We start from the raw sequence: 72,089 nt of genomic DNA on the forward strand, positions 1-72,089 counted from the left end.
TTCGGCGGCAGGAACTGGGAGATTAGCCAGGATCGAGGGAAAGATGAACGGAGCAAAGTACAGAGAGATCCTTGATAAAAACCTGCTCCAGAGTGCTCAGGACCTCAGACCAGGGTGAAGGTTCAACTTCCAACAGGACAAAGATCTTAAGCACACAGCCAAGACAACGCAGGAGTGGCTTCGGGGCAAGTCTCCGAATGCCCTTGAGTGGCCCATCCAGAGCCCAGACTTGAACCTGATTGGAGAGACCTGTAAATAGCTGTACAGCGCCCCTCCTGTAAAGCACTGGAATCTTTTTTCCCCACTCCAAAAAAACACTTTATGAGACCTCTTGCCAGGATATGAGAGGTGTTGTATTCTCTCTCTTCAGGTGTCTGGGGAGTCATTAAGGTACCCACGACAGGCATATCCATTGTCACTCAAAGCTGGGACCGAGAGACTGAAAAACAGCTTCTATCTCAAGGCCTTCAGACTGGTATTGTCACTCCTGCTCCCGCTCTCCCTCTCCCTCTCTGGATTCTCGAGGGCGCCAGGCTGCCCTTCATTATGCACACCTGTCATTACACATAGCAGCGATCATTGGACTCACCTGGACTCCTTGCCTTTGTTGATTGCGCCGTCTATAACTGTCTGCTCCCCCATCTGTTCCCTGTGTCTGCATTAATGTTATGTGTTCACGTCCAGATGCTGTCCTGTCCTGTTCCATGTCCATCGCCATTAAATGTTCACTCCCTGTACCTGCTTCTTGTCTCAATCAGAGTTGACTCTTAAAGAATGCAGATACCACAAAAATAAGCATCAGGGAGTGTTGGTTGGTGACGTCGGGTCCGGTCTTCCACACCTTAGTCTGCTTGAGAGGTCGTATTGCCTCTGTGGGCTCGGCAGGTGCCCACCCCACGTCACGCTTCTGCAGGATCGTCGGGGCTCCCACGCCTGTCTGCATTAATGTTATGTGTTCACGTCCAGACGCTGTCCTGTCCTATGTCCATCGCCATTAAATGTTCACTCCCTGAACCTGTTTCTTGTCTCTAACTGTAAGGGTTGACGCTGGTAAACAGCCATCACTAACACTGAGAAGCTGTTGCCTACACACAGACTTTTAAATTCATCACCAGTCACTTTAATAAGGTCACTTTAATATTTACATATTTTGCATCACTCATCTTATACTGTATGTGTACACTGTATTTTATACCATCTATTGCATCTTGCCTATGCCTCTATCATTGCTCATCCATATGCTGCTGCTGGTGAGTCTCTGATCCACCTCTACGCAGACGACACCATTCTGTATACTTCTGGCCCTTCTTTGGACACTGTGTTAACAACCCTCCAGGCAAGCTTCAATGCCATACAACTCTCCTTCCGTGGCCTCCAATTGCTCTTAAATACAAGTAAAACTAAATGCATGCTCTTCAACCGATCGCTACCTGCACCTGCCCGCCTGTCCAACATCACTACTCTGAACGGCTCTGACTTAGAATACGTGGACAACTACAAATACTTAGGTGTCTGGTTAGACTGTAAACTCTCCTTCCAGACCCATATCAAACATCTCCAATCCAAAGTTAAATCTAGAATTGGCTTCCTATTTCGCAACAAAGCATCCTTCACTCATGCTGCCAAACATACCCTTGTAAAACTGACCATCCTACCAATCCTCAACTTTGGCGATGTCATTTACAAAATAGCCTCCAATACCCTACTCAACAAATTGGATGCAGTCTATCACAGTGCAATCCGTTTTGTCACCAAAGCCCCATATACTACCCACCATTGCGACCTGTACGCTCTCGTTGGCTGGCCCTCGCTTCATACTCGTCGCCAAACCCACTGGCTCCATGTCATCTACAAGACCCTGCTAGGTAAAGTCCCCCCTTATCTCAGCTCGCTGGTCACCATAGCATCTCCCACCTGTAGCACACGCTCCAGCAGGTATATCTCTCTAGTCACCCCCAAAACCAATTATTTCTTTGGCCGCCTCTCCTTCCAGTTCTCTGCTGCCAATGACTGGAACGAACTACATAAATCTCTGAAACTGGAAACACTTATCTCCCTCACTAGCTTTAAGCACCAACTGTCAGAGCAGCTCACAGATTACTGCACCTGTACATAGCCCACCTATAATTTAGCCCAAACAACTACCTCTTTCCCTACTGTATTTAATTTATTTTGCTCCTTTGCACCCCATTATTTTTATTTCTACTTTGCACATTCTTCCATTGCAAATCTACCATTCCAGTGTTTTACTTGCTATATTGTATTTACATTGCCACCATGGCCTTTTTTTGCCTTTACCTCCCTTATCTCACCTCATTTGCTCACATCGTATATATAGACTTATTTATACTGTATTATTGACTGTATGTTTGTTTTACTCCATGTGTAACTCTGTGTCGTTGTATGTGTCGAACTGCTTTGCTTTATCTTGGCCAGGCTGCAATTGTATATGAGAACTTGTTCTCAACTTGCCTACCTGGTTAAATAAAGGTGAAATAAATAAATAAAATAAAATATATGTCTATGTTCCTTTTCTTAGATGTGAGTGTATTAGGTAGTTGTTGTGGAATTGTTAGATTACATGTTAGATATTGCTGCACTGTCGGAACTAGAAGCACAAGCATTTCGCTACACTCACAATAACATCTGCTAACCATGTGTATGTGACCAATAACATTTGATTTGAGTAGGTGGCCTTCATTTGCTCCCCTTTCCAGCGTTGCACACAGTTGACGATCGTCAAAGATTCTGCTGTCAAGGGTAGATCCTGGCCATCTAGCTACAATGTTGGTGAGCTGACCTTTGACATCACAGACAGCCTGCACGTTGACGGAGAAGTAACCTTTCCGATTACGGAATAGTTCTCCATTCTCGCCACCAGGGTTGGGTATAGGAATGTGTGTACGTTCTATTGCCCCTAGTACACCTGGGAATTTAGCTCTCCTGTCAAATCTAGCTGCTGTTTCCTCTGTAGGATTGAACCTTATGTACTGATTCTTCAGACCGGCAATAGCACTGGTCACTCTGACTACAATCCTGTAGACAGTTGACCTGTGGAGTCCAAAAAAGTCCCCATCTACCATCTGGAATCATCCAATGGAGTAGAACCGTAGGGTCACCAGGAGCTGAAGTAGTGGGGGTACAGCCAAGTTCCTATCACTCCCATGCTTACTGGTCGGTCCAACCTTTCTTTCCAGTTGCATTACAGAGTCCTTTGGAGAAGCAATATCTGCTTGAAAACTCATCATTATCATAAAACTCAACACGTTTCAATGTGTCTCAAAATATTATCTGAGGAACTCTGTCGTTTTGGACTCTCCACAGTAGATATGCTGCCATTGTATCAGTTAAACGACCTCAAGTTTAGAATGAATCTCCAATCTAAGTTCATCTTAAATTGAGCAACAGGTTTAAAATGAATCTAGGTTTAATGTGAACCTAATTTAGAGGAAGGATTTAATTACAATTCATTTAAAACTAGGTTTAACATTTGGTGCAACAAGATTAACAGATAAACCTTGATTTAACCCCGTTTGAGTTAATCCATGTTGGTGCAACCCACCCTATGACTTTGTGGCTATCCCAGTTAGTGACCACTGCAGTGCTGCCTCCAGAATAAGATTCATGATGAAAAACACTAACCTTTGTGGAGCGGCTGCCTTCCAGACCCTGGGTGATGGTACCAGAAATAATTTTAACACATATGTGTTAAAGATTCTGCAATCAGAGGAGCAGAAAGCTGCAGTAAGAAAGGATTTAGAAAATCAGCCTCAGTGGATTTTTTTGGTTTTTACAAGAAATCTTGTGCAAGGCGTAAAGCACATCACAAGTAGAACGTTGTTGAAATGAAAACAAAGACTCACTAGAAATTGAGCCAACTAGAGGTTGGGATAGGGTCGGCAGTTGACTGGCTGACCAAGGTCAATTAAACCAACATTTCTTTAAAATAAAAGCCTGCTGAGATACATTGCTGACTAAAATCATCACATCACATTTTTCTCCATAATGATGCCAGAGTCTCAAGTCAAATCAAATTTCATTGGCCACATGCACATGGTTAGTTATTGCGAGTGTAGCAAAAAGCTTATGCTTCTAGATCCAACAGTGCAGCAGCATCTAACAGGTAAAATCTTACAATTACACAACAAAACCTAATACACACAATCTAGTAAAGGAATGGGATAAATATATGGATGGGCAGTGACAGAGCGGCTAAGATGCAATAGATATGTACTGTATACTACACTATGAGAAAGGTAATGTAAGATATGTAAACATTCTTAAAAAGTGGCATTATCAAAGTGACTAGTGTTCCATTTATTAAAGTGGCCAATGATATCAAGTCTGTAGGTAGGCAGCCGCCTCTCTGTGCTAGTGATGGCAGTTTAACAATCTGATGGCCTTGAGATAGAAGCTGTTTTTCAATCTCTCAGCATTGATGTACCTGTACTGACCTCACCTTTTGGATGGAAGCGAGGTGAACAGGCAGTGGCTTGGGTGGTTATTGTCCTTGATGATCTTTTTTGCCTTCCTATGACACCGGGTGTTGTAGGTATCCTGGAGGGCAGGTAGTTTGCCCCTGGTGATGCGTTGTGCAGACTGCACCACCCTCTGGAGAGCCCTGCGGTGGTGGGCGGTGCAGTTGTCGTACCAGGCGGTGATACAGTCGACAGGTTGCTCTCGATTGTGCACCGAGTCTGACACAACTCAGGGGTTAAAGTTCTCCGTCACAGCGACCAATTTCCGTCATATGGATTCTGGAGAGGTCATTTTTTAGATCAGTGTAGATCTTTGATAAGAAAATATCTGGGGGGATGGGGGTGTGGTTTGGAGAGAAGGAGGGAAAGATGTATTCTGACAAGCAGTCAATGCACAACAATTGTTAATGCAATTGTGTGAAAACACTTCTGAAAGCAGTTTTGGCCTTTGTTAAAAACAAATTGCTTGGCATAGCTAATTGCTTGGCATAGTTAATTGCATGGCATAGTTTTACCAATGCAGTTTTTCAACTGGAGTTTCAGGCATAGTTTAGGTGCAGCTGCGCAACAGAGCCCTTCTAAAGGGGCAATGTCATCTTAAAAATGGCAATAACATACTTTGTAATAGAAACAAACAAAAATATTTATATATTTCATATTTACAATAAAATAATAAATCAGGATGTTGTGTTGTGTGGGGTAAATGCAGATGGACAAATCATTCTTCAGCTTCTGTATATTTTATAGCCACTATGCTTCATCAGTTGGGCTATAGGTGGTAATGCTTATTGCTTTATAGCACATCTGATAATATAGACCATGCATAGGATATATGCATGTTCCAATATGTTCCAAATATTTTAACATTAATTTTTACAATATATTTTTGGGCCCATTTCTGGAGGTGGAAATGATATATTTAGATGGTGTAAGTATCATTTTATTTTCATAAAGTTTTGTGTAGAATGTCCTTTTATAAAGTCACCAGAACTGAGCTTCTCAGTCCTTCCTGAGCAAGGGGACTGGAATTGGTCAAACTTGCAGTTTAATACACGTACAACACAATGCTCTTCCCCAAAAAGCATGATGGTCATGACTTTCTTACGTGAAAGGGGAGGTTAACTTGGCCCCAGACAATCGATCTGAGACGGACTTACATTTCAGTCATGGGATTTGTTTATGCTTTAACCCCTACACAACTTGCTTAGCCAGGGAAGGACAGGATGCATTAACTGTTTTCCCCAAAAATATTGATGGATCACCAGCAGAGTCTGAGATATAAATTAGAAAGTAGCTAGATTTAGCTTTCTTGATTGAGGAAGTGCATCTTATTCTCAATAGCCTGAAAATCTGCCAATCAGCTACAAAGTCTTTTTTTTTGGCCTTTGCCCAGGCCCGATTTCTCATCATAACAAGATCTGAAAGTTCTATCGAGAACCAAGGAATATATTTTACTCTAATGCATTTAAAGGGAGCATGTTTGTCTGCCAGAGAGATAGAAATAGATGAGAACAATTCTATAGCCAATTCAGGGTCAGGCATGTAGTTAATTGAGGAAAGTCATGTGTCTCTTCATTATTATACAAGGCTCAGTGTTCATCTGTTTGGTATCTTTAATACATGCAATAGGACAGTGATCACTGAGATCATTAGCAAAGACACCACTGGACAAGTACTTGAGGGGACTATTTGTCAGAATTAGGTCAATCGTGAGGAGTTTGATAGTTTTTTTTACATTCATCCGTGTGGGTTTTGCAATCAGTTGAGTCGGGTTAAAGTCCAGACAAATGTTTTTTAAATGGTCTGAGATCTAAATGGTCTTAAAAATCCCTTAAGACGACTAATTCAGATGACAGAAAAGGAATATTCCCCCCATACCCACACGGCTCAGGCAGGGATTTATAATATTTTATTTATTCAAGGGGAACCCAATTGAGACTAGTGTCTCATTTACAAATGGTGCCCTGAGGACAAAATGTTTTCCATCAATACAAGAACAAAAGATAAAAACTACAAGACAGCTATAAATACATTACATCAGGTTATTACAACAAGTTATAATAATCAATTGAAACAACTGCACAGTTCAGTAAATTCATTGAACTTGTAACGGTTTTCGTCGTCTGAAGAAGAGGAATCGGACCAAAGCGCAGCGTGATAAGTGTTCATGCTTTTTATTGAAACTGAACACTACAACAAAAATAACAAAGAGAATAACCGAAACAGTCCTGTAAGGTGCAAAACACTAAACAGAAATTAACTACCCACAAAAATCATGTGGGAAAAAGCTACCTAAGTATGGTTCCCAATCAGAGACAATGATAGACAGCTGTCCCTGATTGAGAACCATACCCAGCCAAAACAAAGATATGCAAAAACATAGAAAAAAGAACATAGAATGCCCACCCAAATCACACCCTGACCAAACTAGAAGTGTTTATTAATGATGGGTTGTATTCAACTAGAGAAGTGTTTATTAATGATGGGTTGTATTCAACTAGAGAAGTGTTTATTAATGATGGGTTGTATTCAACTAGAGAAGTGTTTATTAATGATGGGTTGTATTCAACTAGAGAAGTGTTTATTAATGATGGGTTGTATTCAACTAGAGAAGTGTTCCAAGCCTTCGGACCAGTGACATCAATTAGTGACCAGTGATATTAATAGGGTCTGGCAGGTTCCATAGCCCCCCTCACACCCCTTCCTTTCTTAGCAGGTCCCATTAATTGCAGGCTCATTAGAGGGGTCCAGTGAATGGGACACTCCACTGCACAGATCCTCACAGTGAACCAATCAGACCTTCAAACAGTATGGGACAAACCACTCATGCAAAATATGGGGGTGTCAAGACTCAAGAGAAGACCCAGATGCAGACATTATCCAAGTAACAAAAGTTTATTACAAAAAGAGGGGAGCAGGCAAATGACAGGTCAAGGGCAGACAGAGGTCAATAATCCAGGGTGGTGTGACAATGTAGAGAACGGCTGGCAGGCAGAATGGTCAAAACCAGGAAAACTAGAAAATAAGAACAGAGAAAGACAGGAGCATGGGAAAACACTGGTAGGCTTGACAAAACAAACCTGACAACAGACAAACAGAGAACAAAGGTATAAATACACTGGGGATAATGGGGAAGATGGGCGACCCCTGGAGTGGGGTGGAGACAAAGGACTATGAGACATAGGTTTAATCCTAGACACATGAATAGTGGGATACAGTTGAAGTCGGAAGTTTACATACACCTTAGCCAAATACATTTAAACTCAGTTTTTCACAATTCCTGACATTTAATTATAGTAAAAATTCAATTAAAAACTCCAAAACATTGACTTTGTTGTCCTTAAGCCATTTTGCCACAACTTTGGAAGTATGCTTGGGGTCATTGTCCATTTGGAAGACCCCTTTGTGACCAAGATAAAACTTCCTAACGCATGTCTTGAGATGTTGCTTCAATATATCCACATGATTTTCCTTCCACATGAAAGCCATCTATTTTGTGAAGTGCACCAGTCCCTCCTGCAGCAAAGCACCCCCACAACATGATGCTGCCACCCCCGTGCTTCAAGATTGTGATGGTGTTCCTCGGCTTGCAAGCCTCCCCCTTTCCCTCCAAACATAATGATGGCCATCATGGCCAAACAGTTCTATTTTTGTTTCATCAGACCAGAGGACATTTCTCCAAAAAGTACGATCTTTGTTCTCATGTGCAGTGGAAAACCGTAGTCTGTTTTTTAATGGCGGTTTTGGAGCAGTGGCTTCTTCCCTGCTGAGTGGCCTTTCAGGTTACGTCGATATTGGACTCGTTTTAAAGTGGATATACACTGCTCAAAAAAATAAAGGGAACACTAAAATAACACATCCTAGATCTGAAGGAATGAACTATTCTTATTAAATACTTTTTTCTTTACATAGTTGAATGTGCTGACAACAAAATCACACAAAAATGATCAATGGAAATCAAATGTATCAACCCATGGAGGTCTGGATTTGGAGTCACACTCAAAATTAAAGTGGAAAACCACACTACAGGCTGATCCAACTTTGATGTAATGTCCTTAAAACAAGTCAAAATGAGGCTCACTAGTGTGTGTGGCCTCCACGTTCCTGTATGGCCTCCCTACAATGCCTGGGCATGCTCCTGATGAGGTGGCGGATGGTCTCTTGAGGTGTCTCCTCCCAGACCTGGACTAAAGCATCCGCCAACTCCTGGACAGTCTGTGGTGCAACATGGCGTTGGTGGATGGAGCGAGACATGATGTCCCAGATGTGCTCAATTGGATTCAGGTCTGGGGAACGGGCGGGCCAGTCCATAGCATCAATGCCTTCCTCTTGCAGGAACTGCTGACACACTCCAGCCACATGAGGTCTAGCATTGTCTTGCATTAGGAGGAACCCAGGGCCAACCGCACCAGCATATGGTCTCACAAGGGGTCTGAGGATCTCATCTCGGTACCTAATGGCAGTCAGGCTACCTCTGGCGAGCACATGGAGGGCTGTGCGGCCCCCCAAAGACATGCCACCCCACACCATGACTGACCCACCGCCAAACCGGTCATGCTGGAGGATGTTGCAGGCAGCAGAACGTTCTCCACGGCGTCTCCAGACTCTGTCACGTGTGCTCAGTGTGAACCTGCTTTCATCTGTGAAGAGCACAGGGCACCAGTGGCGAATTTGCCAATCTTGGTGTTCTCTGGCAAATGCCAAACGTCCTGCACAGTGTTGGGCTGTAAGCACAACCCCCACCTGTGGACGTCGGGCCCTCATACCACCCTCATGGAGTCTGACCGTTTGAGCAGACACATGCACATTTGTGGCCTGCTGGAGGTCATTTTGCAGGGCTCTGGCAGTGCTCCTCCTGCTCCTCCTTGCACAAAGGCGGAGGTAGCGGTCCTGCTGCTGGGTTGTTGCCCTCCTCCACGTCTCCTGATGTACTGGCCTGTCTCCTGGTAGCGCATCCATGCTTTGGACACTACGCTGACAGACACAGCAAACCTTCTTGCCACAGCTCGCATTGATGTGCCATCCTGGATGAGCTGCACTACCTGAGCCACTTGTGTGGGTTGTAGACTCCGTCTCATGCTACCACTAGAGTGAAAGCACCGCCAGCATTCAAAAGTGACCAAAACATCAGCCAGGAAGCATAGGAACTGAGAAGTGGTCTGTGGTCACCACCTGCAGAACCACTCCTTTATTGGGGGTGTCTTGCTAATTGCCTATAATTTCCACCTGTTGTCTATTCCATTTGCACAACAGCATGTGAAATTGATTGTCAGTGTTGCTTCCTAAGTGGACAGTTTGATTTCACAGAAGTGTGATTGACTTGGAGTTACATTGTGTTGTTTAAGTGTTCCCTTTATTTTTTTGAGCAGTGTAGATACTTTGTTACCTGTTTCCTTCATCTTCACAAGGTCCTTTGCTGTTGTTCTGGGATTGATTTGCACTTTTCGCATCAAAGTACATTCATCTCTAAGAGACAGAACGCATCTCCTTCCTCAGCAGGATGACGGCTGCATGGTCCCATGGTGTTTATACTTGCCTACTATTGTTTATACAGATGAACGTGGTACCTTCAGGCATTTGGAAATTGCTCGCAAGGATGAACCAGACTTGTGGAGGTCTACAATTTTTTTCTGAGGTCTTGGCTGACTTCTTTTGATTTTCCCATGATGTCAAGCAAAGAGCAACTGAGTTTGAAGGTAGGCCTTGAAATACACCCACAGGTACTCCTCCAATTGATTCAAATGATGTCAATTAGCCTATCAGAAGCGTCTAAAGCCATTACATAATTTTCTGGAATTTTCCAAGCTGTTTAACGGCACAGTCAACTTTTGTGTATGTAAACTTCTGACTCACTGGAATTGTGACACAGTGAATTATAAGTGAAATAATCTGTCTGTAAACAATTGTTGGAAAATTACTTGTGTCATGCAGAAAGTAGATGTCCTAACCGACTTGCCAAAACTATAGTTTGTTAACAAGAAATTTGTGGAGTGGTTGAAAAATTTGTTTTAATGACTCCAACCGAAGTGTATGTAAACTTCCGACTTCAACTGTATATATAGAGGGTACGGGGCAACAAAAGACGAACAGCAGAGGGGCTAATGATCTTGGAGATGGGTAAAGGGCCGATAAAACGGGGGGAAAGTTTGAGGGACTCCACCCGGTGGGGAAGACCTCGGGTGGACAGCCATACCCTCTGCCCGAGACAATACCAGGGAGCCGTGGTCTGGTGGCGGTCCGCTTGTCGCCGATACCTGGAGGTGGTCTTGAGAAGAGCTGGCTCTCTTCCAGGTACGGCGAAAGCAGCGGACAAACATCTGAGTTGAGGGTATGCAGACCTCTTCTCAGTGAATTTGGTGATGTTTTTCCCCCCCTGTTCAGAGAAATTAGTCATTGAAGTTGCTTATGTCCCATCCTACATCCTGATATTACCAGGTTATCACCACTACGTGGTGCTGTTCGGGGTGATTTTTTTTTTTTAAAGAAACCCACCCCTTCCCCCTCATTGTTAAAGGGATAGTTCACCCAAATTACTAAATCATATATTGGTTTTGCAGTCTATTGACAAGGTATGACAGCAATCTGTGTGTTTATGTGATCCACTGTTTAAAATGCTAACTTTTTAGCATGTGTGGCACAAATCCAATACAAATCAAATGGTACATATTTTGGCATTTCCACATTTCATGTCCAAAGTATCTAAAGATTGTGTAACTGAATTTTACTTATAGATAATTTGGATATGAAGTGCGGAAATGCTAATATAGGTACCATTGATTTGCATTGGATTTGTGCCACAAATGCCCCAAAAAATTACCGTTTGAAACAGTGGCCAGGGAAACAAAACCAAAGCATGGGTTACTGTTATACTTTGTCCCTAAACTGGCAAACCAATGTCACTTTGTAATTTGAGTGAACTATCACTTTAACATTGATGTTCTTTGAAAAAATAATTTAAATACCATCACCCAAATGTAGGAACAACACCATCTAGTGGTCAGCACCTGGTAATATCAGGATGTGGGATGGAACACATACCTAACAACTTCAATTCTACATTTCTCTGAACAGGGGAAAAAAAAACATAAACAAATTCACTGAGAATACATTACATAGGATGAAGAAACAATACTCCGAGCCACAGCTCCATACTACTTGTCATACATAGAGAACTGATACTCTATACTCGTTTTTAGGGTGGGATTGGCGTGAGGTGTTGTTGGTCCGTGGGAGGCTTTTGATAATTTCTTACTCTTTGTTACTAAAAACTTTGGTCCAAATTGGATGTTAGGTACTATATTTATTGAATATTACATGAGTCCTATAAATTAAAATGTCCAATTTGGGTGCAATAAATTAGCTTATTTTCTCAGAGATCAAATTATATTTCAACAGAATAATGTTGAAGGAATGCTAATCTTATCAATTTTAACTACATAAATGATTTCAGAACAATCTGAGAAGGTGGGTATCATGGCTTGCTGAAATTACATGGAACGACCCTTATGAGAGCATGCATGTTTAGGGTTGCCATATCAGCAGTTCTCAGCGCGGGTTACAGGGAAGTAAACACATTTTTGCACACTATTTGAGAGAAATTACTTTTTTTCTACATATGGAACATTTCTGGGATATTTTATTTCTGCTCATGAAACATGGGACCAACACTTTACATGTTGCGCTTATATTTTTGTTCGGTGTTTTTTTCACTGTGACCTGCTGCTGCTGACTATCAGGCAGTGAGCAGGCTGTTATTGAGTAAGTGAATGAGTGGAGGACCGGAAGGGTGTGCATAAGAGCACTTTTTGAGAGAGCACTTTAGCAGGCAGCTGAGTCACGGAGACAGAGAAGAACAAGCACACACTTTTTTTTACCAGTTATAGGTAGGCTATTTAGATTGTCATTATGATGACACCTATTCAACAGTTTTTCCATAAAACGTATTAACGCGCTAGAACTGATAACCGCGACAAAGCACTGGAAAATGATTTTAGGCCACTAGAGCACAGATAAATAAGCTCAGAGGTGGTGTAAAAAAAACTGCATTCTGATGTCGACTTCATGGAAAACCATATCAATCGAAGGATTTTACGTATGCTCAGTTCTTGGATCTCGAACGGTGCGCGAGAGGAAATTTAAAATGGAAGTTATCGAACTCCCTCACGTGCTTGTTATGGGGGGGAAAAGTCCACAATGAAACGGACAATGTGGAGAATGATACATTTGCATATGTTGGCCGTCAAGTAGGCTATTTATTTATATTCCATTCGAAGCTACTCTTGCCAACATTTTGATACAATACATTTTTAAAATGACTATATAGCTGGAGTCATTGCAAATCAATTTGTGCCACTTGTGTAGCCTACCTGAAGCTGGCAAACAGATTTAATAAAAAGCATATACTATAACTTCAGTTTGTTGTTGTAGCTATTTGCTATTTGTTCAGTTTGTTGTGTTATTTTGCAATTATTGATGGCCTTGTTTAAATTAATTGGACGTTATCAACTGTGATCATGGTCACAGCTCTATCCCATTTAATGCCAGTGTGGACTTTTCCATGAAATTAGATTTTGGCCTATCAGGGTTTATTCCTGCATCTAGCACAGCAAAGCATGGCAAAGTTAAATTGCAATTGTAAACCCTGATTTTAGTCAGCCTATTGAAATAACAAATCAATCTTGCAATTAGGCCATTTATAACAGTTTGTAGTCTTAACATCTGGCACAATTGCCAAGAAAATAGCTTAACATTTGTTTTTTGAAGTTCGTTCAAGTGTTTCTTGCAGAGATTTCGAGATCCTCTGCCCAATTTTCAGCACTCTCCTGCACATGAGCAAATGGCACTCATTTACAATGATAAACTGGGTGGTTTGAGCCCTGAATGCTGATTGGTTTAAAGCCTTGGTATATCAGACTGTGTACCGACGGAGAAAAAAAAACGTTTTACTGTTCTAATTACATTTGCAACCAGTTTATAATAGAAATAAAGCACCTCAGGGGTTTGTAGTATATGGCCAATATACCATGGCTAAGGGAGGTGTTGTAGGACACAGCCTCGGGCCTTATTGCTTAATCATAGCAGTGAAACAAGTTAAATCGACATCCATTGATGGAAAATAATCTGGCGAGTTTAATAAAAAGGCAAATAATCTTTTGGGACATATTCTTAAAACTCGCAAGAATTATTTTGATGGAAAACTTACTTCTTAGACTACGTCATTACAAATTACATCGATATTCCTTAATTTGCTCGATAACGTTATGGAAAAGGGGTTTATTGGATAAACGTGGCAGCTCCTCTCTTTGTAAAAAATAAATAAAAAATACATTTCGGGCTCGTTTTCAGGCCTTGTGGGTGGGTTTTGAGATGTCATTGGGCTAGACATGGCCACACTGGGCATGTTTGTGTGGATTTGCAGACGATGTCCCCATTCAAAAGTATGTGGACACCCCTTCAAATTTGTGGATTTGGCTATTTCAGCCACACACGTTGCTGACAGGTGTATAAAATCGAGCACAGAGCATGGCTGCACGGCAGGTAGCCTAGTGGTTAGAGCTTTGGACCAGTAACCGGAATGTTGCTAGATCGCCCGAGCTTTCGTTCTGCCCTTAAACAAGGCAGTTGACCCACTGTAAATAAGAATTTGTTCTTAACTGACTTGCCTAGTTAAATAATAGGTCAAATAAGTAGACAAACATTGGCAATAGAATGGCCTTACTGAAGAGCTCAGGGACTTTCAACGTGGCACCTGTCCTACCTTTCCAACCAGTCAAATTTCTGTCCTGCTAGAGCTGCCCCGGTGAACTGGAAGTGCTGTTATTGGGATTTGGAAACGTCTAGGGGCAACAGCGGCTCAGCCGGGAAGAGGTAGGCCACACAAGATCACAGAACAGGACCGGAGAGTGCTGAAGAACGTAGTGTGTAAAACAAACAAAAATCGCCTGTCCTCATACTTTTGGTAGTGTACTCATGTAGTGTACCTAATTTGCAAATCCGGGTTGGTCTTTGTCCGAGTTGAAACATTGAAAGCAAACTGGCTACATCCTATGATTAGCTAGCAAGTTAATATCCAAGTGCCTGACCTAAATTGACCCTAAATGCTAATGTGCTACAGTTAGCTGTTGTAAGGTAGCTAGCTAACGTGAGCCATACACTGCTTCACCCGACAGTCTACAGCACATTACCTTGCTGTATTTAACTAACTACAGTATCCTTCCCCTTAAATCTGTGTTATCATAACTAGCCTGGCTCACTAGCATTACCATATAACGTTGTATAACCAAAAGTCAGAGGTGGGACCAAATCACTATTATTCGAAGGTCCAAATCGAGTCCCAAATTGATTGTCAAGTCCAAGTCGTGCATTCTGAAGTCGTAATAATTAGGTTGAACAAATTCCAAATGCAAGCTTCATAAGTAAAGATCAACTTGAAGCAATTTGGACATACCAAAAGACCAGTAGGCCTTTGCTACTAATTGTTGCCCCATTGCCAGTGATATTGCAAAGAAAAATGTTCATATTCTTGCCCACCAAACCATTTTTTAACTGCATATTCATTTATGGCTGTCCTCTCACGCTCTCTACAATTTCACGTTTGCGCTGCAACCCGTCCTATAGCTGTTACAGCAAATCAGCAATCTGTTCGCTAGCTCAGCGGTTTTCAAACTTTGACCCACCACCCCCAAAAAGATGAGGTTCAAAACTCGAGAACCCCGCACGCGCACATGGACACACAATCGCAGAGCAAATGTATCCTGTCATTACAGCCCTAAACAGTGATGCATTTTCAAACTGCAAGATACAGAAATAAACTGCATTTTAAAGCTTTCATGTTAGCAGTCAATATCAACTAGCAATATCACATTGTCACTTCACTGGAGTCCAGAGCAAGCAGGATCATACCTGTTTCCAGTGGAGGTTGCAGGATCTGATGGAAAGCATGATCTGTCTCACAAATATCATACATACATTGCCAGAATGTTGCATCTTCATCCCATAAGTAGTACCTACTGAAGGACATATAGCCAGTTCCACCACTGAACAAAAATATAAACACATGTTCTAGGGAGTTTTTTCCTAGCCCCTGTGCTTCTACACCTGCATTGCTTGCTGTTTGGGGTTTTAGGCTGGGTTTCTGTACAGCACTTTGAGATACCAGCTGATGTAAGAAGGGCTTTATAAATAGATTTGATGTTGGTCCCATATTTCATGAGCTGAAATAAAAAATACCAGAAATGTTCCATACACACAAAAACCTTATTTTCCTCTCATTTTGAGCTCACATTTGTTTATATCCCTGTTAGTGAGCATTTCTCATTTGTCAAGATAATCCATCCACTTGACAGGTGTGGCATATCAAGAAGCTAATTAAACAGCATGATCGTTACACAGGTGCACCTTGTACTGGGGACAATAAAAGGCCACTTTAAAATGTGCAGTTTTGTCAACACAATGCCACAGATGTCTCAAGTTGAGGGAGCTTGTCCGTCAAAGCTTTTGCCAGTGAATTGAATGTTAATTTCTCTACCATGTCTGTAATAAAGCCCTTTTGTGGGGAAAAAACTCATTCTGATTGGCTCGGCCTGGCTCCCCACCCAAATAAAACTAGGCCTATCTGTCGCTACATGTTTCCCTCCTGTGGTCACAATACCTTTGCTGTCTGATATTTTGTGCATACATCGAAAAATGACTTAAGAGGTCTTTCAGAGCACTTCGCCTATTGTTCTAATCACCATTTACATTGAGCTTGTTAGCCATCTCCCCTAGTGGTAGCATTTCCATTCAGAATGAATTAGTATTTAGCATGCCTGTTAGCAATTAGCTGTTCGTTAGCATTTCTGTGGTGGTAGGCAATTTGTGTTCAACGATCATGGTTAATGTTGTGTAGACATACAATACTGCACTGTTTACATTAGATGTTCTAAGTTTACCATGTCTACAAGTTCCATAGTCTGTGTAGGTTATTGCCATGTGCACACACTTCCTGCTACAGTGTATAGCCTGTGCTGTAATGTACAAGCTTGTTAGTCATGTAGAGCAGTGCTAAGTTTTACCTCATTCATTTCAGAACCACAATCATTTTCAGTCACAATCACTGTCAGAGTGGTGTTGGATGTGTGTGTCTGGATAATTTATTAAACCCCGAAGCTGAAACACTGCATCCTCATTTTGGCAGAATGTTTTGCCTTTGCAGTAACTTATGCTGTATTTGGAAAAGGACTTAGATTTTGAAAATGTAAATAATTTGTGGACCTGTCAGTAGCATGTTTGAATCTATTTCTCAACCTATGCTGGACTGACCACGAATACTGAAATGTCTACTCCAGAAATATGAAATTAAGGTACTCACACAGTAGTGGCCTTCATACATCAATGGAAAAGGTGAACTGTTCTGAAGTTCAACTGCAGCCTATTGTTTAAACCATGGTCCAGGTCAGATCACTAAATACTTAGCCATTTACAATTGTGAAGTACCTTATTTTTTTGGCTGTGTCAGGAGTATGAAAGCATCAGTCAAGTTATATATTCTGCTAATTATTTTAGATTGCAAACACTCTTCTCACTAACGAAAGCATCTTTTTACTATATTTTCCAGAAAAAAAGCCTAATCGTGGCATATCCCCCATTTTCACAAATTAGTCTGCTTGCAAGTCAACCACTACATCGGTCTAAAGTTTGCGGGGCATTAAGCACATTCTCACATCAGTTTTTAATGACAACTTTTGCGTGAACTGGCACATGTTTGAGTAGATTTTTTAAAGTTAACATTTAAGTCCCCAGAAGAGCACTACAACTGCACCTACGCATTTATTATAACCAAAACCCAAAGGCTAGAAAGAGAGAAATTACAATCAAAGGACATCATGGGGGACCACCAGAAACCAAAAGTGCCCAATTCAAAGTGTACATTTATGTTCAGATCCATCATGTTCCATTCTTCAGTTGAGGTAACATTTGATCACAGTCCCTTGTGTTTAAAAAAAAAAACGCTTCAGATCAATCCATTTATTATCCAGTTTCACATTCTGAATGATCAGCATTTTGTTTTACAGCAATCTCATGTTAGCAGTCCATGTACAGTAGCAGTTCTGACTGCCACGGTCAGAATATTTCAGTATTTAACACCAAGCCAAAGAAAATTGCACTTTTGTTCTACTTCAAAACAGGATATTATAGACAGGATTCAACATCCATCAAAAATAACACCAAAGAAACCCACAAGGGCAGACTAAACATCAACTTATACAGATTACTTCTTTAAATTGCACAAAAATGCATAAATACTCATTACACAAATGTACAAAAATACTTGTACTCACTTTTTTGTTCAAATATAATCTAAACACAGATATTTTGGCAAAACTGGGTCGTTAGAGGTTGCATTCAAAAGGTCCAAGGTTACAGATAGCGCCAGCATTCTTGGACAGGTTTACAGTTAGAGATCAGAGGAAGAAAAAGAAAACCCAGTGCATACATTATCCATTCTGAACAAAGAAAAAACAAAAATGACAAGTAACAAGATGTCTGCATCTACTTCGCAGGTAACATCGTAAGCAACTCAATCCAAGGTAATCTTCAAAGAAGCGAGACTAAGAATAATGAAAACATACTGTAGGGGTCCGCCGACACCTCTCGCTATTATGGCAACATAAGCAATATGAAATGACAAAATGTTTGGATTTCTAATTCATGCCGAATACCTCAACATGGATTGATTGTTGAGTCCCACCCACATCCAATAGAGAGCAGCTTGATAGTTTCAGCACAGAGTTAGGTCCACTTCGAGAAAAGACTGCGCACACTTTGGGGGGGGGGCGGGGGCTGTACCGTCAAAGGCCAAAAAGTCAGATTGTCTTCTGCTTCAGATTGTCGTCCGCAACATGTTTCCACGGTCTCAAAATCCTCCTCTCCATTTTTCTGCGAGGAAAGCAACATCGGTAATGCACCTTAATGTCCGTTAAATAAACCGGATTTAAATCCAATCGAGTTCAGAATACCTGTACTCTGCTCTGAGGGGAAAAACAAAAACCTTCAGGTACTGAATGGGATCTGGGGAGAGCGAGAAAATGGTTTAACATTGTTTTGCAAGTCCATACAAATTAGCCAACAAAGCCTCACGTGTGAAAGAAAGCTCAAGAAATAATGACATGGGCTGAGTCTGAAAGGACACCCACCCTATTCTCTTCATTGCACTACTTCCTATGTAGGCCCTTGTCAAAAGTTGTGTAGTAAGTAATAGGGTTCGGATGGAGACAGTTTAGCTAGGCTTCTTGGGATGGGTCATACTTACTAAACACTTAACAGAACTGACGGGATTTCCATCCTGGTTGTGAGGTTTCAGATGGGGACGGGTACCAACGCATCTGGGGAATACAAAGCAGACTTAAGAGGGCACCCCAGCAGAAAAGCCCATGCTTGGGTCATGTTCCGCATTTGATTTATTAGACAAGGTAGTCTCTCCCTGTTGGTCCGTTTCCTTCCATGTGCTGCCTAGTGAACACAAGCCAGGTGAAATACTGGCCTCTTCTGATCATCATAACAGAGACAAAATTACTTTCAGGGTTACCAAATACTTGGTTATGTGAATATTGCTTCAGACACTTTACAGACATTCAATTGTTAGAGTATCCATTGTTCGGTCAATAAATTTGATTTACACAGCAGCAGAGTGGTCCTTTTTCTTTATTCTCCCGGATAGTCACCAGTTGAATTATCCTGGAGTAAGGAATGTTGAGGTACTAAAAATTGGGGAGAACAGCATAAATAATCAAAACAGGATCTAGTCTGGGGGTGCTCCAAGTTCAAATAATTGACTTTCACTGACAAGACATTTAACCTACAGTACAACTCCACACGCCAGACAGCATTAGTGTCAGTCTACTCTACAAACCAGCCACTGAGCTGTACAGGAAAGCTACTGTTTTCAGACCCAATTTCTGTAGCTTTCACCACATCGCCATTAGTTGTTTTCCTGTCCCCCATTGGACAGTGCCACGCATCAGACCTTTGTGTTCCAGCCAAGGGCACCGGTAGGAGAACACCAGACAATGTGTTCAGCACTTCCATACCCTGTGGTCATGTTGCATTCTTTTTTTCCCCCCGGAACGCGCCCCTCAGAATGCCCCACATTCCTCGGGCCCCGCTGGGCTTGGAAAATAGACTTAACAATTAACTTCCTATGCAAATAGAGTGAGAGGGAGCCTGTTAATGTATGAGGGAGCCCATCAATGAGCAGCCACCATTGTTGGGTCAAAGTTCAAGTAGCAGAGCTATTAGCCACAGGGGGAAGTTTCCCCCAAGGAACAGATAACAGGAGGCTGCTGAGGGGAGGACAGCTCAAATGCTTGAATGGAGTAAATGGAACGGTATCAACACCATTGCATCTATTCCATTCCAGACATTACTAGGAGCCCGTCCTCCCCAATTAAGGTGCTACCAGCCACCTGCAATACAAATCTAGGGGATCAGCAGCTCCCCTAATCCTAACCATTAGTGGGGCAAATGCAAAACTGTCTCAAGATCAGCATCACTCTATACCTACCAACTGTGAGGGAGGTGGTTTTACTACAGTAAACAGAGCTACAGGGTGTGCAGGCTTTTGTTCCAGCCAGCACTAAACAAAGCAGATCTAGCATCAGTTGTCTTTTCAATCATAATGAAAAAGAGGGAGTGAGGCTGAGCTATATACCAGATACCCGTGTTCACAAAATGTCATTTTGGTGCTGGGCTGTTACTCGCCGTTTATCATCTATGCATAGTCACTTTACCCATAAGGTACATATTACGTCAATTACCTCTCCTAACCTGTACCCCCGCACATTGACTCTGTACTTGTTACTTAAAATATTTACTAATTGTAGTTTTTTTTTTACTCTTATGTTTCTGAAAACGGCATCGTTCGTTAAGGGCTTATAAGTAAGCATTTCAGTTTGTTGTAGTTGGCGCATGTGACAAATAAAATCTTATTTGATACAAATGCCATGTAGTTCTCCAGGACCAAGGTTGGTGACTACTACGAATACACAGCATCTCATAAGTGAACTTGTGGAATTTGGGGGCTTAGCTCTGCAGGCGCTACACATTACATAACAAAAGGCCCTCTGACCTAAGACTTTGATTACCTATGCACATTGAGGGGAATGAATGATGCATGGATGCCCTCATTCACCTCACTGAACTTTACAGTTACTGAGATTTGACTGCACTTTCACCTTTAATGGTCTCTTTTGCAGCCGGCCATCGACATGATATACTGTGGTTTCCAGGAAGGTTTCCAATTGGTGTGTATTCCACAACTATTAAGGGAACGGTTGGTACAATGCCACCCATGGAAAACTGCAATTGAATGTGTGAGTGGGAAAAGACAACTGCATTCCCTTAAACCAGAATATTGGTAAAAGCAAAGGGAACAGCTACAGGAACACAACATGCCCAAGACTTCAGGTACACTGTAGCCCTGAAGTACAGAGTCAGGTTGATATGTGCTGGCAGGTAGAAAACAGTCAACCCCTACACAGCTTTGACCTTTAACTCTGAGTTATTGCTACGGCAATTCACAGGAATGCCAGAGCCAACCAAACGATTGGTCTGCTCACCGAGAGCTGGTTCGCAGGACAACCAGTCACAACCGATTAAAGGTTTACAATGATCATCATTTAGAGTCATACCACTCTAGTCACCAGAGTGATGAGACACATTCTTATACTGTAAGAAAATAGAATGTATGATGTTTTACTTGTGACAAAGACATCAAGATGCATATCCAGGGGCGAAGAAACACGAGACACCCCGTATTTAATGACACCTCATAATTCCATGTATCATACTTGAGGGTCAGAGTTAATTGGGAATAAAACAATGCTCCATCTGAGCAGTGCTGTCAAGACTGTCCTCACTCCCTTGTTTTAAGAGGTCATAGAAACAGCCAAAACAGTGGAGAGGCTTAGCTAACGTTTTACAGGACTTTATGGTCAACAGATTCACTCAACGACCAATACATAATCCAACCTGAGAGCCAATTAAAAACAGATTTTCTCTGTTGTGATCTCTTAGCAACGAATCCCATGCACAGGAATGTTGTTGCGAGGAATTTTACAAAAGGAGTGAAGCAGACAGAGGTTGGACCCTTAGTTTACTCCACTGGTGTGGTGTCTTACCGTATGTAAGACAGGCAGTCAGCGGGCTTGGCAACAAGCCCTCCCAAATGCACAGAATGGATCCCATCATGTTGAACAATACAGTATCAGGTTGTGCATGTTTAAGGGTGGATAAGCTCACTACTGGTTCCTTATGATGTCAGATGATTGAAATGGAACTATCAAGAATGATTATCTAATTTTATTTGGGATTGAGCCCAATCCTGATGTGTATCCATGTATGTTCCGCGATCATACGCTACACATATAGCAAGGGATGGTAAATGAGAGAGAGAGATGTTGAAGGGGCAGTAGACCCACCGGTTGGTCCCTCACCTGGGCGTGGAGGGCTGCGGCAGCAGCGGCAGCTGCCGGGTAGGTGAAGGCAGCATGGGGGAGCCCAGGGGGAAGCTCCGTGGTGTACAGTGGGTAAGGGGCCCACGCCTCGGGAGAGGCCGGGATCAGTGCTGCCCCTGTTAGGTCATCTATGGAAAAAAATATGCTCAAATGCATAGTAGTTCTGATCTCAATTTGCGAATTTCTTGGGGGGGGGACACAAAAGATAACTTTAGGGAGATATCAGTTAGCGTCTTCTCATTTCAAAAGCATTTGCTCCCTTTTGGTGCCTACTAAAAAAAGTTGGAAAACTTAACTGGCCCTCCAGATGATTTTTGATTTAACGGAATGTGTGTGAAATCAAGTTCCCAACCAAATTGTTCACACCTGTGTAAATATGTTAGATCTGTGATCCATGAATAAGGGCAGGAGGATGTATTGGGTCAAGTAGTTAAACTGGATCCATGTCCTGCTAGTCTGAATAGAACAATTCTTTCACCGTGCCTTACTTCTGGGGGACCCATCAATGAGGATGAGAGCAGAGACTATTTAAAGTGTGGATTTAACAGTGTTTGGGGGAGCAAAGCGCAGGTGCATGGGATTAAAAACCCTGGTGCTGCAGATTAATCAATAACCACTGGAGGACCCCTCTTAGTCCTGGTTCCAACAATCGTGGTGAATTTAATTGAAGTGGAACATTGTGCACTACCTAGTTGTGCCTGACCAGCCAAGATAAAACTACAATCTACTTGAGGTGTAGAGGCGAGTTAGTTGATCCAGCATTGTCTGTAGTGCATATTCTGGGGGAAGCCTATGTCCGTGTGGTGAGTGTTTCTAGGGTAGAGCCGCACACTTACATGGGTCCCGTGCAATGAAGTGTGCTCCTAGAGCTGGGTGGATATTTGTGGGGTTCGGTGTGGCCATCAGCTTACTCTTTGCCATCTTCGTGTTGGCTTTAGCGAACTCTAAGCGCAGGGTCTGGGGACTCTCGGGGTCAAAACGGATCCCCTAGAGAGAGAGTGAACACTGTAAGGGGGTGGTGGGACTATACTCTGAGAAGAGGTGCAAAGTGCTCTTTAGTCTGCTCACATGCATGCAGGTCAAATTACTGTACCACGGTAACTCTTCAGAAGAGCCCATTGAGGAAAACACTTACATAGGGAGAGGGGGGTGGTAGAGCTTCTGGCCAATATGGAAAAGGAGGCCTTACAGTTGACTGGTTATACATGACTACATTAGTTGAACCATCAAGGTAATATATATCACAGTAAAAACAGCCATCTTGTCACATTTCAACTGCATTATGGTAAGTAGACAATTGAGTCTTCTTCCATAGTGGGCAGTCGTGACCCAACAATCTTGCATATTGGAATTGAAGTCAAGGTCAACATTCAGTTCCTATGTCAAGGTGTCAACCTGCAGTTCAGTATGAAAACAAATCCCCAAAGGTTGAAGAGGATTACTCAACAATTCAGGGATAGCCTCACGTCCACTTATTAATGGCTGAATGACTGCTTACGTTTAACGCGTTCTTCGCAGCTTCAGCACCTGTCCGGTTGTCAAAGGTAACAAACCCGACAGGCTGGAAGAGAGAGAACAGAGCATCAGAGACAATACAGGGAAAAGACTGATGACTCTTAGATTGGCTCAAAGGTACACTGTTACATTTCCACATGCAAACAATGGTGTCTGTTAGCGGCAATAATGAAAGAATGAACCAAAGGAAACATCTAATATTTAGGCTACTAGAGCATCACTTGAATAAAATTGTATAAAATTGCAAGTCTACAGTACAATCAACTACAAGCATCCTCGCTCCCTTTGTACCTCTTATACTTCAGATATGGACATGGTCTCACCTGCTTTGAAGTCAACTTAATAAGGGATCCTTCATAACCCTGTAAATGCAAGTAAAACCACAAACACCATGTAAGTCACAAGAACACCGAACTTGACAAGCTGGACACACTTATTAAGCATGTCAATAAGGTGAAATCAGGAAGAAAGTAATAGTTCAGACATTTGACAAAATATTCTGGCCTACCTTGAATGGTCTGAAGAGCAGGTAGAGTTCCCGTGGCTTGATATCAACTGGAAGGCCGCTGACAAAGAGAGTTCGTACCTGGAAACACAAAATGCTAACTTGAGACACACGCTACTAAAAAAAAGGTCAGATGAGGTTGCCATAGTAGGGTATAAAAATCACAAGAGATCATCCAAGAGTGAGGGTTGAGGCAATATATGCAAAATATGCATACCCCCAATTTAAAACCTGGCTATGCTAGTTAGCTTTGATTTTGAACACATTTTGTCCTGGCAACAGGACTAATGTTTTTGGGGTTCAGATACCAATGTTTGAGTTTATTTTATATCTTTTTTAACTAGGCAAGTCAGTTAAGAACAAATACTTATTTTCAATGACAGCCTAGGAACAGTGGGTTAACTGCCTTGTTCAGGGGCAGAACATTTGTACCTTGTCAGCTCGGGAATTTGATCTTGCTGCAACCTTTCAGTAACTAGTCCAACGCTCTAACCACTAGGCTACCCTGCCGCCCTGAGTGAGGCAGGCATGGGATAGAATGAAAAGAGCAAGACTTATCACCCTTAAAGAAACAACCCTACTTTGATTCAAATTTGAGCTAAGTTTATATGTTCAATAGTTATAATTTGTCGATGTCCTTTTTTATTAGCTCAATAGGTCAAATAGCCTATTTCTTATGTAGCTTCAAATTCCAGATAACACAACTTATGTCAGAATGCATGAAGAAGCCAACCAATGCACATGAGAAGCAGAGTTTACTAGCTGAAGCACAGACGCCTAAGAAGTGTACATTTAATATTGAAAGCGAAAATCTAGCAATTACAACTATCAGCATTGATACAATCATTTCAATCACAACAATGAATACAAGTTGAACTTCAGGCTTAATTTGGGTACAGCTTTGAGCCTTTAACACTCACTCGGCACCTTAAAAGGCCACAGAAGCGTGTATATTGCCTTGTGTGAAGTCACCCCATCTGTTTAATTTCAGGTTTTCCATTCTTACCTTCTGTAGCATTTTTCACTGAGGCTTACTTTCGAAAAAATGACATTTTCATAAATTTCACTGGTATACGTACGTGTCATTCCTAACTTTGGCTTTTGATGGGCTTTGGGAAAAATGTGCAAGTATCAGAACACTTAATACAGGTATTCAGAGACTTCTGCCAATGTACAGCTAATCTGTGAGAACGTTTTTTTGCACTAGATAGGATGAGAACAAGTGAACGCCAGGCTTTCAAAGGAATAAATGTGAACACCACCTAGGGCTCATATTAACAGGCCTTTTGGGGAAATTATGGCAACTTCAGCCAAAGGGAACTGATACTTGTTCAATTGAACCTGCCGATTAAAAACAAGGGTGAATGGCATCCAATTTTAGACCAAATGGGCATCACAGATTTCAGACAGATGTGAGGAATCAAGAAAAAAAAACATTTAGAAAGGCTATTTCAGAACCTAGCCAAGTATATGGTCGAGGTTCCTGGACATTAAAAGGGAGGCTAAGGATGCGTGCACGCATACACACAAAAAAAGGCAATACCAAGAGATGGGTTTTCCTTATTCAGGACAGAGGGTAATTTCCACCAATACACTGGAAATTACTCAACACTTCAGACACCATGAGTATATTATTCCTGGGAGAACACAAAGCAATTGATTTTCTAACAAGGGTAATTACGATAGCAGCACAGTAACTAACACCCATCTAGCAATTCAGAGAAAAAAGTAGATCTTAAAGCTGGAATCAGTAATGGTGAAACTGCCACGCCAATTTCCGATATTACAACAAAGAAAACGAAGACTTTGCCCTCAGAAATCATTGCATGAGCGATAGAACAGCAGATTATGTATTGCGTTTAATTTTTTTTAAACAATTCTAAAAATGGTCCTCCCCTCAGTTTCATAATTTTTTTAAAAAAGTGCTGGGGTGAACAGTGCGCTGTTTCCTGTAATGTGGATTCCAGCTTTAGTGCATGCAATGCTCAGGTGGTAAATTAAAATACAGATCTCATTGCAGTTTGTGAAGAAATTCACAAGTGACATTTTGCACACATTTTCTACTCAATTAAAATAGGAAATGGTTGACCTTTCCCCTAGGGCCGACACTTGGAGAAAGGATTTGATTGGTATGAGCAATACAGTGAAACTTCTCCCTAAACTACCAGGGGGAGCATTTACCATATTTCATCCTTTCAGATCTCCACAAGTGTTTAGGGTTTAGTTGTCTATTTGGGATTGGGCTGTAGGCTACAGGAACTGAAGCCTTAGAGACTACCTGTACACTGGAGGATATTTACAACAGTAAGCCCTATGAAACAAGTACAGTACCACTGGTCCAAAAGCTGACTTCAGATCACCGAGGACAGGTCTGAGGATATAATGACTACTACATTTCATTTATCCGGTAAGACAACACATAATTAACTGAAATCTAGATGTTAACTTTGAAGTAACATGAAACTCACTAAAATATTCATATTCATCCAATTATTCTACAGTCACTTCATTGGCTTTTGACAAAAGAACCAAAAAGCATACAGGGCCTGTAACATTTCCAGGAGCAAGGTCGCAATAGCCTCAGCACAATGGGTAGCTTGAACTCAAGTGGAAAACAAAAATTATACTGCCTCCTACTGGAGGATTTTACATTGGTTTTTGTAGGCATAATTGCTTGACAGGGCTGGCAGTGGATTCAAGAGCTTCCATTGGACCAAAGCTGTGCAGTTTCACTGTAGCAATACATTCAAGGGCTGGACAGTAAACATGCAGATTAAATGATATACAGTACCACTCAAGTTTGGAAACACTCATTCAAGGGTTTATTTTTTAAATATTTTCTACACGGTAGAATGAAGGCATCAAAACTATTAACACATGGAATCATGTAGTAACAAAAACAAAGTGTTTAACAAATCAAAACGCATTTTAGAGTCTCCAAAAGTAGCCAGTCTTTGCATTAATGACAGCTTTCCATACTCTTGGCATTCTCTCAACCAGCTTCACGAGGAATGCTTTTCTAACAGTCTTGGAGTTCACACATATGCTGAGCTCGTTGGCTTCTTTTCCAACTCATCCCAAACTGGGTTGAGGTTGGGCGATTGTGGAGGCCAGGTCATCTGATGCAGCACTACATCACTCCAATTCTTGTTCAAATTGCCCTTACAGTCTGGAGGTGTGTAAGGCGATTGTCCTGTTGAAAAACAAATGATAGCGGGACTAAGCGCAAGCCAGATGGGATGGCGTATTGCTGCAGAATGCGGTGGTAGCCATGCTGGTTAAGCGTGCTTTGAATTCAAAATAAATCACTAACAGGGTCACCAGCAGAGCACCCCCATAGCTCCATGCAGAGTTCCGTTCATCTACCCTGCGTCTCACAAGGACACCTCGGTTGGAACCAAAAAGGACAGATTTCCACCGGTCTAATGTCCATTGCTAGAGTTTGACACAAGTCTCTTCTTACTGGTGTCCTTTAGTAGTGGTTTCTTTGCAGCAATTCAACCATGAAGGCCTGATTCGCGCAGTCTCCCCTGAACAGTTGATATTGAGATGCGTCTGTTACTTGAACTCATTTATTTGGGCTGCAATTTGAGGCTGGTAACTCAAATGAACGTATCCTCCGCAGCAGAGGTAACTCTGGGTCTTTCCTGTGGCGGTCCTCGTGAGAGCCAGTTTCATCATAGCGCTTGATGGTTTGACTGCACTTGAAGAAACATTCAAAGTTCTTTACATTTTCCTGATTGAACGACCATGTCTTAAAGTAATGGGCTGTCGTTTCTCTTTGCTTATTTGTGCTGTTCTTGCCATAATATGGACTGGGTCTTTCATCAAATAGGGCCATCTTCTGTATACCACCTCTACCTTGTCACAACACAACTGAGTGGCTCAAATGCATGAAGTAAAGAAATTCCACAAATTAACAAGGCGAAGTTAATTGAAATGCATTGCTGGTGACTACCTCGAAGCTGGCTGACAGAATGCCAAGAGTGTGCAAAGCTTTAATCAAGGCAAAGGGTGCCTATTTGAACAACCGCAAATACATTTTGATTTGTTTATTTCAGTTTGTCCTCAATATTATTCTACAATATAGAAAATAGTACAAAGAAAAACCCTGGAATGAATAGCTGTCCAAACTATTGACTGGTACTGTACACAACTGTTCTAAAGTTGGGTCACTTAGAAATGTCCTTGTTTTTGAAAGAACATTCTGTCCATTAAATTAACATCACATTGATCAGAAATACAGTGTAGACATTGTTAATGTTGTAAATGACTATTGTAGCTGGAAACAGCTGATTGTTTATGCAATATCTACATAGGCGTACAATCAGCCGTTTCCAGCTACAATAGTCATTTACAACATTAAACATCTCTACAGTGTATTTCTGAGCAACTTGATGTTATTTTAAATGGACAAAATGTGCTTTCAAAAACAAAGATAATTTCTAAGTGACCCCAAACTTTTGAATGTTAGTGTACATCTAAAAGGAATCCCCACTAATAGATAGCTCTCATTAACATTTGTCATTTAGCAGGACTTACAGTAGTGACTGAATACATTTTTATACTGGTCCACCATGTGAATCAAACCCACAACCCTGGACATGCTCTACCAGCCACGCCACACAGGACATGTCATTCAGTGCATTCGGAATGTATTCAGACCCTTTGACTTTTTCCACATTGTTATTTTACAGCCTTAATCTAAAGTGTATTAAATTGTCAATCTACACACAATACCCCATAATGAAACAGTTAAAACCAATTTTTAGAAATAAAAAAATGGAAATAACACATTTACATAAGTATTCAAACCCTTTACTCAGTACTTTGTTGAAGCACCTTCAGCAACAATTACAGCCTCAAATCTTCTTGGGTATGACGCTACAAGCTTGGTACACCTGTATTTGGAGAGTTTCTCCCATTCTTCTCTGCAGATCCTCTCAAGCTCTGTCAGGTTGGATGTGGAGCATTGCTGCACAGCTATTTTCAAGTCTCTCTAGAGATGTTCGATCAAGTTCAAGATTCATCTTTCCCTCAATCCTGATTAGTCTCCCAGTCCCTGCCGCTGAATAACATCCCCATAGCATGTGTCCACCGCCACCATGCTTCACCGTAGGGATGGTGCCAGGTTTCTTCCAGACATGATGCTTGGCATTCAGGCAAAAGAGTTATATTGGTTTCATCAGACCAGAGAATCTTGTTTCTCAAGGTCGAAGAGTCTTTAAGTGTTGTCTGGCCACTACCATGAAGGCCTAACTGGTGGAGTGTTGAAGAGATGGGAGAACATTCCAGAAGGGCAACCATCTCCACATAGGATCTCTGGAGCTCTGTCAGTGACCAACACCTCCCTGACCAAGGCCATTCTCCCCCGATTGCCCAGTTTGGCTGGGCAGCCAGCTCTAGGGAGAGTATTGGTGGTCCTTAACTTCTTCCATTGAAGAATGATGGAGGACACTTCTTGTGGACTGTCAACACTGCAGAAATGTTTTGGCACAGTTCTGGGGAAGAGTACCTCGACACAATCCTGTCTGAGCTCTACGGACAATTCCTTCAACCTCATGGCTTGGTTTTTGCTCTGACATGCACTGTCAACTGTGGGACCTTATATAGGACAGGTGTGTGCCTTTCCAAATCATGTCCAATCAATTGAATTTACCACAGGTGGACTCCAATCAAGTTGTAGAAACATCAAGGATGATCAATGGAAACAGGATGCACCTGAGCACAATTGAATGTCATAGCAAAGGGTCTGCATACGGATGGATGTAAATAAGTTATGTTTAATATATTTGCACAATGTCTAAACCTGTTTCGCTTTGTCATTATGGGGTGTTGTGTGGATTTAAAAAAATATATAGAAAGTTATCAATTTTAGAATGAGGCAGTATTGTAACACAACTTGGAAAAAGTCAAGGGGTTTATAAACTTTCCGAAGGCACTGTATATCACATTGAAGCCACAATCAAATTAATTTGGCCAAACAGCAATATCACCACTTTTTTACTATAAAGCTAAGATTGGGCTGGAGGGCTGGAGAAACTACTCACTCAAATTCATAGATTGAACTATGGATGCAAAGAATGAAAATCCATGAGTTCAAGTTTAACACAATGAAGCTAACAGTATAAATTGTTTACATTGGAGTAAAACATTTCAATTTTCATGGGGTAATTGTTGTCCTATTAAAGCTAATTCGGCTTAGCCTACAATTATAATTTTTTAAACCTTTATTTAACTAGGCAAGTCAGTTAAGAACAAATACTTATTTTCAATGACGGCCTAGGAACAGTGGATTAACTGCCTGTTCAGGGGCAGAACGACAGCTTTGTACCTTGTCAGCTCGGGGATTTGAACTTGCAACCTTTACTAGTCCAACGCTCTAACCACTAGGCTACCCTGCCACCCCAAATAACATTCTTCAAGAAACTATGGGAATATTTAATTATAAAATGGGTAGTACAAGCCCTGAATGCTAATTGGCTGACAGCCGTGGTATACCACAGGTATGACAAAACATTTGTTACGTTGGTAACCAGTTTGTAATAGCAATAAGTCACCTTAAGGGCTGTATCCAGGCATTCAGCATTGTCGTGTGTAAAAACAGCCCATACCCCTTGTGCCTTATTGCTTAAATGACCATTGAATAGCAGTAATTGCAGAATGTTCCAGTAGGCCTACTTGTAGATTATGTGCAGTGTGTATTTTGATTATGCATTACCCTCCCCATAGTAGTGAAATAGCCTCCAAAACCCATCAAACACGCTGTATTTAATAAAAACGCAGTTGCAGCCAATTCATGCTTTAAAAAATATTGGGGAATCAAATGTTCACCAATTAAGGTCTCAATTAGGAATGGAAGACTAAGCTGAACATACATCCCACACAATCGAAATTCAACCTTTTTTTCCTGAAATGCTCTCAAGGTCAAGGTTGACTAATAAAACGATAAGATTTCCACAGGCCCCCCACTGTTTGTAAATAATATTTCGACTTCAGAAATCCTCCCTTTAGTTTGCAAGTAGTGAACTCTCGTAAACTCTGCCTTTACAAGACGAAAACATTGTAACTCACATTGAAGCAATATTTGTGGTTTGATCGCACGCTGGCTTTCCCACAAGGTAGTCCTACGTTACAGGTGTGTCGCATAGTGTCAATCCACCTAAAGAGTCAAATGCGATACTAAGAGGAAACATGTTTTTGGTCTACTTGCGCTATAATATCCTTATCCAATATATTGACTTGGTCAAAAATAAAACAAGGTACTATGTTGAAGTGTGAAAACAGTGAATTCGGAGTAATTTCTTTAAAAGTAACCTCATTCCTCCTTTCAAATCCAACATTTGGATTTATATGGCGTAATTTAAAAAGGCCTACAGACGTGTAAGATACAACGAAGCTAGGCTACAAAGGAAGATGCATGCGCTACAAGTTTACACACTATGCAAATCAGTCTTAAAAATGGAAGACTTATTGGAATCCTCAGACCTGAAAAAAAGCGATAAACACAACTGACACGCTCAATAAAAATGTGCGCAACAAAACACCAAGGACTAATCTTCCCCTTACCTCCTCTTCCAAGGATACAACATTGTTGTTCGGCTCAGAATCAGATTTGAGACTCATTGTGTGACTTTTGCGCTTCTTTGTATAAGACAAAAGTATGGTTTCCCTGTTGGTAGATTTTTCTCTGAAGTGCTTTAAAGTTGCGGAAGAAATCTTGGTGCCGTTTCGTGAGACTGCAGTAAAAGGGTGACCAGGTGAAGCCGTGCTGGAAAGCCAAAAGTATCCAAGGAACCACACAATAAGTTAAACTAAAGGTGAAATAGTGGATATGTGCACTGTGAAGGTGAGAGAAAGGTTAAAAAAAACAAGTGCTCTTGTTTCCCCCTTGCTCACATCAAGCTCGTTTGCGTCAAAATGAAATAAAGAAGAAAAAAATTCGACCTAGGAAAATCTTTAACGTGAGGTGTCCACGCCGTTGTTCCTCGTCCTCTGCTTTGCAATTTGCTCATCAATTACATTAAAAGCCAAAGCGAATGACTTGCACTCATCTCTGATGGCTCTCAGCTTGTCCAACAAAGTCCAACCCACTCCACCACGGTCAATCACTGAGCTACTTCATAAAGGAAAATGAAAGGTCCAATGCAGGCGTTTTTATCTCGACATCAAATAATTTCTGGGTAACAATTAAGGACCTTACTGCGATTATTTTCAATTGGTCAAAATTAAACAAAAAAATGATTTTTAGCAATAGCCATTTCTCAAGCAATAATTTTGCTAGGAGTGTCTAGTAGACGTTATTACAAAAAAATCCGATTTAGCATAATTTGATTTTAGTAGCTTATTTCGTTTAACATATTTTGAATTAAATACTAATTTTGTCACATTTATGTGGTAAAAGGGGGGCAGTACACCAACATTTGAAATGTACTGAATTTTATTGAGAGAAAAAAGCGATTCATCCATTGATCCTAAGAGACATTACCAAAAATGTGGCTCAGTTTCCATTAGTTACTTACTCCACAGCCAGCTTTAGCGTCACTAGTAGTGGAGCGGTAGGGTCTATGGCAGGATGCTTAAAACATTATATCCAAATCCTCAGTCCCTTCAAACCAAATGTTATAGCAACCCAAATACCACAACAAGTTGCACATATAGAATATTGGAGGATATTATCGATATTCTGGTATTTATATACTGAACAAAAATCTAAACGCAACATGCAATAATTTCAAGTGAGTTAGAATTCATATGAGGAAATCAGTCCATTTAAATAAATTCATTCGGCCCTAATCTATGGATTTCACATGGCTGGGCAGGGGCGCAGCCATGGCGGGCCTGGTAGGGCATAGGTCCACCCACTGGGAAGCCAGACTGTATATCTAGTCAAAATCACTGATACATGTCCCCCTCCACCTTCTGAGGTTATGTATAATTTTATATTATGTCTCCAGAGAAACCTGGATTATAATATATACTTAAAAAGATATTTACCCTAGAATAACTACTTTTCTGAGAATTACACACCAATACAGCTCTCTATGTATATTCAGTTGTATCAACTTTGTCTACCATTGGCTGATTTTTAAATGCACAAAAATAAGATCATTTTGGTTTTGCAGACAGTCATACGATCAGGTCAAAATCACTGATGCAGGTCTCCCTCCACCCTCTGGTGGTATTGGATAACTTGTCATTATGTCTCCAGATTAAAATAAAGGTCCTGTTTATCAAATTACTATAGGTGGAATAAGGTGTTTTTGTTTGGCGTCAAAATGACCCCAGTATGAGGGTTAATAAAATGCTTCTTTGCACATAATTGATTAATGGAAAAATAATGAGAAACTCTCATATATTATTGAATACTATTACACATATTATAACAAACAAAAATATTTACTGTAAATAGTGATTATTATAATGTCGATATTAATTGTTTAGACAATAAACTGTGAGAGCTCCCCCTTTCTGATGACAGAGTAGGCCTATGTAATATCTTTGTGTACTTCTTAAAAATAATAGTGCTTAGGTTTAGAGAATACTGTATAAATGTAAGTTTTATGTTTTTCAATTTGTTTTTAATGCTATTCACAAAAAGTCTTCAAAGATGGTTGCATTGCTTTATTGTCTAATTCTATAGGTTAAGCCGAATTTGCCCAAGATTATCAATGCAGAAAGAAAACAATGTAAAATAATATAATGCTCTACATGCATTCTGCTATTTTATTTCATTTACATGTTTTATTTGTGTAATATATTAAAGGGGATGAAAAGGAATAAAACAAATTGGTTGAATAACACATTCTATAAGAATAATTATATGATTTCTTCCCCCCATTCATTAAAAACACGTTCTAAAAAAAACAAAATAAGAATACTAAAGAAGGACCTCCCAAGTTTTCCATCTCGACAGTGCATAATATCAGTTAAGAGGTTACAATCGGTGCCTCATGTTTTCTTTGCCTGTGATTAACCCTGTCCTGGGCTGTACCCTGCATGCTGTGTGGTGCAGAATGAGCTGCTAATGAAGCGTTCAAGAGGAGGCTCCATCTCTGATGACGAATCCCAGACCTCCAGAGGTCTTGATACGGAGCAAAACAACAGCTAACACCCCAGCACCAGTTCAGCCAAAAGGGGGGAGAGGGCGGAAACTTGTGCCCTGCCCTCCCTCCCTGCACTAATCTCAATTTCTCCCCAATGATGGCCCCTGGTCCTGCCCACAGATATAGATAGATGACTCCAGTGCCATTAAGGACTTTCACCATTTTGAAGTAGTCAACTTCCTATGGGTTAAGGAAGGATCACATGATTCCATCCAGGTCACCAGGGGGATCAGACAATTAATTATACTTGTGAGGAAACATTCCATAACCGCATATGGCAGTAAGTCGCCAACATTGGCTTTATACCTGTTCAAACAACACACTATAGGTGGCAGAGTGAACCCTTTCAGTTTGTTTGACAACTCATAGAAGTAGTAGAAGAAGAAAATGGACTACTTCAAAATGGAGATGGCCTCAATGGAGACCATGCTCTCACAAACGCCATAATAGGACAGATACAATGATGTAAGTCTATGGTCCTGCATCAATTCCCTCAGGTGTCGGTGAAAATGTTTTGCACAGATCTCTGCCTGTTCCGCTCTATCTCTGCAATCTCTGACGCAAGTGTGGGCGCTCATTGCAAACTGCCCTAGTTCCTCAATTAAAGAAGAATGTCACAGAATGTTATAGAAACATGCAGTCGAATAAAATGCTCCGGAGAAGGAGTGGATATTTAATTAAAAGGGGAGATTAGCCTAGGTTTTCAGCATCAGAGAAGTGGGGGGCCTTGTTTTAGTGTGTGTGACCCCGTTGGAGGCTGTCCGTTGATATATTAAACAGCGTTCCTCTCCTCAGGAGTGTGGAGCTAGCTTGTGTCTCCACGAGCATACCGTTTCCTGACTTTGTGTGGGAACACAATTAGGGAAAGGCCGGGCTCTCGGGGGGCTCTGGAAATATTTGGTTCTTTTGTAATCATTGACCCAATGTTGTTTCTTACAGCCAGGCCTATAAATAGACACTAGGGCCTCTTTCGTTTTTCCCCTCCCTGGCTTTCTATCAAACTTGGCAGGGATGCAAAATATTAGCACTCCTTAGTAACTGCTGCAGTGATGTTATATCTCGGTGTGAAAACCTTGCTAGTTGAGGAAAGGAGTCGGTGTTATGGTGATATATGATATAATACTTGTGGAATGTTACAACTCCTCAGTTATTCTAGCTGTTAATTCATTACCTATTTTCTATATTTGGTTAGATGTGCTGTTTATGTTACGGTTTATGTTGCTGTTCATGTTAGGAATGGTCATATTCTCCCAGTGGTGTGAGATATTACTCAAGAAACATAAAACCACATTCTACTGCAGTTGATAAACTTTACACACACATGTTACACGAAAATTGGTACACATTCTGTATAACCTTTACACAAATGTTACGCAACTTTTCAAATTCATGACATCAGTTTCACTAGGATTATTGTTATGATCTGATTCCATTGGCTCAGGAAACCACCAAAATTAAGTCAATACATTATATTCAATGCAAAAAAAAGTTGGTGTTAAAGCTGCAATGTGTAAATTGGAGAAAGTCACAGACAGACATATACTGTACATTTATAGACAGACAGACATCTCTCTCTCTTTTCTAATCCCTTCCTCTCCCTATCTCTCTCTCTAACTCCTCTTTATCCCCTCCTCATTCTCTTCTCTCTCCCTCCCTCTTATTTCACCCCTCCACCCTCTTCCCACCTCTCCCAATCTCTCTCTCTCCCCTCTGTCCTCTCTCCCCCTCTCTCCTTCACCCTCTCCCCACCTCCCTCAATCTCCCCCTTCTCTCATTCTCCCGCAATGGGTAAATTGGTGAAAGACTCAGACAGTCCGGCAGGCTGACTCTAATCTCAACCCTAAACCTACCCTAACCCTAGCTTCATGTCCAAATTCTGGCTCAACCCTAACCCTAGCCATAGGTTAAGTGTTGAGTTTGGAGTTAGAGTTGAGCTGGGATGTGGACAAGAATTTAGGTTTAGTGTTATAGCTAGGGTTGAGCCAAGATGTGAAGATGAAGCGAGGGTGGAGGTTTAGGGTTGAACCAGGAGTGGATGTGAAGCTAGGGTTATGGTTATGGTTACATTTAAGAGGGTTTCTGTTTGTGCTGGTATCAAGCCTTGAGTTGCACAGGCCAATTGCAACTTCCTGCTCTGATTAGTGTTGAGTCTTAGGTGAGGGTGGAGCCGGAATGTGGATTTGAAGCTAGGGATAGGGTTAAGGCTAGGTTTAGGGTTGACCCGGGATGCGGGCATGAAGCTAGAGACATCGGCAGAGACTAGAAATTATTCACGTATTCAATCTTTCAGCAGACACTCTGGTTGAACGCAAACCTACACGTCACCATGTGAAATGAACTCTTCACAGTGAAAACTTGGTCCCACAGCGAACATTCTTCCATAGAAAAGCATTACCTACAACCCTTACATAAACTTACGCATGTGAACTCCATTGAGCTAGCTAACCGTCCTTCCACAAACCCATTGTGACCTTATAGGATGCCATGTGTTGAGGTTCAGCTTTCTGTGGCAAAAGGAAGTGGCTTAATTCTTCCTCAACATGGTCCTTCATTCTCTCCCTGCAGTTACACAAAACACTGGCTTCCATCCTCTGTAGAATAGTCAATTATTAATGTAAAGAGTATTGTTAAAAAGTGTTCCCAGGAGGCTGTACGTTGAATTAGGGGTCATGGGGGTTGGATGGGTTGAAAAGGTTGAATCTTCCCAAATTGTCTATAGAGTTGAAGTCAGAAGTTTACATACAATTAGGTTGGAGTCATTAAAACTCGTTTTTCAACCACTCCACAAATTTCTTGTTTAACAAACTACATTTTTGGCAAGTCGGTTAGGACATCTACTTTGTGCATGATACAAGTAATTTTTACAACAATTGTTTACAGACAGATTATTTCACTTATAATTCACTGTATCACAATTCCAGTGGGTCAGATGTTTACATACACTAAGTTGACTGTGCCTTTAAACAGCTTGGAAAATTCCAGAAAATTATGTCATGGCTTTAGAAGATTCTGATAGGCTAATTGACATCATTTGAGTCAATTGGAGGAGTACCTGTGGATGTATTTCAAGGCCTACCTTCAAAAACAGTGCCTCTTTGTTTGACATCATAGGAAAATCAAAAGAAATCAGCCAAGACTTCAGAAAAAAAATTGTAGACCTCCACAAGTCTGGTTCATCCTTCAACTTCCAAATGCCTGCAACATCGAGAGCATCCTGACCAGTTGCATCACTGCCTGGTACGGTAATTGCTCGGCCTCCGACCACAAGGCACTTCAGAGGGTAGTGTGTACGGCCCAGTACACCACTGGGGCAAAGCTGCCTGCCATCCAGGACCTCTACACCAGGCGGTGTCAGAGGAAGGCCCTAAAAATTGTCAAAGACCCCAGCCACCCCAGTCATAGAGTGTTCTCTCTACTACCGCATGGCAAGCGGTACCGGAGTGCCAAGTTTAGGACAAAAAGGCTTCTCAACAGTTTTTACCCCCAAGCCATAAGACTCCTGAACAGGTAACCAAATGGTTACCCGGACTATTTGCATTGTGTGCCCCCCCCAACCCCTCTTTTACGCTGCTGCTTCTCTCTGTTTATCTTATATGCATAGTCACTTTAACCATACATTCATGTACATACTACCTCAATTGGCCCGACCAACCAGTGCTCCTACACATTGGCTAACCAGCCTATCTGCATTGTGTCCCGCCACCCACCAACCCCTCTTTTTACTCTACTCTCTGTTCATCATATATGCATAGTCACTTTAACCATACCTACATGTACATACTACCTCAATAAGCCTGACTAACCGGTGTCTGTATATAGCCTTGATACTCTTTTTGTCTGTTGTTTTATTTCTTTACTTATATACACACACACACACACACACACACCTTTTTTCGCTCTATTGGTTAGAGCCTGTAAGTAAGCATTTCACTGTAACACCTGTTGTATTCGGCGCAGGTGACAAATAAACTTTGTAAAATTTGAAGGTACCACGTTCATCTGTACAAACAATAGTAGGCAAGTATAAACACCATGGGATCACGCAGCTGTCATACCGCTCAGGAAGGAGACGCGTTCTGTCTCCTAGAGATGAACGTACTTTGGTGCGAAAAGTGCAAATCTATCCCAGAACAACAGCAAAGGACCTTGTGAAGATGCTGGAGGAAACGGGTACAAAAGTATCTATATCCAGAGTAAAATTAGTCCTATGTGGACATAACCTGAAAGGCTGCTCAGCAAGGAAGAAGCTATTTCTCCAAAATCACCATAAAAATGCCAGACTACGCCTCCCGGGTGGCGCAGGGGTCTAGGGCACTGCATTGCCATGCTAGCTGTGCCACCAGAGACTCTGGGTTCGCGCCCAGGCTCTGTCGCAGCCAGCCACGACCGGGAGGTCAGTGGGGTGGCACACAATTGGCCTAGGGAGGGTTTGGCCGGTAGGGATATCCTTGTCTCATCGCGCATCAGCAACTCCTGTGGCAGGCCGGGAGCAGTGCACGCTAACCAGGTCGCCAGGTGCACAGTGTTTCCTCCGACACATTGGTGCGGCTGTGTTAAGAAGCAGTGTGGCTTGGTTGGGTTGTATTTCGGAGGACGCATGGCTTTCAACCTTCGTCTCTCCCGAGCCTGTACGGGAGTTGTAGCGATGAGACAAGATAGTAACTACTAACAATTGGATACCATGAAAAGGGGGTAAAATATATATATATATTTTTAAATTCCAGACTACGGTTTGCAACTACACATGGGAACAAAGATCATACTTTTTGGAGAAATGTCCTCTGGTCTGACGAAACAAAAATAGAACTGTTTGGCCATAATGACCATTGTTAGGTTTGGAGGAAAAAGGGTGAGGCTTGCAAGCCGAAGAACACCATCCCAACCGTGAAGCATGGGGTGGCAGCATCATGTTGTGGGGGTGCTTTGCTGCAGGAGGGACTGGTGCACTTCACAAAATAGATGGCATCATGAAGGGGGAATATTATGTGGATATATTGAAGCAACATCTCATGACATACGTCAGGAAGTTAAATCTTGGTCACAAAGGGGTCTTTCAAATGGACAATGACCCCAAGCATACTTCCAAAGTTGTGGCAAAATGGCTTAAGGACAACAAAGGCAATGTTTTGGAGTGGCCATCACAAAGCCCTGACCTCAATCCCACAGAAAATGTGTGGGCAGAACTGAAAAAGCATGTGCGAGCAAGGATGCCTTACAAACCTGAATCCGTTACACCAGCTCTGTCAGGAGGAATGGGCCAAAATTCACCCAATGTATTGTGGGAAGCTTGTGGAAGGCTACCCAAAACATTTGACCCAAGTTAAACAATTTATTGGCAATGCTACCAAATCCTAACTGAGTGCATTTAAACTTCTGACCCACTGGGAATGTGATGAAAGAAATAAAAGCTTAAATAAATCACTCTCTACAATTATTCTGACATTTCACATTCTTAAAATAAAGTGGTGATCCTAACTGACCTAACTAAGACAGGGAATTTTTACTATAATTAAATGTCAGGAATTGTGAAAAACTGAGTATAAGTATATTTGGCTAAGGTGTATGTAAACTTCCGACTTCAACTTTAGTTGTGCCTGGAGGACCATCATGACATGTCAAATTTGACGTCAAAGGGCCCAAAAGCATTTTTAAACTACATTATACAGTTCAAGAAACTAAGAGCCTTGTTAGAGTGAATTCTGAAGGTGTTGGTGACAATTGTTTTGATTGACTTGAAACTGTCGGTCTGTCTGTCTGTCTACCCATTGCAGCTTTATCAACAACTTGTTTTGCTTGAATGCAATGTATTATCATATGCATCACCCCTTATAACCCCATATCGATGTAGACACAATTTCTAGATATCTGTCAGGTTTGAGGTCAATTCGGTATTTAATTCAATTCAGCCCATGAATTGAAATTCTAATTGACCACACTCCACAGGAAGCAGAATTTGAAGGAAGTAGAATTTGATTCAAAGAAATTAAACTGAGACATAAAACATGAATCTCAAACATTTTGCTAAAAGCATCTGCCACTTATTAATGCAAAGAATACAGACACCATTTAAAATTAGCTTGATTATAATTTAAAAAAAATGTCAAACAGTATTTTATTTGTATTTTTGCCATGAGATGTTAGGCTGCTCCCTTGCATTCTGGAGTGTTTCATCTAATGCATTCTGAGAAATGTATTTCCCCCCTAATATTTAATAACATATAAGTCAATTACGAATTATTACAGGCCTACAAATTAATTTTAGAATATTTAGGATCACAGTATCAATGGGACAAGTCTGGAAAACTCACACAGGAGACAAACGCACACGGCAAACAATGTCTAGTTAGAGGAGTGTCCCCATTGTAGAACTGGCTGGTCGCAGAACATAAAGTCTGACCCCGCCGGGGTCAGGTTCTCAGGTCTGGGCTTGTCAGACCATGGTCTCAATATTCCTTATCATAGTGGCCACAATGCAGGAGCTGGGGATGATGGGCTCAGAGTCTCTGTCCTTGTTAGAGACATCGTGTTGGCGGGACAGGGCGTCTGCTTTCTGATTCTTGGATCCCGGACAATAGGCTAGTGTGAAGTTGAACCTGTTAAAGAACAGAGCCCACCTAGCCTGGCGAGCGTTCAATCTCTTGGCTTCTTGAATGGAGACCAAGTTCCTATGGTCCGTCCAGATCACAAAAGGATGAGGTGCCAGTGTCTCCACCCCTCAAGGCCCCACTTAACTGCCAAGAGCTCCTGGTTGCCTACATCATAGTTGCGTTCTGCTGGCGAGAACCGCTTGGCGAGAAAGGCACATTGGTGCAGTTTCTTGTCCCACTCATTCTGCTGTGAAAGGGCCGGCCCTGCTCCGGTGTCTGAGGCGTCCAACTCTACCACGAAGGGACACGTAGGATCAGGATGGGTCTGGAGGTGAAATGTCCCTTGAGTTCCCCAAATGCCCTGTCAGCCTCGGGGCCAGCAAAAAATGCTTCAGGGACTTGCGGGTTAGGGCCGTGAGAGGTGGACTTGAGAGGCGGGATGGGGCCAGTCGGTGACCGCCCTCACCTTTACAGGGTCAATTTGGATGACGGATGTAGAGATAATGTGGCCCAGGAAAGAAACTTGGCATACAAGGAACTCATACTTCTCTATCTTGATGTATAGTTGTCTCTGCGGGGGGTGTCTCAGGACTTGCAGGATGTGTTCCGGAAGGGTCTTGGAGAAGATCAGAATGTCGTCGAACTGATTCAATATATCCCTAAGCGTGTCATTGATCAATGCTTGGAAGACTGCCGGTGAGTTCAATAAGCCGAAGGGCATGACTAAATGCTCATAGTGGCCACTTGGGGTGTTAAAGGCAGTCTTCCATTCATCTCCCTCCCTGATTCTTACCAGATTGTAAGCATTGGGGAGGTTCAATTTGGTGAAGAATTGGGCCCCACGGGCCAACTCCAAGGCGGCGGACATCTGGGGTAGGGGGTAATGATTCTTAATCGTAATCCTGTTCAGCCTTCTGTAATCAATTCAGGGACGCAGACCTCCATCCTTCTTTCCCACAAAGAAGAAGTCTGCACCAGCTGGGGATGTAGAGGAGCGAATGTAACATGCCCCCAGCAACTCCCGGATGTAATTGTCCATGATTGCTGCTTCAGGGGCCAAGAGGGAGTACAGACGGCCTCAGGGAGGGGTGGAGCCATGTAGGAGTTCTATGGCACAGTCGTATGGATGATGAGGAGGGAGGGTGGAGGATTATCTCTTACCGAAGGCCTCCCGGAGGTCGAAGTACTCGGGAGAGAGAGTGGAAAAGTCAACGTTATCAGGGACTCGAGGTCCTCTCCCAGTTCTCGAGCGGCCAGTTCATCCTTGATGGAGTTAGACAGACTCAGATGGAAAGCGGTGACCAGTGCCTCAGTATCCCACCCACTCTCGGTGGCGAGTGGGTGGAACTCAATGGCGAAGTCAACAACTGGTCTGGCCCCTTGGCGGAGGTTGAACAGTCGGCTTCCCGCTTCTCGTCTGCCAACTGGGTGGTTGAAGCTCAGCAGTCGATGCTCAGCAGTGAAGGCTAATATGGAGCTGCAGGATGGTAGCTGCTGTTCCCACACCGCTGTTGCCCATGCCAAGGCCTTGCCCGAGAGTAGAGAGATGATGTAGGCGATCATGGCCCGATCAGTGTGGAACGAGGAGGACTGTAGCTCGAACACCAGAGAGCACTGAGTGAGGAACCCCTTGCATCCTCCCGGGTGGCAGTCATGCCTATCAGGGGCTGGGATCTTGGGTTCCCAGTGCAAGTTCGCTGGAGGAACTACGGCAATGCTTGTAGCACTGGGCAATGAGACTTGGGCATTGGCTCATCCTGGGTTAGGGTTGCACTGTGGTTGGAGGAAGTCGGTAAGTGCCCGGGAGGTCTCCGGAGAGTTGTTCTTGCTGCAGCACCCAGCAGTGCTCTGTGGTGGGTCACAACATTCTTGATCTGGGAGATCTCTGCTGGGTCTATGTTGAGGCAGAAGCTTGCTGTGACGTGATGAGGTTGGATCCAGGTGCAAAGAAGACACCAGATGAGAAATCAGTGGTTAAGGATAAACATAATACTTTACTGAGAAACGGTAAACAAAGGATCATAGTAACACTGGGAAAACACAAAGTCTCAACAGCTCATCCAGGAGACCGCAGGCAGGCAGGCAGGCAGCAAAGCAAAACAGAAAACACACCTCTTTTAAAGGGAAATCATAACGAGTAAATAGGACACACCTAAGTGTCGTTAATGTCTCTAGGACGGTCTCTGCCGCCCTCTGGTGACAGGTAGAACCATGACAATATCTTTTGGATCAGTGTGATACCAGGCTGAAAATACTTACAACTCAAAGCTGGGTATTGTTTCAGCGATGTCAATGTTCAACCTCTACACAGCTATTATTGCAGAGGCTTGGCCTCTTGGGTAGCCGTTTCCAGCCGTTAATAATAAACATTATTATTATTAATAATTAATAAACATTAATAAACATATATTTCAGGCTTCTGTAATGTATAAGAGTAATATTGGGATGCAAACTCAAAATTGAATACATTTCAACTCTACAGTACATTCAGAAATTATTCAGACCCCTTCCCCTTTTCCACATTTTTTTACATTACAGCCTTATTCTAAAATTGATACAATCATTTCCCCCCCTCCTCAATCTACACACAACACTCTATAATGACAAAGTGAAAACAGATTTTTAGAAATGTTTGCAAATCTATAAAAAAAAATCTATGTATGTATTTACATAGGTATTCAGACCCTTTGCTATGAGACTCGAAATTGAGCTGTTTCCACCTGTCGTCAATTAAATCAATTAAATTGATTGGACATGATTTGGAAAGGCACACACACGTCTATATTAGGTCCCACAGTTGACAGTGCATGTTAGAGCAAAAACCAAGCCACGAGGTCGAAGGAATTGTCCGTAGAGCTCCGAGACAGGATTGTGGCACAGATATGGGGAAGGGTACCAAAACATTTCTGCAGCATTGAAGGTCCACAAGTACACAGTGGCTTCCATCATTCTTAAATGTAAGTAGTTTGGAACCACCAAGACTCTTCCTAGAGCTGGCTGCCCGGCCAAACTGAACAATCAGGGGAGAAGGACCTTGTTCAAGGAGGTGAGCAAGAACACAATTGTCACTCTGACAGAGCTCCAGAGTTCCTCTGGGGAGTTGGGAGAACCTTTGAGAAGGACCACCATCTATGGTAGAGTGGCCAGACACAGCACGCTTGGAATTTGCCAAAAGGCACCTAATGGACTCTCAGACCATGAGAAACAAGATTCTCTTGTCTGATGAAACCAAGATTGAACTCTTTGGCCTGAATGCCAAGTGTCACATCTGGATGAAACCTGGCACCATCCCTACAGTGAAAAATGCTGTGGGGATGTTTTTCAGCGGCAGGGACTGGGAGACTAGTCAGGATCAAGGGAAAGATGAATGGAGCACTCAGGACCTCATACTGGGGTGAAGGTTCATCTTCCAACAGGACAACGACACTAAGCACACAGCCAGACAGTGCATTAGTGGGTTTGGCACAAGTCTCTGAATGTCCTTGAGTGGCCCAGCCAGAGCCTGGACTTGAACCCGATCAAACATCTCTGGAGAGACCTGAAAATAGCTGTGCAGTGACGCTCCCCATCCAACCTGGCAGAGCTTGAAAGGATATGCAGAGCATAATGGGAGAAACTCCCCAAATACAGATGTGCCAAGCTTGTAGCGTTACACCCAAGAAGACTCAAGGCTGTAATCGCTGCCAAAGGTACTTCAGCAAAGTACTGAGTAAAGGGTGTGAATACTTATGTAAATGTGATATTTCAGGTAAAAAAAATATATATATATTGTGTGTATATTGTGTGTATTGTATTGTGTGTAGATTGATAAGGGTAAAAAAAATGTAAATGACATTTTTTGAAAAGGTCAAGTGGTCTGAATGCTTCCCGAATGCACAGTATATCTGACAAGGTACAGGTGTCATGTTTTTTTAAGCCCATAACCACGTGTATGAGGTGTATACTTCTGTTTCAAAATAGATGTATTTAAGATTACCAAGAAACACTCTGTGTGAGCCTGATTTGGCCCAATGCAGTAAATTAATATTCAGGCCACAATCCATTTTCTCTGATGTGATACGATGGAGTCAACACAAGTGAAAGAGTTACCTTTTTCCCCTGAGGCAACTGTTTGCCAAGCCTGATCCCTTAATTCCTGGAGGGCTTCCGGAAGCTTTGCCTGCCCCTCCCTCCCTCTATCCGAAGGCTTCAGCCCTACCAGTGTGGCAAGAGACCCGTATGAAGGATACGGACACTGGACCCGGGAGAGAGGAACCATCCCATCCCATTTCTATGAAATTTCTCTGACCAAGTGCTTGAGAGGAAGCAAGCCCTAGAACAGCTGTACTCAACAGGCGGATTGCGGCCCAGATCTGGACCCAGAACAGGGTCAATACGGACCACTGGTCCCGACAAAATGGAACTGTTGGGCCTCAACCGCTGATACCATATCAACACACATAAGACATGGTCAAATGTAGAATTGCAGGAAATTAGCTTTAAAATGCAACATTTTGTCTCTGCACCATGGCAAAATGTGTAGAATTGCAGGAAATAAGCTTTCAAAATGCTAAATGTATTCTCTGCCAACAAAAGGGGTGTGAACAGTTTGAATAGTTTGGGATCACATGGGTTGCGAGGTGCGGGTTTGTTACTAAGCCAATAAATGACAATATCCTTTCGGACCTTTGCCACCAAGGATGTTTTTCTGACCGGACCTTCTCAAATAGTACGTGAGTACCCCTGCCTTAGAAGTTGAGCCCATTCTACTTTGGCTGGCCAGGAATTGGTTCAGAGTTAATATATCATCAAAGTCAGACAATTGACCTATAAAGGCTGTCAGAATGACAAAGGGTGACCAACAGGGCTGAACCAACATCCAATGCTGGGGGGGATTAACCAAACTCCCATTTGGCATTTTTCTCTATTTTAAGACCGTGCTAAACTAAACAGAATGTAATAGACAGCATAGAAGGTGGCACACTAGGGATTCATACCCAGTGCTGTTTGGGGCTATATGTGGTTTAGAGTCAGCTGTGTTGACCACAAGGCCAACCTCTGGCACAATGTTTGACATGTACCCTGTCCTTCCCACTGGGTAAATCTCTGTGATAAAGATGTCTCCAAGCGCCTCTCCTCTATCAGCCGCTCTGGGTTTTTAGATAACAGCCCTTGTCGTGTCACATCTCCCAACACTCTGACAGAGGACCTAGTTCTGTGGAAGGCAGGGCCATAAAGTTAGACATACAGTGCCGTGAGAAGGTATTTTCCCCCTTTCTAATTTTCCCAACTTTTACATAGTTTTTATACGGAATGTTATCAGATCCTCAACCAAAACCTAATATTAGATAAAGGGAACATGAGTGAACAAATAACACAACAATACCATCGAGAGCATCCTGACTATTTGCATCACCGCCTGGTATGGCAATTGATTGGCATCCGACCAGAAGGTGCTACAGAGGGTAGTGCGTATGGCCCAGTACATCACCGGGGCCAAGCTTCTTACTAGGCGGTGTTAGAGAAAGGCCCCCAAAATTGTCAAAGACTCCAGTCACCCAAGTTATAGACCGTTTTCTCTGCTACCACACGGCAAGCAATACCGGAGCGCCAATTCTAGGTCTAAAAGGCTCCTTAACAGCTTCTACCCTCAAGCCATAAGTCTTCTGAACAATTAATCAAATGGCCATCCGGACTATTTGCATTGATGCGCCTCCTCACTTTTGCTTTTACAAATCACAAAATAGATGGCATCACGAGGAAGGGAAATGATGTGGATATATTGAAGCAACATCTCAAGACATCAGTCAGGAAGGTAAAGCTTGGTCACAAGTAGGTTTCCCAAATGGACAATGACCCCAAGCATACTTCCAAAGTTGTGGCAAAATGGCTTAAGGACAACAAAGTCAAGGTATTGAAGTGACCATCAAAGCCCTGACCTCAATCCTATAGAACATTTGTGGGCAAAACGTAAGGTGTGTGCGAGCAAGGAGGCCTACGAACCTGACTCAGTTACACCAGCTCTGTCAGGAGGAATGGGCCAAAATTCACCCAACTTATTGTGGGAAGCTTCTGGAAGGCTACCCGACACGCTTGACCCAAGTTAAACAATTTCTAGGCAATGCTACCAAGTACTAACTGAGTGTAAGTAAACTTCTGACCCACTGGGAATGTGATGAAAGAAATAAAAGCTGAAATAAATAATTCTCTCTACTAATATTCTGAAATGTCACATTCTTAAAATAAAGTGGTGATCCTAACTGACCTAAGACATGGAATTTTTACTAGGGTTAAATGTCAGGAATTGTGGAAAAACTGAGTTTAAATGTATTTGGCTAAGGTGCATGTAAACTTCCAACTTCAACTGTATATGTTGTGTAATTTGTTAGATATTACTTGTTAGATATTACTCCACTGTTGGAGCTAGAAGCACAAGCATTTTGCTACACCCGCAATAACATCTGCTAATCACGTGTATGTGACCAATACAATTTGATTTTATTTGAATTATAATTCGCACTCTGTAAGAGCTAGAGTAGTGACACTCTTCATGAGGAAGAGAAGCTAGAAGAACCAGAGGGCAGGAGATTCCTTTTATAGAAGTGAGAGTCTCACCTCATTCACCACTCTACCTGTCTACAACTCAATATTAGGAAGGTGTACCTAACGTTTGCTATACTCAGTGTATACATTTTACTGCAAAAAAGCTCTGGCACTGCACATACCATTTTACTAAAATGTTGTGTCACAATGTCATACATCACATTTTTTTTTTTGAAGAAAGAGATTAACAAGAAGAGCCAATTATGTCAGGGCAAAAAAGCGCTCTGATCAACATGTGTTACACGTGTCACATGTGTTACTTTATTGGGCTCCTGTGTTGCTCCTGTGGTACTGTTGTTGTCAGTATGCACTGCCCAAGAAGGGCCACAGAAAGCCCAGTGGCTATCATTCCACAGGATGGATGTACCTTTCTCAAACCTTTTCTATTCTTTACTTTTAATTAAAAAGCCAAAATTGTCTATTCAATGACAGCTATCCTCGGCCAATTGGTACAGTTACCACTTTGCCCAAGTGTTTGGGTTTGTCTCGTCAGTTTCCACTTTACCAGAAATACTTTAGTGCAGTGATAAAATAAGAAATGCTTTTTATAGCAATTTCATGTCAGTGAAGAAGATACAGGAGTTAAAAATGAAAATGTATCCCGTACATTTTAAATCCAGAAGCCAGATTTTGTTTACCAAACCCAATCCAAAAATATGATTCAATGTTCCCTGAGTTTTGAGGAATTTCTTTATTCGTTTGCTTTTAACCTGGCTACAAATACAAATGCTTGGATTAACTCAAATGAATGAGTAGAATAAAGATCATGCTGCCCAGTGATCTTTCTCACCACATTTGGTAGCAGAGATACTGTTTGTTTTTCACTTCAGTGTTTGTTAGAGATGGTTTATAACAGCGGTGAAATGAAAAAGAAGTGTTTCACTGTCCAAACAGGAAGAAAACCTGTTAGTATTTGGACTTTGGTGAGGCCTGAATATTGACAGCTCCTAATCAAAAGATCCTTGTTGAGTGAATCTTTTTTCAAATCTTTCATATTCAAGTCATTTTTCTTGAAGGGTTTATGTAGGCCTATATTGACAAATTACTCAGGACATTTTGTTTTGTGGTCCCTCACACAACACACTCTACACCCTTGACTCACCCATTGCAGTAGACAACTAGTCAAACAGAACAGAAGCTACATGTGCCACAGAAGAGTGACTACAAACTGTTGGTTGAGGTGAAGCCATCGAAGCGCTTCATTGGGTTTATGATAACAGTGAAGATTCCCCTCCTTTTAAGGTGATCTCATGGATGTGTTTTGCTCAGGCCCAACGCTCTGTGCGATGGCTGCCAAGATCAGGGTGAGCGCTTCTCAGTGACTCCTCAAGGACTGTCACTGGGATATTCACCAGCCTACCCCACGTGTTAAACACACTAACAACAGGACATAATAAACTCTACATGTTCTCTGGTCTCTGTTAACAGCAACATGCTGTACAATAAGGTGATGTGTGTGTGTGTGTGTGTGTGTGTGTGTGTGTGTGTGTGTGTGTGTGTGTGTGTGTGTGTGTGTGTGTGTGTGCGTGTGCGTGCGTGAAAAATTGAGAGAGCAAGAAATTGATCCGTGTCACATAGCATGTAGTAGTCCTACGCGTAATAAATTAATAATCAAATATGTACACAAGGGTTAGAAAGTACCTCGCATCCCCTAGAAAATACATCATGCTCCCAGAACAATGAACTATGTAAACATGATTTCTCCAGTACCACAGGTCCTTTTATGGTCTCCTGTGCTGACCTACTTAAACCACCTTCACCTTTTACTTTCAGAGGCATTTAGGAGTTGAGGGACCCCTTAATCTCACATTTAAAATGATCTGTTAAGAGGAAGCCCCACCCCCCTAAAATGTCTAGTCTGGGAAGATCTGGGCCCCCATTCATAAAGCATCTCAGAGTCGGGCCCTGGAAGTCTGCAATCTGAAAGAGGAAACCTAGACAACTGACACCAAGCAGATAGATGATGACAAGAGCAAAGATTCAGAGTCAGTTCAACCTTACGTGGATTGAAGATTTCTCCCTCCCATTTGAATTGGTTCCAAACCTGTGTGGTCCAGTGTCTTTGTGGCTTTTATTAGATACTCACCAAATTGAAAAAGCGTGGACCCTATTTAGGGAGATCTGTGGTATTTTGTGCTTTCCAGTCCTTGTAGGGAAGCGAGGCAGTCAAGGACATCAAAGTAAATACAACGAAGGAAAAACACATCACCTCCAGCTATTGTCTTCACTGACCCCATGTGTGTGTGCATGTGTGTGTGTGTGCGTGCGTTTCAGACTAAAGTCAGGAGCGGGGAAAAGAACAGTATGCTCTGAGGTTCTTAGTGGGGTTATATGTTTGGTTTATGTTGCGGGAACTCTGGAATGACATCACCGGGACTTGTGTGTAGTGTTTCTCTGTGAATCTGATGTATCACCCCGCTAGGTGACTCTGAGGCCCGCAGAGTTTGTGTTATTTAAAACTGTGTGTTCAAGAAAGACTCGTCCGCTAAGGCTACATGGTTATTTCACCTGATATGAATTGACATAACTTTAAATATTACAATATCTGTGTTTGACAGACAGACAGATAGAGGGCATATGTAAGTGTGCAGGTGTGTTTGTTTGTGTTTGGAGAGGGAGACTGAGTAATATGCTTGTGTTTGTGAGTGTGCTTGTTTACTTGTTTGTGTGATGTGTTATCATATGTGTGTAGTGTGTAGCATCATTCCTCCACATTACTAAGCCAGCTGATGGAAACTCTGGAGGGTCACACAACAAGAATAGCAGCCTGGTCTCATAGACTAGACGTAACATAGTAAACGGGACACACAATTATTCATTTGTAAACAAACTGGAACCAATTGGAATCCAAACAGAAGATAAAACCTCCTTCAAATGTTGACATTTGGTTGCATTGACAACCAAACACAACATCACTTTTGAAATGCCTATAAACCTGTCGACAACTGAAGTTAACAAATGATATGTTGGATTCACGTCTCCAACTCAACCAAAAATAGAAGTTAAAGAATGTTATTAAGCCAGTGGCTCCGATGTAACTATCCAAGCAGTATAGATCATCTCCTTTAAATGTTGATATTTGGTTGCGTTGTCACCCAGCACAATTAAATGTGTAAGGGATAATCAACGAGGAGTATGCGTTCTCTGGAAAATAATGAAGGAAGTGCAAGATGTGTTCTGCAACGCTCTAGCGGAGTGGAACTGCCACTGACATGCTGACCAGACTGGACACATCGTGTGCGCGAGCGTCGCAAAATAAATGTTGAAATCCATGTTATTCAATTATTGCGTGCTTACGAGCGTCTGCGATGCCAAGGGCTAAAATAGAACTCCTTTCTATTTCTGATGCAGATCGCGCTGGAAGTCCTGCCTCTCCCGTCTCCTCATTGGTTTATAGAAGCAGGGACCCACGTGCCATCTCCTCATTGGTTATACCCACGTGGGTGATTGAAAGACAAACTGTTTTGCAGGCCGTCGTGGTAATACTATGAAAGTTTAGATGACGATCACCATATAAGTTCAAAGATGAAATAGCCTGGAAGGAGGAGAGATGACTAAAATGTAATGGCATGTTCACGTATCGCCAACCAGGATCAAACTGACCATGACCTAACCATTTGGGTGGTCTTAACCAATCATAGCACAGTATGATATAGTGGTAAAATGCATCCAATTACAATTCAGTATGTTTACACATATGAATATTACAGTTTGTTTAAGTGTTCTTCCTTCATTAAAATAACTTCTTGATGCACCCATCCCGTTAGTGGGATCATTTTCGTCAACCACCGCTGAATTGCAGAGCGCCAAATTCAAATTAAATCACTAAAAATATTACATTTTCATGAAATCACAAGTGCAATATAGCAAAACACAGTTTAGCTTGTTGTTAATCCACCTGGTGTGTCAGATTTCAATAAAGCTTTTCGGCGAAAGCATACCAAGCGTTTATGTAAGCACATCTCTCTCAGAAGTCAAAATATTACAAACAGCTAGCAGCCAAGTAGATTGGTCACGAAAGTCTCTTACCTTCGATGATCTTCGGATGTTTGCACTCACGGGACTCCCAGTTGCATAATAAATGTTCCTTTTGTTCCATAAAGATTATTTTCATATCCAAAATACCTCCATTTGGTTGGCGCGTTATGTTCAGAAATCAACAGGCTCCAGCGGTCACGACATCACAGATGAAAATTCCAAATAGTATCCGTAATGTTCGTAGAAACATTTCAAATGTTTTTTATAATCAATCCTCAAGTTGTTTTTACAATATATAATCGATAATATATCAACCGGGAATGTAGCTTCTTCAATAGGAGAGAGAGAGAAAATGGCTGCTACAAGCTGTTGCACATACAAAATCCTGCTGGCACCCAGCCATACAATGATGCGATGTGATCTTTCTCTCTCATTTATCAAAATAAAAGCTTGAAACGAATCTGGTTGATATCCCTTTAAATGGAGCGAAGGCAGGCTATGGAACATGGAGCTTTCAAAATAGAGTCCACTTCCTGGTTTGATAATATCAGTTATGTTATACTCACAGACAATATTTTTGACAGTTTTGGAAACTTTAGAGTGTTTTCTATCCTAATCTGACAATTATATGCATATTCTAGATTCTGAGCCTGAGAAATAGGCAGTTTAATTTGGGTACGTTTTTCATCCAAACATCAAAATACTGCCCCCTACACTCAGGAGGAAGAATGTATTCTAATCACGCTGTGCTTTGGTCTCCTCTTTACGACGAACGTGACAGTGATAGACATTTGGGTGACAACTACACCAAAATCCTGACATTGTTTTTCCAATGGAATTTGGTTGTGTTTTTAGATGTTTGGAAGTGTAGTCATAACACATTGGAAATTCAACTGACTTTTGTCTGCCTTTATGAGTGGGTAAATATAGGTTGTAATTTCACTAATCAACGTCTCAACCAAATATTACCCAATTCACGTTGAATTAACGTAGTGTGTAGGTAATGACATTCGGCAATTGTCACTGGGTCTACAGTCTTATAGCCTGAACTAAATTATTATTACATTTTTTATAGAAAGAAAGGTTGTTACGCCTGAAAAGGTGCTGAGCTACGGGACTGTCCCGGGATCACAAGAGCAGACAATTTTAAAACCCTGACACAGAGGTGGGGATGTTTGTTAAATTTGGAATAAACTTTTATTTTTATATTTACCACTGCATCAGTACAAATTGCATTTTAAACAATTATGAGAATGGTTCAAGTTTGACTGTTGCATTTATGGGGACTCATGTCTCATTCAGGGGGTCTGAGTCCCCCCTGGGCCCCTGTAATTGGCACTCTGAGAGAGGGAGATAAGCATGATCTCCCCTTCCTCTTCTCTCTTCCTTAAAAGGGCCTGTCTGTTCCTGAGGTCTTTATCTCTAACTGGTGGAGAGCAGGAGGACTGGGGCTCGCTCCCTGACACTCAGCACATCCCCTACGACCTAAGGAGGGGCCCTGATAAGCATATTAGGGTTGACACTACGCAGTCCCAGGCCCGGCTCCATAAGGGGCACCTTGGTGAGATGTCTGGGCCTCGAGAGTGGGGTAGTGGTTATAGAGCTTGATTCACCACTGTAGGGTTGAAGGGTAAGTTTCACTGTAGGAAACCCATGTAATCTAATACTGTACCTTGGCATTTTGCTTGGAGTTTGGAGTGGGTATTTTTGAAGTTGGGAATATTATGTGTGTGGAGCGGTGGACTTTTGGAAGTGAGCAACTGGCAAAGATCATTGTTGGTCGTCATCAACATCATTGTAATTATTATCATCATCATCATAGTCACAAGCATACATTGAATTTTGTATTTATTTATCCTTTATTTAACAAGGCAAGTCAGTTAATTAAAATAACAAATTCTTATTTACAATGATGGCCTATCAGAAGGCAAAAGGCCTCCTGTGGAGACAGGGGATGGGATTACAAATACAAAATAAAATATAGGACAAAACACACATCACGACAAGCGAGACACCACAACACTACATAAAGAGAGACCTAAGACAACAACAGCATGGCAGCAACCCATGAAAACACAGCATGGTAGCAACACAACATAACAACAACATGGTAACAACACAACATGGTAGCAGCACAAAACATGGTAAAAACATTATTGGGCATAGACAAATCAAATCAAATGTATTTATATAGCCCTTCGTACCTCAGCTGATATCTCAAAGTGCTGTACAGAAACCCAGCCTAAAACCCCAAACAGCAAGCAATGCAGGTGTAGAAGCACGGTGGCTAGGAAAAACTCCCTAGAAAGGCCAAAACCTAGGAAGAAACCTAGAGAGGAACCAGGCTATGTGGGGTGGCCAGTCCTCTTCTGGCTGTGCCGGGTGGAGATTATAACAGAACATGGCCAAGATGTTCAAATGTTCATAAATGACCAGCATGGTCCAATAATAATAAGGCAGAACAGTTGAAACTGGAGCAGCAGCACGGTCAGGTGGACTGGGGACAGCAAGGAGTCATCATGTCAGGTAGTCCTGAGGCATGGTCCTAGGGCTGAGAGAGAGAAAGAAAGAGAGAAAGAGAGAATTAGAGAGAACACAATTAAATTCACACAGGACACCGAATAGGACAGGAGAAGTACTCCAGATATAACAAACTGACCCTAGCCCCCCGACACATAAACTACTGCAGCATAAATACTGGAGGCTGAGACAGGAGGGGTCAGGAGACACTGTGGCCCCATCCGAGGACACCCCCGGACAGGGCCAAACAGGAAGGATATATCCCCACCCACTTTGCCAAAGCACAGCCCCCACACCACTTGAGGGATATCTTCAACCACCAACTTACCATCCTGAGACAAGGCCGAGTATAGCCCACAAAGTTCTCCGCCACGGCACAACCCAAGGGGGGGCGCCAACCCAGACAGGAAGATCACATCAGTGACTCAACCCACTCAAGTGACGCACCCCTCCTAGGGACGGTATGAAAGAGCCCCAGTAAGCCAGTGACTCAGCCCCTGTAATAGGGTTAGAGGCAGAGAATCCCAGTGGAAAAAGGGGAACCGGCCAGGCAGAGACAGCAAGGGCGGTTCGTTGCTCCAGAGCCTTTCCGTTCACCTTCCCACTCCTGGGCCAGACTACACTCAATCATATGAACCACTGAAGAGATGAGTCTTCAGTAAAGACTTAAAGGTTGAGACCGAGTTTACGTCTCTTACATGGGTAGGCAGACCATTCCATAAAAATGGAGCTCTATAGGAGAAAGCCCTGCCTCCAGCTGTTTGCTTAGAAATTCTAGGGACAATTAGGAGGCCTGCGTCTTGTGACCATAGCGTACGTGTAGGTACAGTGCCTTGCGAAAGTATTCGGCCCCCTTGAACTTTGCGACCTTTTGCCACATTTCAGGCTTCAAACATAAAGATATAAAACTGTATTTTTTTGTGAAGAATCAACAAGTGGGACACAATCATGAAGTGGAACGACATTTATTAGATATTTCAAACGTTTTTAACAAATCAAAAACTGAAAAATTGGGCGTGCAAAATTATTCAGCCCCTTTCTCTCCAGAAGTTCAGTGAGGATCTCTGAATGATCCAATATTGACCTAAATGACTAATGATGATAAATACAATCCACCTGTGTGTAATCAAGTCTCCGTATAAATGCACCTGCACTGTGATAGTCTCAGAGGTCCGTTAAAAGCGCAGAGAGCATCATGAAGAACAAGGAACACACCAGGCAGGTCCGAGATACTGTTGTGAAGAAGTTTAAAGCCGGATTTGGATACAAAAAGATTTCCCAAGCTTTAAACATCCCAAGGACCACTGTGCAAGCGATAATATTGAAATGGAAGGAGTATCAGACCACTGCAAATCTACCAAGACCTGGCCGTCCCTCTAAACGTTCAGCTCATACAAGGAGAAGACTGATCAGAGATGCAGCCAAGAGGCCCATGATCACTCTGGATGAACTGCAGAGATCTACAGCTGAGGTGGGAGACTCTGTCCATAGGACAACAATCAGTCGTATATTGCACAAATCTGGCCTTTATGGAAGTGGCAAGAAGAAAGCCATTTCTTAAAGATATCCATAAAAAGTGTCGTTTAAAGTTTGCCACAAGCCACCTGGGAGACACACCAAACATGTGGAAGAAGGTGCTCAGATGAAACCAAAATGGAACTTTTTGGCAACAATGCAAAACGTTATGTTTGGCGTAAAAGCAACACAGCTCATCATCACCCTGGACACACCATCCCCACTGTCAAACATGGTGGTGGCAGCATCATGGTTTGGGCCTGCTTTTCTTCAGCAGGGACAGGGAAGATGGTTAAAATTGATGGGAAGATGGATGGAGCCAAATACAGGACCATTCTGGAAGAAAACCTGATGGAGTCTGCAAAAGACCTGAGACTGGGATGGAAATTTGTCTTCCAACAAGACAGTGATCCAAAACATAAAGCAAAATCTACAATGGAATGGTTCAAAAATAAACATATCCAGGTGTTAGAATGGCCAAGTCAAAGTCCAGACCTGAATCCAATCGAGAATCTGTGGAAAGAACTGAAAACTGCTGTTCACAAATGCTCTCCATCCAACCTCACTGAGCTCGAGCTGTTTTGCAAGGAGGAATGGGAAAAGATTTCAATGTGCAAAACTGATAGAGACATACCCCAAGCAACTTACAGCTGTAATCGCAGCAAAAGGTGGCGCTACAAAGTATTAACTTAAGGGGGCTGAATAATTTTGCACGCCCAATTTTTCAGTTTTTGATTTGTTAAAAAAGTTTGAAATATCCAATAAATGTCGTTCCACTTCATGATTGTGTCCCACTTGTTGTTGATTCTTCACAAAAAAATACAGTTTTATATATTTATATTTGAAGCCTGAAATGTGGAAAAGGTCGTAAAGTTCAAGGGGGCCGAATACTTTCGCAAGGCACTGTATGTACGGCAGGACCAAATCAGAGAGATACGTAGGAGCAAGCCCATGTAATGCTTTGTAGGTTAGCAGTAAAACCTTGAAATCAGCCCTTGCCTTGACAGGAAGCCAGTGTAGGGAGGCTAGCACTGGAGTAATATGATCACATTTTTTGGTTCTAGTCAGGATTCTAGCAGCCGTATTTAGCACTAACTGAAGTTTATTTAGTGCTTTATCCGGGTAGCCGGAAAGTAGAGCATTGCAGTAGTCTAACCTAGAAGTGACAAAAGCATGGATACATTTTTCTGCATAATTTTTGGACAGAAAGTTTCTGATTTTTGCAATGTTACGTAGATGGAAAAAAGCTGTCCTTGAAATGGTCTTGATATGTTCTTCAAAAGAGAGATCAGGGTCCAGAGTAACGCCGAGGTCCTTCACAGTTTTATTTGAGACGACTGTACAACCATTAAGATTAATTGTCAGATTCAACAGAAGATCTCTTCGTTTCTTGGGACCTAGAACAAGCATTTCTGTTTTGTCCGAGTTTAAAAGTAGAAAGTTTGCAGCCATCCACGTCCTTATGTCTGAAACACATGCTTCTAGCGAGGGCAATTTTGGGGCTTCACCATGTTTCATTGAAATGTACAGCTGTGTGTCATCTGCATAGCAGTGAAAGTTAACATTATGTTTTCGAATGACATCCCCAAGAGGTAAAATATATAGTGAAAACAATAGTGGTCCTAAAACAGAACCTTGAGGAACACCGAAATTTACAGTTGATTTGTCAGAGGACAAACCATTCACAGAGACAAACTGATATCTGTTTCACAGAGACAAACTGAGACAAATTCACAGAGACAAACTGACAACAGCACAAAAGGCAAGAAGTTAGAGACCACAATACATCACGCGAAACAGCCACAAATGTCAGTAAGAGTGTCCATGATTGAGTCTTTGAATGAAGAGATGGAGATAAAACAGTCCAGTTTGAGGTTTTTTTGCAACTCGTTCCAGTCGCTAGTTGCAGCGAACTGAAAAGAGGAGCGACCCAGGGATGTGTGTGCTTGAAATATATCATGAAATCTCGTGTAAATACAGGATTTCTATAAATGTTGTGTATACAAAACCAAGGACCTTTTGACTGGTTCACCACTGACCACCATTGACCCCTAATATTGACCCCTAATTCCCCAGCAGTTAAGTAAATTATTATACACGTTATAGTCAAGATTATTTAGGTTGTGGTTTCTTCCTCAATTTGTCTATCGCGCAAATAGGGAATTTGTCATTTCAAATTCAACTCCTAAGTATTTAATTTACTCTAACCCTAGATTGTAAATCAGTGTATGCTCAAGACGAAAGCAGACATTGATGGATGGAAAAGAGGTGAAGTATAACCACCAGCCATTCCTCAGTCAGTCAGTGGTAGCTAGAGTAGGGTTCGTCGAACAGGAGTGGCCCCAGGACAGAGTAACAGAGGCAGGCTTTTAGCAGACCTCGGGGGGCCTGTCTTCTGTCTCACTGCTTCTCTTTCCACAAAGATGAGTCTTCTGCTTCATTACCCAGGCAAGAAAGTTCAGAAAGAACCTTTCTCCTATCACACATGTTGGGCCTGCTTTTAGAGACAGCAGTCAGCCAAAGTAATGTAATGCAAATAAAAAATAAATGCAATGTGTGCGCTGGGATCATGGCAAAAAATTAGGTGAGGGGAGAGTGGAAGAAGGGAGAGAGAAAGTTTAGTGTAGAGTTCTAGAGAAAGTGCAGTGTTGTCTTGATTTAGTGGTGAGCTGAGCTGTTGAAAATCAGGAGCATCTGCCATTTGTCACAATAGGAGAAAAGAGCTTGGAATCTATAGTATAGGGGGCAATACAAGGTCATGAGGGCAATTTGGGTCAGAAACTGAAATTCCATTCCTCAACAAATACTCTATATGAAATCATGACATTGGATATCCCGAAGGAAACATGGAGTGGCCTTATTTGGCGTTGTGTATTGTATTGCCCCCTAATATGAGTAAGAGATTGGAATGAATGGAAGGTAATCTACTTCCTGCTTTCTTCCTGGAAACTACTGTAGGCTGGGAAACATCTGTAATATACACACTTTTCGCTCCCACATAGAAAGTGGTCACATCTGGAGGGTCTAATCTAATACATTTTGTGTTAATAAAATGACCATTAAACTGATTACATTGTTCAGTATTTGAATGGTTATTTTCCACAGCGCCAACAAATGGAACATTTCTCTAAAAGGCTGTATGTCCATAAATGTACATTATTTGGAGCAAATGGTTCTAATCAACGCCAACACAAATGCTAACAGTGGCCAATAGTTCTTCCTTCGGATGTGAATGTACATCAGTACATAGAGCCAGCTTCATAGGTTAAGTAGCATGATCCACGCTAGCCTGGAGAGTTCCCAGCTTATTAAGGCCTGAAACTGCTGCTGCTGTCAAGTCCGATGAGCCTCAACACCCTCAGCTACAACATGCATAGCTCTGCCCCCACGTTTGGGGCGGGCCAGATCCCCTTATGTACTCTGTGCATTAGCCACCTGCTGATGCCTCCCGCTGGGCGCTCACTTGATGGACCTCGACTGAGAGAAACATCCCCAAGTACGTAGAACCCCCCGAGGCCTAGTTTACAGTACAGCCCCCATTGGAAACATCAGCCTTCCACAGTCTTCAACTAAAGTTCGCGTTAAAGGGGGTCTGAACATCCTGATTTGGCCTTATTTTTTTAGCTTGCTCATTAAGAAATGCTAGCAACCATGACTGAAGTCAAACTAGTTGTCTTGGGGGTGTGGTTTGATGTGGGTATTTCTTTGGTGTGTTTTTGCCATTCAAACACAGCATACAAGGGCAGTAGTGAGTAGCGACAGCGAAGTAAGCTAAGCTAGTTTTGCTATGGAGAGAACAAAGTCAGCCAATTCAGTTATATGTGTAAGTTAGGCTAAGGGCTTCACTGACCTTGTGTTTAGCCAAGTTGACAACAGATAGCTAGCATAGCTTGGGGATAGCTGCAGCTGGCTAGCCTATCTAGCTGATATTTCTCTGTCAAATCACAGTTATGCCATGATAGCAAGAACCAGTGTCTGGAATATTTCATGAGACACTCGTTCACTACAACACCTTGCCAAGAAAGTAGCTTGCAACTTAGTTGCAAAGTTTCATCACGTCATGTAAAGACATGTTACTATGGAAACGGTATCAACTGCGAGCTGAATGCCTGGATTTCAGTCATAAAACACAATATTCTGTAACTGATTGTGTCTTGTCTTGTCTCTCCTCATGTCCACTGTTAGATATTTCCCAGGGGACAAATCCCAGAACTACTAATATCCCTACAGGTGTAGGATACATGTGGACATCTCACAAACATCACCCAACTTGAGTGTAGATGGATTTATCAATCGATGGGTGTGTTCATGTTACAAAGAAAGAAAGAATTCTGCTGTGAAAATCACATTGACGTGCTTATAAAGACTGTATGCCAAAATAAGTTGTGTGAAGAACTAGATAGAATGTCTAACCAGAAGTCCCTTCCATCTATGTCATGTCTTACAGGTTATGGACAGGTCCAGACAGGTGGCAGGAGGGGTGAAGTGCATGACACCTCCTCCAGGAGGAAGATTTGAATCGGTCAGTAGTTTACAAAGTAATATGAGAAGAGTGCAATTGCTGAACATATAGTATGAACATATTCTAAAGAAAATGTTTTGACAACAGTTCCATGTAGAATAAACCATAATACACATAATACTGTAGAAGCAGTGTTCTGATTACCCAACAAGGTAACACTTTACATGACACCCAGCATCATATCACGTTATGAAACGGTCATAACCATGTCATAATGTGTCCTAACAGCTGACATAACTTGTCATAACCTGTTATAATATGGTCATAACACTGTCATGACACATATTTAGACCTATTGTGACATATTGCATTATTTTATGGCTGGTTATGACACCAACAGAAGAGCGTCAAAACCCACAACACCTCTACCACACAAGGCTTTGGGCTCCCGAGTGGCGCAGCGGTCTAAGGCACTGCATCTCAGTGCTAGAGGCATCATTACAGACCCTGGTTCTATTCCAGGCTGTATCACAACCAGCTGTGATTGGGAGTCCCATAGGGCGGCGCACAATTGGCCAAGCATCGTTCGGGTTAGGGTTTGGCCGGAGTAAGCCGTCCCTGTAAATAAGAATTTGTTCTTAACCTCACCTTTAACCTAACTAAATAAAGGTTAAAAAAAAATATTTAAAAGGCTAAACATTCCTTTATACCATAGCCTACGCGTCAACAGTATCTTTATTTTATATATTATGGTGGAAATGAACCATAATAAATGATCATTGTAATTTCCCACATATTGATGTCAGATATACACCTACCTCAATGCTTTAGGTTTATTTACCAGAGTGCTTTCCTATTTACTTTCTTCAAACATGTCAGTAGTCATATCTTCCTGTGTGGTTTCCCGTATAAGAACAGGAGTTCCCTGACATGTTTTGATAGTACCATAAGATTCATAGATGTGTATTGTATAATCCTTTACGTTTGACATTTTAGTAGTTTAGCAGACGCTGTTATCCAGAGTGACGTACAGTTGTGAGAGCATACATTTTCATACTGATCCCCCTGTGGGAATCGAACCCATTATCCTAGACTAGTAAGCGCCATGCTCTACCAACTGAGTCACACGGGTCCTTTTTCCACAAATAAGCATTTCACTGTTAGTATACACCTGTTGTTTACAAAGCATATGACAATTCAATTTTATTTGATTACATGTTGTCACACCCTGATCTGTTTTACCTGTCTTTGTGCTTGTCTCCACCCCCCTCCAGGTGTCACCCATCTTCCCCATTATCCCCTGTGTATTTACCTGTGTTCTCTGTTTGTCTGTTGCCAGTTCACCTTGTTTGTCAAGTCAACCAGCATTTGTGTTTCAGCTCCTGCTTTTCAAAATCTCTCTTTTTCTCACCCTCCTGGTTTTTAACCTTGCCTGTTCTGACTCTGACCCCGCCTGCCTGACCAAGATAGAACTGCCAAAGGGGGAGGAGTTGCAGTTTACTGCAGAGATAGCCTGCAAAGTAATGTCATACTTTCCAGGTCCATACCCAAACAGTTCGAACTACTAATTTTGAAAATTACTCTCTCCAGAAATAAGTCTCTCACTGTTGCCGCCTGCTACCGACCCCCCTCAGCTCCCAGCTGTGCCCTGGACACCATTTGTGAATCGATCGCCCCCCATCTAGCTTCAGAGTTTGTTCTGTTAGGTGACCTAAACTGGGATATGCTTAACACCCAGGCAGTCCTACAATCTAAGCTAGATGCCCTCAATCTCACACAAATCATCAAGGAACCCACCAGGTACAACCCTAAATCTGTAAACAAGGGCACCCTCATAGACGTCATCCTGACCAACTGGCCCTCCAAATACACCTCCGCTGTCTACAAACAGGATCTCAGCGATCACTGCCTCATTGCCTGTATCCGCTACGGAGCCGCAGTCAAACGACCACCCCTCATCACTGTCAAACGCTCCCTAAAACACTTCTGTGAGCAGGCCTTTCTAATCGACCTGGCCCGGGTATCCTGGAAGGACATTGACCTCATCCCGTCAGTTGAGGATGCCTGGTCATTCTTTAAAAGTAACTTCCTCACCATTTTAGATAAGCATGCTCCGTTCAAAAAATGCAGAACTAAGAACAGATATAGCCCTTGGTTCGCTCCAGACCTGACTGCCCTCGACCAGCACAAAAATATCCTGTGGCGGACTGCAATAGCATCGAAAAGTCCCCGCGATATGCAACTGTTCAGGGAAGTCAGGAACCAATACACGCAGTCAGTCAGGAAAGCTAAGGCCAGCTTCTTCAGGCAGAAGTTTGCATCCTGTAGCTCCAACTCCAAAAAGTTCTGGGACACTGTGAAGTCCATGGAGAACAAGAGCACCTCCTCCCAGCTGCCCACTGCACTGAGGCTAGGTAACACGGTCACCACCGATAAATCCATGATTATCGAAAACTTCAACAAGCATTTCTCAACAGCTGGCCATGCCTTCCGCCTGGCTACTCCAACCTCGGCCAACAGCTCCGCCCCCCCGCAGCTACTCGCCCAAGCCTCTCCAGGTTCTCCTTTACCCAAATCCAGATAGCAGATGTTCTGAAAGAGCTGCAAAACCTGGACCCGTACAAATCAGCTGGGCTTGACAATCTGGACCCTCTATTTCTGAAACTATCCGCCGCCATTGTCGTAACCCCTATTACCAGCCTGTTCAACCTCTCTTTCATATCGTCTGAGATCCCCAAGGATTGGAAAGCTGCCGCAGTCATCCCCCTCTTCAAAGGGGGAGACACCCTGGACCCAAACTGTTACAGACCTATATCCATCCTGCCCTGCCTATCTAAGGTCTTCGAAAGCCAAGTCAACAAACAGGTCACTGACCATCTCGAATCCCACCGCACCTTCTCCGCTGTGCAATCTGGTTTCCGAGCCGGTCACGGGTGCACCTCAGCCACGCTCAAGGTACTAAACGATATCATAACCGCCATCGATAAAAGACAGTACTGTGCAGCCGTCTTCATCGACCTTGCCAAGGCTTTCGACTCTGTCAATCACCATATTCTTATCGGCAGACTCAGTAGCCTCGGTTTTTCGGATGACTGCCTTGCCTGGTTCACCAATTACTTTGCAGGCAGAGTTCAGTGTGTCAAATCGGAGGGCATGCTGTCCGGTTCTCTGACAGTCTCTATGGGGGTGCCACAGGGTTCAATCCTCGGGCCGACTCTTTTCTCTGTATATATCAATGATGTTGCTCTTGCTGTGGGCGATTCCCTGATCCACCTCTACGCAGACGACACCATTCTATATACTTCCGGCCCGTCCTTGGACACTGTGCTATCTAACCTCCAAACGAGCTTCAATGCCATACAACACTCCTTCCGTGGCCTCCAACTGCTCTTAAACGCTAGTAAATCAAATGCATGCTTTTCAACCGTTCGCTGCCTGCACCCGCACGCCTGACCAGCATCACCACCCTGGATGGTTCCGACCTTGAATATGTGGACATCTATATGTACTTAGGTGTCTGGCTAGACTGTAAACTCTCCTTCCAGACTCATATCAAACATCTCCAATCGAAAATCAAATCAAGAGTCGGCTTTCTATTCCGCAACAAAGCCTCCTTCACTCACGCCGCCAAACTTACCCTAGTAAAACTGACTATCCTACCGATCCTCGACTTCGGCGATGTCATCTACAAAATTGCTTCCAACACTCTACTCAGCAAACTGGATGCAGTTTATCACAGTGCCATCCGTTTTGTCACTAAAGTACCTTATACCACCCACCACTGCGACTTGTATGCTCTAGTCGGCTGGCCCTCGCTACATATTTGTCGCCAGACCCACTGGCTCCAGGTCATCTACAAGTCCATGCTAGGTAAAGCTCCGCCTTATCTCAGTTCACTGGTCACGATGGCAACACCCATCCGTAGCACGCGCTCCAGCAGGTGTATCTCACTGATCATCCCTAAAGCCAACAACTCATTTGGCCGCCTTTCGTTCCAGTTCTCTGCTGCCTGTGACTGGAACGAATTGCAAAAATCGCTGAAGTTGGAGACTTTTATCTCCCTCACCAACTTCAAACATCTGCTATCTGAGCAGCTAACCGATCGCTGCAGCTGCACATAGTCTATCGGTAAATAGCCCACCCATTTTTACCTACCTCATCCCCATACTGTTTATATTTATTTACTTTTCTGCTCTTTTGCACACCAATATCTCTACCTGTACATGACCATCTGATCATTTATCACTCCAGTGTTAATCTGCAAAATTGTAATTATTCGCCTACCTCCTCATGCCTTTTGCACACAATGTATATAGACTCCCCTTTTTTTTCTACTGTGTTATTGACTTGTTAATTGTTTACTCCATGTTTAACTCTGTGTTGTCTGTTCACACTGCTATGCTTTATCTTGGCCAGGTCGCAGTTGCAAATGAGAACTTGTTCTCAACTAGCCTACCTGGTTAAATAAAGGTGAAATAAAAAAAATATAAAACAATTTTAAAATCTCTGCCTGCCCCTGAGCCTGCCTGCCAACCTGTACCTTTGCCCCACCTCTGGATTATTGACCTCTGCCTGCCCCTGAGCCTGCCTGCCGTCCGGTACTGTTGCCCCACCTCTGGTTACTGACCCCTGCCTGCCTTGACCTGTCTATTGCTGCCCTTGTTGGATTATTAAACCATTGTTAATTCAACGTTGGCTGCATCTAGGTCTTACTTTCATACCTGATACACGTTAGGGAGAGGCTACATATTTAGCTAGTTACATCACAGTATCATGGCTAGCCTGGCTCTCCAGCATGATCAAATACGTAACTAGCTAGTTATAACCAACAACAACACACCAGTCTCAGGTTTGACAGTTGACAGCCCACAGAGGTCATAGCTAGCATCGTATTTAATCCATATCCTTGCCATCTGCCCAGGATTGCCGAGCAACTTTATGTAAGCCCAGATTCACTTGTATTTGCATAGCAAAATGTGTGTAGCACCACATGCTGCATCTGTAGACATGACAGTATGATCCTCATGGCAGGGGGGTGTTACCACACTGTATTGTCACTGGGGAATTGGGCACCATTGGAAAAAGAGGGCACGTAATCCATACCCGACCCCTCAGGAAAACTGTGGCATACCCTTCACTCGTAACATACTGTACAATTTTTTCCTAATAATCTTGCAAATCTCCGTTTTGGACTAGACAGACTTTATGACCAAAATTATCCTATTTATACTTTGTAGTACATTTTGACACTATAATACATGTTTCTGACTCCTATCGATGCCCCATAGGCCGTTTTCAAAAGGAGAAGTTGCTTTCGTGAGTCAGTCGCCCTTTAAAGCTATTTCTTATTAATGGTCAGTTTCTATTTTGTGCTCGCTCAGGAGGAAACATTGTATCCAACCCCTCCTCGCCCGCAGAGGCTCCATAAGTAATGAGCCCCCAGAAGCAACCGCAGGGGCCCCATGCCTGTCCGCTGCTCAACTCGGCATCAACTAGTGCCGTCAGGGAGTTAAATCATTCATGGGTATATAAATGCAGAGAATAGTGCTGGAGTGAGCCAAAGTTAAGCTAGCTACTTTCCTCTGTGAACCACCTGATGAAACAAGTGTGGCTAGTTTTCAGCTTCCATGATGTCCCTAGACTTTTGCAGCTCTGCATGGCATCAACATTGATCAAATGAAGAGGATTTAGGACTTGAGGCTTAGAGACAAAACTGTTTTTAAAAATAGAACATCTTTAGGTTTAAGATGTGAACACAGACAAATAGTTAGACAGAGCAGCAAACATGTAGCCACAAGACTGCTCTGAATAGCTTGGAAACCCATTGTTTCATGACACAGAGTTGCTGTTTGTTCCATGGTCTGGGCTTGCTTGGCTCAGCACTTGATTTGTGTCTTAATTGTTCTCCATCTTGGCTTTAGGCCACTGAGTGTTACTCTACCATCCTCGCTGGTCCTATCTGTGTGTATAAGCCTTCCTTCCTTCCTTCCTTACTCGTGCTAACACCTGGGTTGTATTTATAAAGTACACTATATATACAAAAGTATGTGGACACCCCTTCGAATCACTGGATTGCTGAAAGGTGTAGGAAATAGAGCAAACAGCCATGTAATCTCCATAGACAAACATTGGCAGTAGAATGGCCTTACAGAAGAGCTCAGTGACTTTCAGTGTGGCACTGTCATAGGATGTCACCTTTCTAACAAGTCAGTTTTATAAACTGCTAGAGCTGCTTCGGTCAACTGTAAGTGCTGTTATTGTGAAGTTGAAACGTCTAGGAGCAACAATGGCTCAGCCCGAAAGTGGTAGGCCACACAAGCTCACAGAAAGTGACCGCCGAGTGCTGAAGCACGTAGTGTGTAAAACCCTCTGTCCTCGTTTGCAACACTCACTATCGAGTTACAAACTGCCTCTGGAAACAACATCAGCACAAGAACTGTTCATCGGGAGCTTCATGAAATGGGTTTCCAAAGCGTGTCGCCATTAGACTCTGGTGCAGTGGAAACGTGTTCTCTGAAGTGATGAATCACTCTTCACCATCTGGTAGTCCAAAGGACGAATAATGGTCTGGGGCTGTGTTTCATGGGCCAGGCTAGGCCTCTTAGTTCTAGTGAAGGGAAATCTTAATGCTACAGCATACAATGACATTGAAACGATTTTGTGATTCCAACTTTGTGGCAACAGTTTGGTGAAGGCTCTTTCCTGACAATGCCGCCATGCAGAAGCGAGGTCCATACAGAAATGGTTTGTCGAGATCACTGTGGAAGAACTTGACTGGCCTGCACAGAGCCTTGACCTCAACCCTATTGAACACCTTTGGGATGAATTGGAACGCCGACTGCGTGCCAGGCCTAGTCGCACAACATCAGTGCCCAACCTCACTAATGCGTGGTTAAAATGGAAGCAAGTCTGGGTTATACAGCAATGTTCCAACATCTAGTGAAAAGCCTACCCAGAAGAGTGGAGGTTGTTATAGCAGTAAAGGGGGGACCAACTCCATAATAATGCCCATGATTTTGGAATGAGATGTTTGACAAACAGGTGTCTACATACTTTCGGTCATGTAGTGTACTAAACGGGAGAAAACGGACTAAAACAGAGAGGGACTACCTGGACTTTTTTCATATTCCGTTGCAACATTTTCTGTTTCATTCCCTAAAGAACTCATGCCAACACCTGCTCGTTGATGTGCTCTTTACTTCCAGACATTTGACTATGGGCTCCCTGGAAGACACCTCCCTCTTATCTCCAGCCTGTCTGGGGATTACATCATTATGCATACAGTACATGACAATACAGGGTAATGCGTCTTGAAATGTCAATCCAAGCAGGTCGAAATATTTCAGGGGGGAGGGCAAGGATAGAATCGATATCCTCCTCTTCTCCCCAACTCATCCCAATACAAATGTTAGTCCCATAATAATGTATTGTGAGCCTTGTTCAGAAGCAACCCCCTACCGCCCCTAGCTTCTACTCACTAATGTAGATCTGAGAGGATTAGATGAATATGGAAAAGATTCGCCCTAGCCTATCAGAGGGAAAGATAAGACTAAAGACGCCTGGCCCTCATCGACTTTCCTCTCCTTCACTGTGCAAGGGCCCCATACAAATCAAATCAAATTGTATTAGTCACCTACACATGGTTAGCAGATGTTAATGTGAGTGTAGCGAAATGCTTGTGTTTCTAGTTCTGACCATGCAGTAATATCTAACAAGTAATCTAACCTAACAATTTCACAACAACTACCTTATACACACACAAGTGTAAAGGAATTAATAAGAATATGTACATACAAATATATGAATGAGTGATGGCCGAACGGCATAGGCAAGATGTAGTAGATGGTATAGAGTACAGTATGTACCTATGAGATGAGTAATGTAAGTGGCTAGTGATACATTTTTCCATTAAAGTGGCTAGAGTTGAGTCAGTATGTTGGCAGCATCCACTCAATGTTAGTGATGGCTGTTTAACAGTCTGATGGCCTTGAGATAGAAACTGTTTTTCAGTCTCTCGGTCCCTGCTTTGATGCACCTGTACTGACCTCGCCTTCTGGATGATAGCAGGGTGAACAGGCAGTGGCTCGGGTGGTTGTTGTCCTTGATGATCTTTTTGGCCTTCCTGTGACATCGGGTGGTGTAGGTGTCCTGGAGGGCAGGTAGTTTGCCCCCGGTGATGCGTTGTGCAGACCTCACTACCCTCTGGAGAGCCTTACGGTTATGGGCGGAGCGGTTGCCGTACCAGGTGGTGATACAGCCCGACAGGATGCTCTCAATTGTGCATCTGTAAAAGTTTGTGAGTGCTTTTGGTGACAAGCTGAATTTCTTCAGCTTCCTGAGGTAGCTAGCGTCCCACCTGGCTGTGAAATTGCAGAGCGCCAAATTCAAAAACAGAAATACTCATAATACAAATGCATAAAACATACAAATGTTATACATGGGTTTAAAGATGAATTTCTTGTTAATCCAACCACGGTGTCAGATTTCAAAAAGACTTTACAGAGAAAGCATACCATGCGATTATCTAAGAACAGTGCCCAGCAGACAAATCATTACCAACAGTTACCAGCCAAGTAGAGGAAGTAGAAGTCAGAAATAGCAATAAAATTAATCACTTACTTTTGATGACCTTCATATGGTTGCACTCACAAGACTCCCATTTACTCAATAAATGTTTGTTTTGTTCGATAAAGTCCCTGTTTATATCCAAAACCTCAGTTTTGTTCAGTAATCCACAGGCTCAAATGCAGTCACAACAGGCAGACGAAAAATCAAAATATTATCTGTAAAATTCGTAGGACATACACATTGCCGGGCCCCCAACCACCTGTGGATGACAGAGAAAGAGTATCGCTGTAAGGACAGGAATGGTCATTTGTGTCCTTACCTCTTGCCATCCACACGAGGGGGGAATGGTCGGTGATCAGGGTGAACTTCCTCCCGAGGGGGTAATGCTTGAGGGTGCCCAGTGGCCACTTCACCGCAAGGCACTCCTTCTCGACAATCGAGTACATTTGGGCCTCAATTCAATCAGATTGAGCTTAACCCGCGTTGGCAGACATCTGCATTAGAGGTCGACCGATTAATCGGAATGGCCGATTTCAAAATTTCATAACAATCGAAAATCTTATCCCTCGGAAGGAGCTTCTTACTGAAATACATGATGGGGTTCTCCTTGCCTTCCTGCTCTTGGGACAAGACGGCCCCCACCCCTGTGCCAGATGCGTCTGTCTGGACCAGGAGGTTTTTTGAGAAATCCGGGGTGACAAGTACCGGGTGCGAACATAGCGCGTCCTTCATGGCCTGGAACTTTGTCTCAGTGTCTATCGCACCGTCTGGGTTAGGTGTGCCTTCTTTAGGTCTGTGAGGGGAGAATCTATTGCGGAAAACTTAGTTACAAATCGACTGTAATAGCCTGCTAACCCCAGGAACGACTTAACCTGCCTCATGGTTCAGGGGACTGACCATTCAATAATGAATGAATTTTGGTGAATTTTGATAAATATGTTAATATCACCGCTTGAGCACTGTGTCTTCAGTTCGCAACTTCTCATCACGTGAGTGGCCATTTTGTTTGTTGTATGTCTTTAGGGTGGTCAAGTCCAAGTCCTGATTTTGTGATAATACGACCAGAGATCAAACGAAGGTCAGAGTCAAATGTCTTCCAGGATCAGCTGTTGCCATGGCAATGAGAAAACCCTGCAAGTCTGTCTCCGGTGCGACACTGGGGGGACCCAGGACTGAAATTTCCTTCACCACCCACATGACATAATCTCCCTTTATCTACCACAAAGTGTAAATAAACTACACACACCCCATACACCAAGAGAGGATTATGGTAATCTAAGATCTACTAAAGTCGTTTAGAAAAAACCCATGTCCTTTGTAATGAATCACTATCAAAGGCTTCAGTTCTTCAGAACCCCCTTGGAAAATATTATGTTATCATACTGTATTTTCAGAAAATCATCTTATGGGTTCTTACATGAGTGCTGTATCAACTGTGCAATGTTTATGTTTAAATGCAATCATGTGTATTATTTTAAACAGTAGAAATGACTGGGGCTGTGTCCCACTACTCTTAGTTACCCAGCAAACATGGCCCCATGTGGGTATTACTGTAGGTGGGCAAGGTGGGCATGGGCTAGCCCACACCAAGCCACACCAACTTCACACCAGCCCAACACGGGCAAGCCCAGCACAGACTAGCCTACAGCAATCCCACACCAGCCCAACACGGGCAAGCCCACACCAATCCCAACATGGGCAAGCCCACACCAATCCCAACACGGGCAAGCCCACACCAATCCCAACATGGGCAAGCCCACACCATTCCCAACACGGGCAAGCCCACACCAATCCCAACACGGGCAAGCCCACACCATTCCCAACATGGGCAAGCCCACACCATTCCCAACACGGGCATGCCCACACCATTCCCAACACTGGCAAGTCCACACCAATCCCACATCAGCCCAACAAGGGCTAGACTACACCAGCTCAAAACAGGCTAGCCCACAACAAGCCCATATCAGCCCAACACAGGCTAGCCTACACTAGACCAACACAGGCTAGCCCACAACTAGCCCATATCAAGTCCAACACGAGCTAGCCTACAATTGCCAAACACAGGCTAGCCTACACCAGACCAGCACAGGCTAGTAGACACCAAGCCCAACATGGTCTATCCCACACCAAGCCCAGCTACTATTTCATAATGTAGAAACAAGGGCTTATGAGAATATTTCAGGGCATAGTTTGCAAATGCCCCAATTAATGTTGTTAAATAAAACAATAAGATAAAAATTGCTAACACCATTCAAACTAATGAGGGTTCTGAACTTTAAAGCCAATTATCTCAGAATCCAATTTTTTCAAATTACCATTTTTGTGAAACCATTACTTTGTGTCGTTCCACTTCAAGTGTTCTGTTGTGTGACATTAACAAATAAATTATATTGTACACTGCCAATGATGAAGTCTGAAAATACTTAAGTAAGTGCATGTGACATTATGAGAAACTGAATTTGTCTTTGGAGAAATATATACCAGTGTGAAAAATATTTTGAAGATCTTCCTAATATTGAGTTCCACTTAAGTCTTTTGTCTTTCCCATTCACACATACACCAGTTATGTCTCATTTGGCTCAAGGCTTACAAATCCTTCTCTATCCCATTTCCTCCTCTTCATGCTCCCGAGTGGCGCAGCGGTCTAAGGCACTGCATCTCAGTACAAGAAGCGTCACTACAGACCCTGGTTCTGTTCCAGGCTGTATCACATCCAGCTGTGATTGGGAGTCCCATAGGGCGGCGCACAATTGACCCAGCGACGTCCGGGTTTGGCCGGGGGGTAGGCCGTCATTGTAAATAAGAATTTGTTCTGAACGTAACTTGTCTTGTTAAATAAAAAAATAATGAATCTACAAGCAAATTGGCCCAATCTACATGGGTCAAATGTTTTAACCCGCATTGGACCCACATTGTGTCAATGTGGACATGTTGCGTAGCTCCTTTCCTCCTCTGACTGGGTGGGTGGAAAACAGTTGTGGAAGTTCCACCATCTTGCCCTCACCTATCTTGTCCTTTTAATTCAGGGTGCATCATAATTCAACGGAAAGGAGATGAGGAAAGGAAGCCATTTAATACAATTGGGACGTAGCCTAGTTCTGTATCCTCCCACATTCATACTCAATGTCAGAATAACCCAGACATAAGTGCTTTGAGGAACCTTGGCTCTTCTCTTCCTCCTCGTCTTTCCCTTTCTCTGGCATAACTTTTCCTTCGTTTATACTGTAGCTTCATAAATCTCAACCCCATCCGAAGGGCCAAGTGTCAGAACACGTCTATTCGCACGTCAGACCCCTTTCATGGTTGAAAGGGGTCTGACGTGCGAAAGACGTGTTCTCCTCGGTGTGGAGTGAGAGAGAAAAGAGCACTCTCTAGAATGTTAACAGAACCAAAGAAAGCAGGCAGGACAGTGTGTTCTGACACTTGGCCCTTCGGATGAGGTTGAGATTTAGGAGAGAAAGTGGGGGAGGTGTAAGGATATGTATGAGGAATAACTGTTGACCTTAAGTAAATATTGCTGCCAATGGAATGTGTTGCTCCCAGTAATGCTTTACACCTGTGAACATAGGGGGATAGGGGCCATGAGTTGGGGGGACCCTTGGGGGGCCCTTGGTTTTACATAGAGCTAGCAATAGAGATACTAACAACTGAGCCCTACTGAAACACAACCATTAGCTATGTCCAGACAAAGATGAAGACAATGCTCTTGCATTGCGAGAATGCATGTTTGGAGTCATGTTATCAATTAATTTTTAAAAAGGTAGAGTACGTGATGCACAAA

At 42.6% G+C, this 72,089-nt stretch overlaps 1 protein-coding gene across 6 annotated transcripts; it reads right to left on the bottom strand.

The window, feature by feature from the left end:
- Positions 1 to 17,468: 17,468 nt before the first annotated feature.
- On the bottom strand, positions 17,469 to 32,094 carry rbpms2a (RNA binding protein, mRNA processing factor 2a). Of its 6 annotated transcripts, none has more exons than XM_042301336.1 (8): positions 31,560 to 32,094; positions 23,994 to 24,071; positions 23,809 to 23,847; positions 23,469 to 23,531; positions 22,807 to 22,957; positions 21,935 to 22,098; positions 18,769 to 18,841; positions 17,469 to 18,527 (listed from the first exon to the last, which is right to left on the bottom strand). In XM_042301336.1, the coding sequence occupies exons 1-7, from the start codon at positions 31,614 to 31,616 to the stop codon at positions 18,776 to 18,778; spliced, it is 618 nt and encodes a 205-aa protein (XP_042157270.1). In that variant the 5' UTR covers positions 31,617 to 32,094; the 3' UTR covers positions 17,469 to 18,527; positions 18,769 to 18,775. The 6 variants fall into 6 exon arrangements, with proteins under 6 accessions (XP_042157270.1, XP_042157271.1, XP_042157269.1 ...); XM_042301337.1 differs by having other exon boundaries at positions 21,950 to 22,098; positions 31,560 to 32,092; XM_042301335.1 differs by lacking the exon at positions 31,560 to 32,094 and adding an exon at positions 31,065 to 31,154 and having other exon boundaries at positions 17,469 to 18,395; positions 21,950 to 22,098.
- Between the last annotated feature and the right edge of the window lie 39,995 nt (positions 32,095 to 72,089).

The sequence above is a fragment of the Oncorhynchus tshawytscha genome, linkage group LG19 (genome assembly GCF_018296145.1).
Source record: "Oncorhynchus tshawytscha isolate Ot180627B linkage group LG19, Otsh_v2.0, whole genome shotgun sequence".
Lineage (NCBI taxonomy): Eukaryota > Metazoa > Chordata > Actinopteri > Salmoniformes > Salmonidae > Oncorhynchus > Oncorhynchus tshawytscha.

What these genes read in the sequence shown, in the direction of transcription:
- rbpms2a (XM_042301333.1), bottom strand. Translation starts at nt 31,139, where the DNA reads ATGCGACACACCTGTAACGTAGGACTACCTTGTGGGAAAGCCAGCGTG. An exon ending in CTTCATTGCACGGGACCCAT is followed by an intron (nt 22,099 to 22,806) that starts GTAAGTGTGCGG and finishes TTTTTTCCATAG; the next exon opens with ATGACCTAACAGGGGCAGCA. An exon ending in CCCAGGTGAGGGACCAACCG is followed by an intron (nt 18,842 to 21,934) that starts GTGGGTCTACTG and finishes TGTATTCCCCAG; the next exon opens with ATGCGTTGGTACCCGTCCCC.